The following is a 70,812-nucleotide window of genomic DNA, read 5'->3' on the forward strand; positions in this document are numbered from 1 at the left end:
TCATGGTGGTAATGGGGCAGGTTAATGCCGTGGAATGCTGATTCTGGGCCCAGGAAACAAGCACAGACTGGTGGGACCACATAGTGTTGCAGGTCTGGGATGATTCCCAGGAGCTGAGAAAGTTTTGCATGCATAAGGGCACTTTCATGGAATTTTGTGACTTACTTTTCCCTGCCCTGAGTCACAAGAATACCAAGATGAGAGCAGCCCTCACAGTTCACAAGCGAGTGGCGACAGCCCTCTGGAAACTTGCAATGCCAGACAGCTACCAATCAGTTGGGAATCAATTTAGAGTAAGTAAATCTACTGTGGGGGCTGCTGTTATCCAAGTAGCCAACACAATCACTGAGCTGCTGCTATCAAGGGTAGTAACTCTGGGAAATGTGCAGGTCATAGTGGATGGCTTTGCTGAAACGGGATTCCCTAACTGTGGTGGGGCGATAGATGGAACCCATATCTCTATCTTGGCACCGGAGCACCAGGGCAGCCAGGACATAAACCTAAAGGGGTACTTTTCAATGGTGCTGCAAGCACTGGTGGATCACAAGGGACATTTCACCAACATCAACGTGGGATGGCCAGGAAAGGTACATGACATTCGCATCTTCAGGAACTCTAGTCTGTCTGAATGGCTGCAGCAAGGGACTTACTTTCCAGACCAGAAAATAACTGTTGGGGATGTTGAAATGCCTATAGTTATCCTTGGGGACCCAGCCTATCCCTTAATGCCCTGCCTCATGAAGCCATACACAGGCAGCCTGGACAGTAGTCAGGAGCTGTTCAACTATAGGCTGAGCAAGTGCAGAATGGTGGTAGAATGTGAATTTGGACATTTAAAAGCATGCTGGCACAGTTTACTGACTCGGTTAGACCTCAGCAAAACCAATATTCCCATCGTTATTACTGCTTGCTGTGTGCTCCACAATATCTGTGAGAGTAAAGGGGGAGATGTTTATGGCGGGGTAGGAGGTTGAGGTAAATCGCCTGGCTGCTGATTACACGCAGCCTGACACCAGGGCAGTTAAAAGAGCACAGCAGGGCGCGCTGCACATCAGAGAAGCTTTGAAAAACAGTTTCATGACTGGCCAGACTACAGTGTGAAAGTTCTGTTTGTTTCTCCTTGCACTTCAAAACTTATTGAATGCCAGTCTTCTGTTGCTTGGGCAGTCCTCTGAGGTGGAATGGTTGGGTGCCTGGAACACCCCCCATGTTCTTGGGTGTCTGGGTGCAGGGGCGGCTCTAGGCACCAGCTAAACAAGCAGGTGCCTCGGGCGGCGAAATTTAGGGGGCGGCGAAATGATGGGCGTGTATGCGCCCGCTTACCGGAAGAGCGGCGGGAGCTCTTCCCCGGCTGCAGAGGACAGGCCGCTCCTCAGCTTGTCCCCGCGGGTGCACACCAAGCGGCCCCTCCTCTGCAGCCGGGAAGGGCCGCGCTACCAGCTCCGCCTGGGGTGGGGTGGGGAGGAGGAGGAGGGTTGCTTACCGGGAAAGGCGGGAGCCGGTAGCACAGCCCTGCCCAGGCTGCCGCGGCGGGGCCGCTTCTCCTCCGCTTGTCCCCGCCGGTGCACTCCGAGAAGCGGCCCCTCCTCTGCAGCTGGGGAAGGGCCGCGCTACCAGCTCCCGCCGCTCTTCCGCAGTAAGGGCCCCAGGCGGAGCTGGTAGCGCCCTGCCCCAGCTGCAGAGGAGGGCCGCTCCTCAGCTTGTTCGCGCTGCTCTCCTGCGGGCAGTGGCCACCCCCCACCCTCCAGACGAACCGGTAGCCAGCTGCCGGCCGCCTCCCTGGGGGGGGGGGGGGCTAGGGCGGCGCTGCGCTGCTCGGGGGGCGGGGGCGCGGGCTGCGGTCGGCGCCGCTGGGGGGGGGGCGGCGCTCTTCTTTTCTGCCTGGGGCGGCAGAAAAGCTAGAGCCGGCCCTGTCTGGGTGAGGAGGCTATGGAAGTTGGGGAGGAGGGCGGTCGGTTACACAGGGGCTGCAGCACCAGTCTGTGCTCCTGCTGCCTTTCCTGCACCTCAACCATATGCCAGAGCATATCAGTTTGATCCTCCAGTACCCTCAGCATTGCATCCTGCCTCCTCTCATCACGCTGCCACCACTGCTCCTCTTGCTCCAGCCATCTATCGTCTCATGTGTCCCTCCTATTCTCGCGTTCATTTTGTGCTTTCCTGGACTCTGACATTGTCTGCCTCCACGCATTCTGCTGGGCTCTTTCAGTGCAGGAGGACTGCATGAGCTCAGAGTACATTTCATCGTGAGTGCATTTTTTCACCTTCTTATCTGCACTAGCCTCTGGGACAGAGATGATAGGGGGAGTGTTGAAACATTTGCAGCTGCGGGAGGAAAAAATGGGAGAGTTGGGTTGACCATTTAAAATGGGTTGGCCATTTAAAAGGAGGGGCTGTGGTTTTCGGGTTAATGTGCAGCTCAAACCCAACTAAACCCCCCATCACACCCAAATCTCTGGGATGATCGTTTCACCCCTCCCCCCACTGCATGGATAACAGCGGGGATGATTTCTTTTCAGCCACAGGCACACAGCCCAGCAGGAATGGCCACCTCTGAATGTCCCCTTAATAAAATTCCCCTATTTCAACCAGGTGACCATGAATAATCCTTTCCTGAGGATAACACGGAGAGATGAAGAACGAATGTTGCTTGACTGCATTCCATTTACTGGCTGTGACTACATCCCAAGTCTTCAGGGCAAATTAATCATTAAACGCACTTGCTTTTAAACCATGTATTAAGGTACACTCACCAGAGGTGCCTTCTCTGCCTTCAAGGTCCGGGAGCCCAGGTTGGGAGGGTAATGTCTCTAGGCTGATAAACAGTTCCTGGATGTCCGGGAGAACAGTTTCTCCGCTTGCCTGCTGTGCGCTATCTTCAACCTCCTCCTCATCATCATCTTCCTCCCCAAAATCCTCATCCCTGTTACAGGAGTCCATGTACAGGGGTGGGGTAGTTGTAGGCAGGGCCGGTGCAACCATTTAGGTGACCTAGGCGGTTGCCTAGGGTGCTAGGATTTGGGGGGCGCCATTTTCTTCAGCAGCGACTGCAGTGGCCGGATCTTCGGCCACCCCAGTCGCCGCCGGCATTTAGACGGAGGGAGCTGGGGCAGGGGAGCACAGGGAGGGCCGCCTGCAGCAAGTAAAGGGGGGCGGCACGCAGGGGAACTCCCCGCCCCAGCTCACCCCTGCCCCACCTCCTCCCCGAGCACGCTGTGGCTGCTTCACTTCTCCTGCCTCCCAGGCTTGCAGCGCCTAAGCTGATTGGCGCCGCAAGCCTGGGAGGTGGGAGAAGTAAAGCAGCTCACCCCTGCCCCGCCTCCTCCCCGAGCACGCCATGACTGCTTCACTTCTCCCGCCTCCTAGGCTTGTGGCACCAATCAACTTAGGCACCACAAGCCTGGGAGGCAGGAGAAGTGAAGCAGCCACGGCGTGCTCGGGGTGCTCATGCTTGGGGTGCTCGTGCGTGGAGCAGGGATGAGCTGGGGCAGGGGGGTGCCTCAGGGCAGAGGGTGGGGAGCTGCCACAAGGAGGGGCACCTCAGGGCGGAGGGAGAGAGCTGCTGCGGGGGGGGCACCTCAGGGCGGAGGGGAGCGCAAGGTGAACGTTTCGCCTAGGGCACGACACATCCTTGCACCGGCCCTGGTTGTAGGGGCATCCCCTAGAATTGCATGCAGCTCATGATAGAAGCAGCATATCTGGGGGTCTGACCCAGAGCGGCCATTTGTCTCTTTGGTTTTTTGGTAGGCTTGCCTGAGCTCCTTATGTTTCACGCAGCACTGCTGCAGGTCCCTGTTATAGCCTCTGTCCTTCATGCCCTTGGAGATTTTTTCAAATATTTTGGCATTTCGTGTTTTTGAACAGAGTTCTGATAGCATGGATTCATCTCCCCGTACAGCGATCCTGTTCAGTCCATGCTGGAGCGCTTTTGCAATTCTGGGACTCCATGGTCACCTCTGCTGATGAGCTCTGCATGGTCACCTGTGCTGATCAACTTGCCACGCTGACCAAACAGGAAATAAAATTCAAAAGTTCCCAGGACTATTCCTGTCTACCTGGCCAGTGCATCTGAGTTGAGAATGCTGTCCAGAGCGGTCACAATGGAGCACTCCCAGAGGCCAATACCATCAAATTGCGTCTACACTACCCCTAAATTCGACCCGGGCCTGGTGATGTTAATTTCAGCACTAATCCCCTTGTTGGGGAGGAGTACAGAAATCAATTTTAAGACCCCTTTAAGTCGACCAAAATGGCTTCATCGTGTGGACAGGTGCAGGGTTAAATCGATCTAACACTGCTAAATTCGACCTAAACTTGTAGTGTAGACCAGGGCTGTGCCTGAACTGCAAGGAATATAATCATGGTAAATGCTGAGAGCATTCTAATTAAGATTTTGGCTATTTTCATATATTCACTGTTCGCATGGAAAGACTGAACATTTTTTGTCAGTACATGAGACAAGAATATCAGACTATCCTGGGATTGAGTAATGTCAGATGGCTGTAGATTTTACCTGTTTTAAAGGGGATCCTTCGATGTTATGAGTCATTTTTCTTGTCAAAGGAAAAGTGACCATTAGTTCTTCACAAAATATTTAAAGACCCATGGACTGAACTCAGGCTTGCTTTTATCCATGCAAACATGACACTTTTTCATGACACAATCAAATCACTTGAGGGAGATGATCGCTATGCAGTAAAGTCAGAGAATATCTTAAACAATCTCAAAAAGAAGCTGGTTATAAGATGTAAAGAAAACTTTGTGCCAGTTTTAAGAGAAAACTACTTAGAGACCTAGAAGAAGTGGGGATTGTGACACATCAGTGCTATCTTAATGTGTCAAGATCTTTCTTCAATACAGCCATGGGGAAAACATACAGATGATTTGAGTGATTTGAAGTGTCTGTTTTTAAAGAAAGCTCCTTTAAGATCCAAGATTGAAAAAGCAATTGAGTTACTGCAGAGGAAATACCCCAATGTGACAATTAACAAGTATGAACTGTTTGATGAAAACAACGAGGTGTCCGGTGGCACCTTAAAGACTAACAGATTTATTTGGGCATAAGCTTTCATGGGTAAAAGACCCCACTCTTAAAAAGTGTGGGGGGGTTACTCATGAAAGCTTATGCCCAAATAAATCTGTTAGTCTTTAAGGTGCCCCTGGACTTGTTGTTGTTTTTGTGGATACAGACTAATACAGCTACCGCTCTGATGTTTGATAAAGTAACTCTGTTAAATGGGTTTGTGACAGGGAAACTATGTGAATGCAATGACACAACTACAATTATCATAGTGTGTGGCAGATGGGATGAAGTAATCGAACATTGTAAGGAATCCTCAGTACCACATGCAAATATTAAAAAAACTGGCAGAACTGATCCTGTGCCTGCCTGGCAATAATGCTTCAGTCAAAATGATATTTTCTGTCATGAGTGACCTGTGGACAGGACAAAAATCCAGATACAAGGTTGAAACTGTGAAAGCCATTCTCAGGTTACTGTCAAAACAAACTTAACTTTGACCTGGAAGTTAATCTCTAGGTGGACTCCACTAGCAGAAGCAACAAGTTGTCATGCCAGTTTTCTTGCAACACAGAGATAACACAGCATTCATAAATGACATTGGCATCGGTGCAAAGAAAGATAGTCTTTAAATAGGCCATTTAGACAGTAGGTATGGAAAAATGATGTTGAATAATGTTTTTGTATTGTTTATAACCAGTGTTTGAATGCACTTCTTTAGTGTGACATCACATCCAAACTGATTACATGCATATTTGTTTTGTATTTGTAGTGTATATGTGCAACTGCTAAAATATAAGATGCTAAATTAATTTGCCTCCCTGTGCTCTGCAACTTACATTTTCAGTCTTGGCTTCTTTGCTGTGCTCCCACCTCTTTGTGTGTCCCTGGATTTGGTTTACAAAATGTGGTGGTCACCTTACCACATTTTGAAACTTGGGGATAGGCAAGACAAATCAGACCACTGAAAGTAGGGTGACCAGATGTCCCAATTTTATAAAGACAGTCCTGATTTTGGGGGCTTTTTCTTATATAGGCACCTATTATCCACCACCCCCTGTCCTGATTTTTTACACTTACTATCTGGTCACCCTAACTGAAAGAGTACAGTAGCCTGAAAAGGCTGAGAGCTACTGCTCTAGGGCCATCTCTACCTCTGATTCATTCAATCTGGAGATTTCTCCTTGTTCAGGAATCAGAGAAGGGTTCTTTCTGGATCCCTTTGGGGGGGACAGGGAGGAGGTTTCCTCAGATTCTACCACAAGAGGGCTCTGGCTATTGCATGGAGGGGAGGCTACTCTATGTCTGTCTGCTAAGGATACTGGGGTTGGACTTCCTGGGTCAGACTCTGCTGCTGCCGCCTCCATTGTGAGCCAGGAGCCCGCGCTGATCAGCTGCCGCTACCCGGAGGGGTGTGTGCGGGGAGAGCCCTTCCCTAGCGCCCCTCTGTGCCCAGCCGGGGGCGACTTTCTCCGGCGGCTGGAACCAGCCCGTGGGGCAGCCCCGGGCTCTGCCGACACCAGCCCCTGAGCCGGAGCCTGCAGGTGATGGGAGAGACCCGGGGGAAGGGCTGGGGCCGGGCAGGAAAGTGACTCTGCACCAAGGGCCCCTCCTCGCCCCAGCTCCGCTCCCGGACGGGGGTCTGCGAGTCCCAGAGCTGCTGCCCTCTCTGACCCCGCCCCCCAGCTCTGCCCCCCTGAGCGCCTGGAGGCGCCGAGCCAGCTCCGGGAGAGCAAACACCCCGGGCCGGGACAGGGACCGAGCCTCCCGGGCAGAGCGGAGGGGAGAGGGGGAAGAAGGGAGAGAACAAAATGTCAGGAGGGATCAATACTCCCATTCAGGGCAAGATTTTCAAAAGTGCTCAACTGCCAACACCTCCCCATAGAGAACAATGGAGAATGCCCCCTATGGAGAACAATGGAGAGTGCCCCCTCCGCATGGAGAATGAGAGTTGCTGAGGGCTGAGCTCTTGAAAATCTTACAGAGAACTGAAGAAAGGATAGACAGGCTGTGGCTTTGCTGCCAACGTAGGGGATGTTTTTACAGCGGGAGATAGCTAACACCGTTTTGTTTTCCTGCTGTAAAATCTTAGTGGAGAAATTACTCTAATTTTTACCAAGATGTAGCTAAGCAAGTACATACCAAGGAGTGGAGAGGGGGTATAGTGTTGAACCCCATAAAAATCTGGCTGTACCCTGTCTCCACTGGCATTTTACCAAGAATTGGCTGTCATTTATATTGTAAAAAAACTGAAACAAAACCCCTCTTCTGGCAGTAGAGACAGCCTACCAAAGGCAGCGGGGAGGTTCCCAGCTCCCAGACCTGCCTAGATCCCTTTCCTGCAGCATCCCTGGGCAGATTCATTTTCCTGGGAACAGGGCAAGGAGCAGAGAGAGGGAAGGCCAGCTCCTGACAATGCCAAGGAGTATCCACCAAAGCTGCTCCTTTGATTCTGCTTTTTATGATGATGATTATTGTTCTTTTCAGGCACACAAAAGTAGCCTGGGCTTTTTGCAGAAAGAAGTGTATGTATATAGTCCACAGCAAATTCATATATTCTATGGCCAGAAGGGACCATTTTGATCATCTAGGCTGATCTCTTTCAACACACAGGTCAGAGAATTTCACCTATTGTTTCCTGCATCAAGCCTAATAACTTGTGGCTGAGCTAGAGCAGATCTTTTAGTGAGACATCTGATCTTAGCTGAAAGACTCCAAGTGATGGAGAATTCACCGCATCCATCCAATGAGCTGTTCCAAAGGTTAATTATCCTCAGTGTTAAAAATTTACACCTTTTCCCGAGTTTGTCTAGCTCCAGCTTCTAGACATTGGATCTTGTTCTATCTTTATTTGCTAAATGAAAGATTAAAAAATGTCTTCCTTTGTAGATACTTAAAGACAGTGATCACATTGCTGCTTAACCTTCTTTTGGATGTGTTAAATAGATTGAGTTTCTGAAGTCAGGTTTTCCAGGCCTCAAATCATTCTCATCTGAATTCTCCAGTTTCCTAATATCCTTTTTAAAAGTGTGGATACCAGAATCAGATACAGAATTCCTCTAATGGTTTCACCAATGTTTTATATAGACAATAGACCACCTCCCTACTCTATATTCCCCTGCTCATACGTCCAAGGATCATATTGGATCTCTTAGCCACAGCATCACACTGGGAGCTTATGTTTATCTGAGTTCCACCATGACCCCAAAGTCCTTTTCAGAGTTACTGCTTTCTAGGGTACAATCCCTCATTCTGTAAGCATGACCTACATTTGTTCTTAGATGTATAACCTTACCTTTGACTGTATTAAAACAAATGTGTTTCAGATGAGCCCATCTTATCAAGAGCTCCCATTTGCTCTACAATACTTACCTATCATTATCATTTTTACTAGTCTAATAATTTTTGAGTCATACTTTACCAGCAATGACTTTATAATGACTTCCTTTATCACCCAACTTGTAATCGCGTCAAAAATATCAAGTTTGTTTGACAAGATCTGTTTTCCACAAAACCATGTTGATTGGCATTATGTTACCATCTTTTAATTTTTTACTGAGTGGGTCCTGTATTCATTCCATTATTCCATTCTATTACCAACAGGGCTATCATTACCCAGGTCAACCCATTTGCTCAATCTTGCAAACATTTTTGTATGTAAATAATTTCTCATGAAAATAATATCAATCCTATAAGTTAAGTTTTTCACCTGCTTAATTGAATGCAGAATTGGGTCCAATGTTCAGACCTGACACAAATGAGGGTCATGGCAGAAGCAATGGGGGACAGAAGGAACAAGTGGAACTGTAATGAGTTCAGGAGATGACTCAGTAAGGTATGGGTGCATCTTGGTGATGATATTATATCAGTTTATTTTTAATATCTAAAGAATGGATACAATTTTCAAAAGCACCATAGGCATTTAGGAGGCTTTCAATGGGAGTTAGGCATCTAACCTGTTTATGCACCCAGGGAGCTTTTCAAAAGCATCTGTTGGCATCTTGAGGCTCCTAAATACCTTTGAAAATCTGTCCCTTAAATGCTTTTGCAAGTTGGAGTTAGGCCCACTGGAATATCATAGAATCGTAGAAATGTGGGATGGGAGGGACCTTGAGAGGTCATCTAGTCCAGTCCCCTGCACTGAGGCAGGACTAAGTATTATATACACCATCTCTGACAGGTATTTATCTAACCTGTTCTTAAAAACCTCCAATAACAGAGATTCCTCAACCTCCCTAGGTAATTTATTTCAGTGCTTAAAATGTTTCCTTTGGTAAATAGGCTGATTTTCAGAGGTGCTGAGCACCCACACCTCGTAGCATTATTATTTGTCCTGTGGGAGAGCCTAGAATCCAGTTCTGTTGTGCTGAGCATTGTACAAATAGACAGTTGCTGCTCCTAAGAGCTTATACATTCTAAAGTACAACACGCAAATGCAACAAACTGATGGGAAGCACAAAGAAACAGTTAGGCAATTGTGATCAGTGTGATAAAGAGTGGTCATAGCTCACCATTACTAAGATGTTTATAGGGAGGATGGCAAAGGAGAGTATTGGAAGAGGGACAGTGTAGTGGTGTGCTAGGTCCATGATGTTGTCATGAATTTAGGGCTCATGAAAGGTGAGGGCTTTTTATTGTGGTAAATTCGAAGATATTCTGTCAACAGGTGTTGATTTTCTGTTCCCCTTCTGAGGTTCCCTTTCCCCCCCCAGCACAGGCAATGACTCATCTATGGATTCTCTCTCTATCCCAGCTGTGAGTGACAAGAAGGAGAACAGTCTGAGATGGAGGAACCATACAAGATGTCTCTGACAAGATCCAAAGGCAATGTTTCTGAGAGCCCCGAGCAGGAAAAATCCCCTAGGAGTCCAGGCGAATCAGAAGCACAGCAGCAAAACACTCCAGAGGAAAGTAAATCTGCTCACAGTGGGCGAGGTGTGAGGAAGCGCAAAGGCACCATCGTCCGCCGGAGAACATTCATGGGGGAGAGGCCCAACATCTGCATTGAGTGCGGGAAAAGCTTCCTTCAGAGCTCAGACCTTATTAACCATCGGCGAATCCACACGGGGGAGAAACCTTATAAATGCATTGACTGCGGGAAAAGCTTCAGCATCAGCTCAAACCTCATCCGACACCAGAGAACCCACACGGGAGAGAAACCCTATAACTGCCCCGACTGTGGGAAAAACTTCACGGACAAGTCGACCCTGACCCAGCACCAGCGGGTCCATACGGGTGAGAAGCCCTATAAATGCATTGATTGTGGGAAGAGCTTCAGCCGCAGCTCCCACCACAAGAGGCATCTGAGGAGCCCTCCAGGGAAGAGGCAGAGCAAATGCACCCACCGGGAAAGTACTGCTGTTGGGAAGGTCAAAGAAACCAAAGCATCAAAGAAGAGATCCTCGACCGTTGAGATCTCCAACACTTGTGCTGAATGCTGGCAAAGCTTCAGCCAGAACTCGGACCTGGTCAAACACATGAGGATCCACACAGGAGAGAAACCCTATGAGTGTCCCGACTGCGGGAAAAGATTCAATGTCAGTTCAAACCTGATCAGACACCAGAGGATCCACACAGGAGAGAAACCCTACACGTGCTCTGACTGCGGGAAAAGCTTCACTGACAAATCCACTCTGACCCAGCACTACCGGATCCACACGGGAGAGAAACCCTATATATGCACTTACTGCGGGAAAAGCTTTAGTCACAGCTCCCACCACAAAAGACATGAAAAAATCCACAAGGGAAGGAACTCGGTGTCCTTCCTGCCATTGTGGCCCTACCCCACTCAAACGTTCTAAAGAACGGGGTGCATACTAAAGAGCCAGAAGGCAGATTGGTGTGAATTATAGAGAGAGAGAAAGTGAGCACTGTGTGACCTGGAGAGTAGGAACTGCTACATGTCATCAGACTGGCAGTCAAACTACTCCAGTCCCATTTCCAAAAGTGGCTATTAATCACATACCTCAAAGGAAGGTGTGAAACTCCTATAAGGGACAATTTTGCAATAACCTGTCCATGGGGGGAAAGTGGCTGCCTGTTCCCAGGCTGTTAATTGGTTGGCTTATGTCCTCAATATAAAGATCCCTTAGAAACCTTTATCCTAGCCATGGTAACTGTTGGTGATATTTTTTATCATTCCCATAGATGTGTCTAATTCCCTTTTTTTGGAATCCTACTCTTGTTCTCCATAACATCTTGTCGCGGTGAGTTCAACATGCTAGCCATGCATTGTGTAAATAGTATTTCTTCTTGTCAGTTTTAAATTAGTACCCATTATTTCACTGGGCATCTCCTTTTTGTTGTACTGTGAGAGAGGGCAAGTGAGGAACCCAATTTGCTGGTACTTTCTCTCTGCTGTTTATACACCTAAATCATGTGCCCTCTTTTTCATCCTCTCTCTAGATTAAATAGTTCCAGTCTTTTCATCCCCTTCTCATACAGAAGTCTCTCCTGCCCTCTAACAATTGTTGTCTCCTATCTCTGAACCCCATCTAATTCTGCTATATCCTTTTTGAGATGGGATGACCAGATCTGAATGCAGTATTCCTGGTTTGGGTATCCCATCAATTTATATAGTGGCATTAGAATATTCAGTATTATTTTCTAACCGAATGTTTATCCATACTTTATTTTTTATCCACTATTGCGCATTGTGGAGAGGTTTTCACTGATGTGTCTAGTATGACTCCTGCATCTCTTTCCTTAGTTGTTGCACTTAATTTAGATCCTAGCAGTGTGTATGAGTAGATGATATTGTCCCTTTTAGCGGGCCACATGGTGCCAGCAACTTCCAAGCAGAACTCTCTCTTTGAAGTGAAGAGGGAGATTAAATATATATTAGCAGAGACTTTCAAAGCAGCCTAAGGAGTTTGCATGCACTGGGTGTGGTTTTCAAAAGCTCCTAAGTGATTTGTAATGGTATTTAGGCATTGTTCTGCTCAGCATTGCAACACTTAAGGGTATGTCTGCACTACGGGATTATTCTGATTTTACAGAAACCGATTTTTGGAAACAGATTGTATAAAGTCGAGTGCACGCGGCCACACTAAGCACATTAATTCGGCAGTGTGCGTCCATGTACCGAGGCTAGGGTCGACTTCTGGAGCGTTGCACTGTGAGTAGCTATCTCATAGCTATCCCATAGTTCCCGCAGTCTCTCCCGCCCATTGGAATTCTGGGTTGAGATCCCAATGCCTGATGGGGCCAAAAATTTGTCGTGGGTGGTTATGGGTAAATGTCGTCAGTCAATCCTCCCTCCGTGAAAGCAATGGCAGACAATCATTTCACACCCTTTTCTCTGGATTGCCCGGGCAGATGCCATAGCACGGCAACCATGGAGCCCGTTCAGCCTTTTTTCATTGTCACCATATGTCTACTGGATGTTGCTAACAGACGCAGTACTGCAGCACCACACAGCAGCATTCCCTTCCCTTTGCAAGTTAGCAAAGACGGTTACCAGTTATACTGTACCGTCTGCTGCTGTCATGGGTGCTCCTGGCCGGCCTCGGTGAGGTCGGTCAGGGGCGCCTGGACAAAAATGGGGATGACTCCCCAAGTCATTCTCTTCTTTAAGTTTTGTCTAATGGAGAGTCAGTCCTGCCTAGAATATCAGGCAAGCCTACTAAAGAACCAGAGAGGCAAATGGCCGCTCTGGGTCAGAGCCTCAGACATCCCACAGAAATGATGAGCTGCATGCCATTCTAGGGGGTGCCCCTGCAACAACCCCACCCATTGCTTCCCTCCTCCCCCACCCCTCCTGGGCTACCGTGGCAGTTATCCCCCCATTTCTGTGATGAAGTAATAAAGAATGCATGAATAAGAAACAACACTGACTTGCAAACAACACTCTGCAAGCAGAGATCAAAGAGGGGAGGTGAGGGCAGCCTCCAGCTGCCATGATATTCCAGGCAGGAGTGACTCTCCATTAAAGCTTAAAGAAGAGAACGACCTGGAGTCATTCCCATTTTTGCCCAGGCACCCCCGGCCAACCTCACTGAGGCCAGCCAGGAGCACTCACAGGACAAGGATGACGGCTATCAGTCCTACTGTACCATCTGCCTTCGGGAAGGGAAGGGGATGCTGCTGTGTAGCGCTGCAGCACTGCGTCTGCCAGCAGCATCCAGTAGACATATGGTGACATTGAAAAAGGCGAGAGAGGATTTTTTCCCCTTTGCTTTCACAGGGCGGGAGACGGCATATACCCTGAACCACAATGTTTTTGACCCTTCAGGCTTTGGGAGCTCAGCCAAGAATTCAAATGGTTTTCGGAGAGTGTGGGAACTGTGGGATAGCTACAGTCGTCAGTCGCCCCTCCCTCCGTGAGCGTCCATATGATTCTTTGGCTTTCTGGTATGCTTGTCTCAACTCCTTAGTTTTACACAGCACTGTGTTGAGTTCCTGTTGTGGCCTCTGTCCATCATGGCCTTGGAGATTTTTTCAAATATTTTGGCATTTCGTCTATTGGAACGGAGTTCTGATAGAACAGATTCATCTCCCCATACAGAGATCAGATTCAGTATCTCCTGTATGGTCCATGCTGGAGCTCTTTTGATTCTCGGACTGCATGGTCACCTGTGCTGATCAGCTCTCCACGCTGGGCAAACAGGAAATGAAATTCAAAAGTTCGCAGGGCTTTTCCTGTCTACCTGGCTAGTGCATCCAAGTTCAGGTTGCTGTCCAGAGCGGACACAGTGGAGCACTGTGGGATAGCTCCCGGAGGCTAATACCGTCCAATTGTGGCCGCACTAACCCTAATTCGAAATGGCAATACCGATTTGAGCGCTACTCCCCTCGTCAGGGAGGAGTACAGATATCGATATTAAGAGCCCTTTATATCGAAATAAAGGGCTTCGTTGTGTGGACGGGTGCAGGGTTAATTTGGTTTAATGCTGATAAATTTGAGATAAACTTGTAGTGTAGACCAGGCTTAAGTCTCATTTTCAAAGTTGATTTAAGCACTTAGGAGCCTAATTCCCACTAAAAGTGAAGAAAAGTTTTCTGACATCACTTAAGGCCAGATTTTCAAAGGTCAGATTTTCAAAGGTCTTTAGGCATCTAGACATGCAGATAGGTGTCTAGTGGGATTTTCAAAAGAGCCTAAGTGCCTAACTCCCATTGAAATAGCCCCTCAAATCAATGGGTGTTAGGCATGTAGGCAATTGTGAAAATCCCTTTAGGTGCCTAAATAACTTTAAAAATCTAGCCCTTAGGCACTTTTGAAAATTTTACCCCCGATTTCCAGAGCTGGGTGTCCAAATCCCTTTGGATGGTTTTGAAAAATCTCAGCTGACCTCTGTCAATCATAAGGTTTTTTCATAGAACCCATTACCATAGTATTTAAACACTTCCCAGGAAAATGAAATCTGATTTTAAACTGATGGCATGATATGGCTTAAAGTGTATTGTGCTGCATTTACCTGCACTGAATTCCATCTGCTGTCATGTCGTCTAGTTCATCTAACATTGTCATTGTTAGGTCCCCTCTGAAGTAACTCAGCCTTCTTTATATACAAACTAATGCTGTATTCTCTGCAAATTTTGCCTCAGTTTTCATATTAAACACTGGCCCTAGGCATGGGCATAGTTTGGATCAGGCAGAGGGGGTGTTGCCCCCAAAACTGCAAGCCTCGGGCAAGTGTGGAATTTGCCCCTCCCCTGCCCCCAAGCACAGCCCCATTGGCCTGACTGAAGCTTCCTCCCCCTCCCCACCCAATATAAAAGTCAAACTGTGGCCAGATGTTCCAATTTTATCAGGACTGTCCTCATTATTATGAGCTTTGTCTTATGTAGGATCCTATTTACCCCCCCACGTGCCCATTACCACTCCCCGTCCTGATTTTTCACACTTGCTATCTGGTCACCTTAACTAGTCCTAATACAGGACTCTGAAGGCACCCCACTGTTAACCTCTTACCATATTGAAAAACTGACTATTTATCCTTTTCATTTTCTGCCTCTTAGCCAGTGTCCAATCCATAACAGTACATTTTTTGTTCATCCTGTGACTACTTGGCTGCCTTAACAGCCTCTGCTGAGGGACTTTGTCAAAAGGTTTTTTTGAAAGTCTAAATAAATTAGATAAATGAGAACCAGTTTGTATATTAGTTTTTGTTAATAAATGATCAAAGCATTCCTCTAGATCAGGGAGACGATTTTTGCTTTGCAGAAGCTGTGCAGGTTAGTCCCAATCATGGGGTGTTTTATGACTCTCTGTCTTTAGAGTTTGGCCTGAAGTGGACAAGTTGCCCCAACCTACCAACTCATGTGTTTGCAGCCCTCGCAGGCCTTCCTGCGTCTCAAATAAAATATCATGCATGATTAGGGTGACCAGACAGCAAATGTGAAAAATCAGGACGGGGTGGGGGGTAATAGGAGCCTATATAAGAAAAAGACCCAAAAATCGGGACTGTCCCTATAAAATTGGGACATCTGGTCACCCTATGCATGATATACATGAGTGGGACTTGCACACAAAACACCACCTGGCCTAGGAGAAGGTGCACTTGTGAGCCAGGTAACTAAATTCTATGCTCATTTCTGTTGCAGAGTCATATTATTATTTCTGTAGTTCACAACCTGACTGACTAAGCTAGGTCTCTACTCGGAAATAGATCCGAGATCCCTACAATGCCAGATCCAAGTTTCATACCTTTACCAGTGATATGTTTCAGAATACATATGCCATATCTATGTACTTGGTTACCCTGTCTGTAACCCCAGTTCTGAACACATCTCTCTGCCAAACCCAGGAGCCCTGATTCTTAACATTCCACTGTTGTATCACAAATAGTTGTATAACCCATTGGCAAAGTGAATGTTGCATCTCTCTCTAGGAGGTGGTCCACATAGAGGGTAAAGCCTGGATTCACAAAGGAGCAAGGGGACTTGAGCCTGGATGACCCACCTCAAAAACACCAGGCTACAGAGTTATTCTCTCTCTCTCTATGGCCCCATGACTCTTTAATTATTTATATACAGTGGAACAAGAGAAATTGAGGGAGCCCCACACCAGAATATCCCATAGCTCAGTGGTTAGCATTTTCCTGAGAGGTAGGTGCTGTGACCCAGAGTTCGGCTAGGCTATGCTTACTGTGAAGAAAGATGGAGGCAAAACAACACCATGGAGATAACCTTACATTTTAAACTTTATAAAGGCAAAACAATTGAATAGAAAGTAACATCAAATATTCACTTAGGAAAATGTTAAACTGTAAATCACCATTCACAATAAAAGAAGTTTTTCAACAACATGCTGTGTAACCCTGGGAGGGAATCAGTTCCTCCTCTGGCTGCAAAGTCCAGTTTCACCCCAGCTGTCCCACCTTTGCCTCTCTGCAGCTTGTGATGCTCCTTTCATGACTGCATCTCTTTCCAACGAATGCCAGCTTCTCACCCAGCGATCCACACCTAGGCACCAAAGCATATTCCCTCTGTCAGTGTCCCAATGGTCAACCTCACTGATCATACGCTCTGTGCCCCTCACCACCAGACTCTTTGCATACAGCTCTTCAAGGGCCAGCTTTCCCCTCCCCAGTAAATGCCATTTTTACCCAACACATCCTCTTTTCGGCACTTTCTCTGCCTTTTTTCTGGTAGATCTTGAGCCTCCTCCCCACTCGAGCTGCCCTCTTCTTGTCTGCCCCTCTCTCCAGGACAACATTTTATGTTGCTGTACCACATGCTAGTGCCAGGGCCATAGTTATTACTTGGGAGACCCTTGTTCAAATTATTTCCCTATTTTCTCTAACCACTGGGTTAAGGGGTTTCAAGCTGGATGTCCACATTTTGAATGGTTCCTGGTCTGGTAGGTGGCCTCTGAGCACACCTACCAGACCTGGCCCTACAGGCAAGATAGGTGTTCACTCACTTCTCTTCCCCAGTTCATAGATTATTCTGGGCCTTAGGTGGAGATAAGTGTCTGGATGCCTAGAGGCAGGCGCCAGTGTGCATGCTCAGAGGCAGAAACATAGGCACCTAGGGAACTTTTACCCTGAAAACTTAGATGGGGTAAGTTGCGGTGCTTGCAGGCAGTGGAGTGAGGTTTCTGGATCATAGTGGAGCCTAAACTTGGGACGTAGGTGCCTAGCACACTGCTTCTGCTACCAATTGCTCCATTATCTCAAGAAGAAATCCAGGCGGTGGATCTGCATGGTCTCAGCCCAAATCCTCCTGAGGGAAAACACAAGTCTGTGATCATGCAGTGACAGAATGTATCTAATGCACCTGCACAAGGGGCAGGGTGAAGGTTGCATGGGTACCTCTCTTATAAGTTTACAGTTACATTATTTATTTAACATTTAGACTGTGATAGAGCCTAGAAGCCTCATCCAGGTCCAATCTCCACTGTGCCAGGTGGTGTACAAACATACAGCTAGTGACAGTCCCTGTCCCAAAGAGCTTAGCATATAACAGGTGGATAAGAGGAACAAAGGGCCCAAACTGAGGTAACAAAAATAATGGGCTATTCACAATACTTTACAAATCAGGAGTAGTAAGTGTGTGTGTGTGTATATATATATATATATATATATATATATATATGCAAATTAAATAATTTGCCTAAAACATCACACATGGATCTGTACAAAAGTTGGCAGCTCTGTACCATGCACCTTCCACTGGACCAGAAATGGAATATCAATTCTTGTATTTCTCTCTCTCCTGCCTTCTCGTCTATCTGTGCTTGTTTGTGTGTGCTGGAGAAAGCTGGACTTGACCCAACAGCTTTGTGAGTAAACTGAGAACACTCTGGATGAAACCCTGCGAACACTTCCAGCATTTAGCTGAGAAAAGCTGCCATTCTTCCCCAGCAGATTTAACTTTCAGAGAGGTTTCCATGTGCAATAACTCATGATCTAAAGCCTTAGAGAGTAAGAAAGTAGCTAGATAGAAACATGGCCCTTTGGGAGACAACTGAAGCTGTGTAACTGATGCCATAAGGAGCAGGATTCCACCTCTGAAGTTTTTGTCCTAGTTTTGAGGTGCACTAACTGCTGCTTAACCCATAAACCTCAACAACCCTGTAGATAGATGGTTCCGGATTGAATCAGGCAAACACACGTTTGACACCAGTAAGTGTCTGTGATCACACAGAACATTAAAAAGCATTTACTATTGTGGATGGTGGCAAAATCACTGGAGGTGGCCACACGGTACTAAATAGATTTAGCTCCTTAAGGCCTTTCTACACTACATGGACAATAACAGCATAGCTACAGTGCCTTAGCTATGCCAGCAATACGCTGTAATGCAGATGCAGGCTATGGAAGGATTTTTTTCATTGCTGTAGGACAGCCACCTCCCTGAGTGATGGTAGCTAGATTGACAGTAGTATCTTCCATCAACCTAGCTAAGTCTACATCTGTAGTTAGGTTGGCAAAGTTAAGCAGCTGCTCACGGGTGTGGATTTTTCATAGCTCTGAGGGACGTAGCTATGTTGACTACATTTTATGTCAAGTATCAGAGGGGTAGCCATGTTAGTCTGGATCTGTAAAAGCAGCAAAGAGTCCTGTGGCACCTTATAGACTAACAGACGTATTGGAGCATGAGCTTTCGTGGGTGAATACCCACTTCGTCGGATGGAACCTACTCTACTCTACTCTATATTCCCCTGCTCATACATTATCAATTCTCCCTTCTAAAGATCAATTCTCCGCCACTTCCCTAAAATCATTCAACTCCCTGACAGCAATTAACTCTCCTACCCCCTCGCAATAATTAATCAGTGCCCTCCATGATCAATTCTCCCTAATCACCCTGTGTGAATCCCCCTACTCAATACCCCTTTGCGAGTCTCAGGACAGCTCCTGCTAAATAGGTTTCTCATCTGCTCTTTTCCCACTTCCCTCACATTTCCACACTGTAGCCCCATAGAGCTATCCCGAGCTGCAGGTCTGCCACCCCCACGGAGTTGGAGACAGACAGTACCTAGAGAGCAAACAATGCCAAAATTTCTGGCTAAGAGCTTGACTTGTAGCAGGTCTGAGCTGCAGATCTCACAAGCAATGTGCAACCCACCCACCAAGGCCATTTGCGGGTCATGGAGTGCAGCAGGAGGGGGCTGGGAAAGGCTCTGGGCAGAAGCTCTGCAGTGAGACAGATAGATGCAGGGCAGCTCCACGGTTAATCCTGCTTCCATTATTCCAACATTACAATTCAGTGTTAGAAGAAAGTGGCTATTTCTATGATTATTTACACAGAACAACCCCTGCCAGCAATCCAGTTGTCAATTGTGGTATCCTTATGGACATTGGCCTGCATCTCCTTGGCACAACAGGTACTAAGAGTGCTGGGGCAAATGGGTCTAGGCCCAGTCATTGGACCCAGGTCACAAGTGAATTCTGGGGTCAACAAATGAAAAAGCCGGGACAGGAGTGAAGATTAAAGGTTGGAAATGAGGGATCCAGGGAGGGAAACAGCAGAGAATCCCTGACAGCACCCACTGCTTCAAAGGTGTCTAAGGAGTCAGTGAACAGCGCCCAAAGGAACTCTGCCCTGCAGCATGATCAGATGAGGGAGTGGAAATAGGCCTCTCAGTTGCAGAGAACCCTTGGTCCAAAGTCCTCCTTCTGGAGTGATGGATGGCTGTCTTGGCCAGTGCCAGAAGGAGGTTGACAAGATCTCACAACTTTGTGGGGGCCACAGATGGGTGTGAATGGATTAGGATGTGTAGGGAAGTTCAGTCAGAACCTTAGTAAGAGGTTCTGGAAGAGGAAAAGCACCTTTATGCATCTGACATAGATGTGCGCCAGGGTCTCCGTCTCTGCAGAAGGGACAGGAATTAGGTGAGTTCGTGAACCTCACCAGGTACATGCCTGTGCTTATGGCTCCATGGAGGGGCTGCCAACTAATATCCCTGGCGGGCTGTGGAACCATAGGAGAGTAGAGGCTGGTGTTCCCCTCCTGAAGCAGCAGCAGGTCCCACCATGTGGTGTTGGGGTGGGACGCATGAGCATGTACAGGTATTTTCTGGGTGCGGTTCAGACACGGATTGGCTGGATGTCATGCAGCCGACTCAGGTGGCATGTTGGGAGCAGCTGGTGAGGCTGTCAGGAGTCAGGGGCCCAATGTTGAGTTCCAGAGGGCCTGGGGTGGACAGGAGTTCACTCTCCCACAGGACCTGCTCAAGAAAAGCGAGAGAAGCATGAGGCAAGGCTGCCCTCCCTTCTTGGAGCACATGACAGGGACACAGGGCAGGCAGCCCCATACACTGGCTGAGTGCTGTCAAGTCCATCCCCTCCCTTTGCTGCTGCACTGGGCAACACAGTATGGGGAGGAGGTAAGCAGCCCTCAGTGGTGAAAGAACAGGTTAAGGACTATTTAGAAAAGCTGGACATGCACAAGTCCATGGGGCCAGATCTAATGCATCCAAGGGTGCTGAGGGAGTTGGCTGATGTAATTGTAGAACCATTGGCTATTATCTTTGAAAATTCATGGTGATTGGTGGAGTCCCGGACAATAGGAAAAAGGCAAATATAGAGCCCATATTTTAAAAAGGGAAGAAAGAAAACCCGGGGAACTACAGACCTCACTTCAGTCCCCGGCAAAATCATGAAGCAGATCCTCAAGGAATCCATTTTGAAGCACTTGGAGGAGAGGAAGGTGATCAGGAACAGTCAACATGGATTCACCAAGGCAAGTCATGCCTGACCAACCTGATTGCCTTCTATGATGAGATAACTGGCTCTGTGGATATGGGGAAAGTGGTGGATGTGATATATCTTGATTTTAGCAAAGCTTTTGAGACGGTCTCCCACAGTATTCTTGCCAGCAAGTTAAAGAAGTATGGGCTGGATGAATGGACTATGAGGTGGATAGAAAGCTGGCTAGATTGTTGGGTTCAGCGGGTTGTAATCAATGGCTCAATGTCTAGTTGGCAGCCAGTATCAAGAGAAGTGCCCCAGGGGTCAGGCCTGGGACTGGTTTTGTTCAACATCTTTATTAACGATCTGGATGATGAGATGAATTACACTCTCAGCAAGTTCACAGATGACACTAAGCTGGGGGGAGAGGTAGATAAACTGTAGGGTAGGGATAGGGTCCAGAGTGACCTAGACAAATTGGAGGATTGGGCCAAAAGAAATCTGATGAAGTTCAACAAGGACAAGTGCAGACTCCTGCACTTAGGAAGGAAGAATCCCAAGCTGGGGACTGACTGGCTAAGCAGCAGTTCTGCAGAAAAGGACCTGGGGATTACAGTGGAGGAGAAGCTGAATATGAGTCAGCAGTGTGCCCTTGTTGCCAAGAAGGCCAACAGCACATTGGGCTGTATTAGAAGGAGCATTGCCAGCAGATCGAGGGAACTGATTGTTTCCCTCTATTCAGCACTGGTGAGGCCACACCTGGAGTACTGTGTCCATTTTGGTCTGTCCCCCCCCTCCCCCCCCACTACAGAAGGGATATGGACAAATTGGAGAAAGTCCAGCGGAGGGCAACAAAAATGATCAGGGGGCTGGGGCACATGACTTACAAGGGGAACCTGAGGGAACTGGGATTATTTAGTCTGCAGAAGAGAAGAGTGAGGGGGGATTTGATAGCAGCCTTCAACTACCTGAAGGGGAGTTCCAAAGAGGATGGAGTTCAGCTGTTCTCAGTGGTGGCAGGTGATAGAACAAGCAGCAATGGTTTCAAGTTGCAGTGGGGGAGGTCTAGTTGGATATTAGGAAACACTGTTTCACTAGAAGGGTGGTGAAGCACTGGAATGGGTTACTTAGGGAGGTAGTGGAATCTCCATTCTTAGAGGTTTTTAAGGCCCAGCTTGACAAAACCCTGGTTGGGATGATTTAGTTGGGGCTGGTCCTGCTTTGAGCAGGGGATTGGACTAGATGACCTCCTGAGATCCCTTCCAATCCTAATACCATGATTCTATGATCGTAGTCCAGGTCTCTGAGTCTGGTCATGCCAGCAGGGGCAGGCCCACGCCGTTCTCGGAGGTACCAGAATGTCCAGTACTCCAGGTATGCATGAGTGACTACCCTAACGTGAACCAGTGCATCTCGCCCCACCACACACACCTGGCATGGAGAGCAGGTGGGAGGGACCCCACCTGCCTCCCATCCCAGACCATCAGGCCAGAGTTCTTGGCCCAATTGACTTGGATGGAAGAGACCGGAAAAGAGATGGCTTGGCATGGCATGCACTACCCGTGATGAACACAAGGGGTGGGGACAGGAAGGAGGAGAGTCCAGGAACTCCAGTCAGGAATTTTCTGAGGCATCCTTGAAATAAAGGCCTCAGGGGCTCTCAGAATCCCTGGCTGGCAGCAGGAGCAGGTTTCTCTGCGGCTGTCTCTGTCCCTGGTCCATTACCTCTGGAGTTTTCTCTGTGCTCAGGTCCTCAGGATAGAGAGAAGGATTCTGGCCGCATGCCCCCTGGGACTCATTTCTGTGCCGGTGGGGAGCGCGCGCAGGGAAAGGGTTTCCATTAAATGTTGTCGCTAGAGGGCCCTGGTTGTTGCTAAGGGAGGGAGGCGGCTGCTTTCTGCCTGTCTGCTCAGCACATCGGGGGTTGAGCTTCCTGGGTCAGACTCTGCCGCTGCCTCCATTGTGAGCCGGGAGCCCGGGCTGAGCCGCTGCTGCTCCCCAGCGGGGTGTGTGCGGGGAGAGTCCTTCCTTAGCGCCCCTCTGTGCCTAGCCGGGGGGACTCTCTGCGGGGGCTGGAACCAGCCCCTGGGGCAGCCCCGGGCTCTGCCGACACCAGCCCCTGAGCCGGAGCCTGCAGGTGAGAGGAGAGACCCGGGGGAAGGGCTGGGGCCGGGGCCGGGCAGGAAAGTGACTCTGCACCACCGGCCCGTCCTCCCCCCAGCTCTGCTCCCGGGGGGCGGGGGTCTGCGAGTCCCAGAGCTGCTGCCCTCCCTGATCCCCCCCCCCCCGGGCTCTGCCCCCCGAGCGCCTGCAGGAGCCGAGCCAGCTCTGGGAGAGCGAACGGCCTGAGTCTCCCAGCCCGAGGAGAGGGGGCAGGAGGGAGACGGGGAGAGACTGGCAGGGGCAGCAGGAGCGATCAGTGAGGAGGGAGATTCCCGGCTCCCAGCCCTGTCCGACCCCATTCCCTGCAGCACCCCGGGGCACATGGACTTTCCTGGGACAAGGTGGGGAGCAAAGAGAGGAAAAGCCAGTTCCTGCTTCTGCCGATTCCCGCGCTGCTGGGGGAATGTGCTGCCCTGGAGACATGGTCAGAGGGATCCCCCAAAGCGGATCCTTGGATTATGCTCTTTTCTAGTGTTTGGGTCAGAGAATCTATTACTGGGGTGTTAAAAATGTCTTACTGCGTTTAGTCATGGTGCTAGGTGATGGCTTTGCACCGTAACAAAGGGACTAAGAATTTAATATTCTCTGAGTGGGTATTTCTGATGGATGCCCCCTAAATACTAATACATTATTAAGGAAATTAATAGAAGAGTTGTTTTGATTTTGCAGCTCACAATGGGATACAACTGAATGTAAGGAGCTGAATCATTATCCAGGGAAGCAAATACACTGAAGATGTCACCCAGAAAATCCAAGAGGACTCTGAGTCAGAGCCCTGAGCAGGATAAACCCTGTGAGAGCCAGTGCAAGCCAGAGGAGCCAGAGGCCATGGAGAAGAGACCAGTGAAACTCATCCAAGGAATTAAGAAGCGAAAGGATTTTGTGGTGCACCAGGGAACCCAGACGGAGGAGAGCCCCAATATCTGCATTGAGTGTGGGAAAAGCTTTACCCAGAACTCCAGCCTCATCAACCATCGTAGAACCCACACGGATGAGAAGCCCTACAAATGCCCTGACTGTGGGAAATGTTTCGGCGTCAGCTCCAGCCTCAGCCGGCACCAACGCATTCACACGGGCGAGAAGCCCTACGCCTGCCCTGACTGCGGGAAGAGCTTCAGTGACAAGTCCAACCTAACCCAGCACCAGCGTGTCCACACGGGTGAGAAGCCCTACAAGTGTATTGACTGCGGGAAGAGCTTCAGCCGCAGCTCCCACAAGAAGAAGCACCTGCGGCACCTGATGGGCAAGAGGCCAGGCAAGTGCTCATCACCGCAACAGCGTGAGGGTGCTGTGGGGAAGGCCAAGGCCAGGAGGAAGGTGGAGGTGCTGAACACGTGCACCGAGTGCTGGCAGAGCTTCAGCCAGAATGCTGATCTCATCAAGCACATGAGGATCCACACGGGCGAGAAGCCCTTCAAATGTACTGACTGTGGGAAGAGCTTCAGCGTCAGCTCCAACCTCTTCCGGCACCAGCGCATCCACACCGGGGAGAAACCCTACACATGCTCTGACTGTGGGAAAAGCTTCACTGACAAGTCCACCCTGACCCAACACCAGCGCATCCACACGGGCGAGAAACCCTACATCTGCACCTTCTGTGGGAAGGGCTTCAGCCACAGCTCCCACCACAAGAGACATGAGAAAATCCACAAGGGCGAGAACCCTCTACTGACCTTCCCCACCCAGACATTCTGAACAGCTGGACATTTGAGGATCATGCAGGGATCAGTGTGGGTTCCGCTGTGGGGAGCTGTCTGCATGGTGGGTATTTATCTTCTGGAGATTAGGAATGGCCACAGAGATTGCATAGCTGTTCAGAACAGAAGGGACCATTAGATCATCTAGTCTGACTTCCTGCTCATCACATGCCTGAGAATCTCACCCAGTAACTCCTGCGTCCAGCCCAGTAACTTGTGGTTGACTGAGAAAGTATGTCTTAGAAAGAGGAATCCAAACTCGGTTTAAATGCTCCAGGTTATGGAGAATCCACCACAGCCTTTGGGATCTGTTCCCAGGGTTCACTACAATCCCGTAAAATTTTACCTCTTATTTTCAGTTTGAACACTGTTGACTTCAGCTCCCAGCTACTGGAACTTTGCTAAAGTAAAGAGCCCTCTGGTATCAGCAATATGATCCTCATGTAGATACCTACAGACTGTGATTAGATCCCCCCCTTAATCTACCCTTCAATAGCTAGAGTTCTGTAAGTTTCCTTTCACTGTAAGGCATGTTACAAATCATTCTGTGTAGCCCTTCTCTGAATCCTCTCCAGTTTTGCAACAGCCTTTTTAAAGTGTGAACACCAGAACTAGACACAGCACTCCAGAATGGTCTCTTGTCCATAGGATCAGAGCAATTGTCCTTCTACTGCCATCACCTGTCTCCAAAAGTGGCTATTACCACTTCCCTCAAAGGAAGGTGTGAAACTCCCCTAATGAAAAGTTTTCCAGTAGCCTAGTCATGGGGGAAGCTGCTGCATCTATCCAGGAATGGGTGGCTGGCTGGCTTCTGCTCTTTACATAAGCACCCCTTATAAATGTTCCTCCTAGCCATTGTAACTAGGGATGGTATTTCTGTCCTTCACATCAATGTCTAATGTCAATGCGACTGTTTGCCTCCATACACCTTGTGGCAGAGATTTCCACAGGTTATTTATGCATTGTGTAGAATAGCATGTCTATCAATTTTATATTTTATGTCTCTCAGGGCTGGTCCACACTAAGAAGCGGGGTCGAACTAGGGTACGCAAATTCAGCTACGTGAATAGCGTAGCTGAATTCGAAGTACCCTAGTTCGAACTACTCACCCATCCAGACGCCGCAGAATCGAAGTCTGCGGCTCCAAGGTCGACTCCGCCACCGCCGTTTGCAGTGGTGGAGTACCGGAGTCGACCACGGCGCTTCCGGAGTTCGAACTATCGCGTCCACATTAGACGCGATAGTTCGAACTCCGAGAAGTCGAACTCACCGCGTCGACCCGGCTGGTAAGTGTAGACTAGCCCTCAGTTAATTGATTATGCCCTTTTTCTTGTATGGAGAGAGGGCAAATAGCATCTTCTCTATCCCATTTATTGTTTTATTTGTCTTCTCATTAATCTCTTCTCTGACACGGTTCCAATCTTTTCAGTCTCGTCATACAAAAGTCTCTTGCAGGCCTGTAATTATTCTTGTCACCCATCTCTGAATACCTTCCGTTTCTCCTATGTCCTCTCTGAGATGGGGTGACCAGAACTACACACACCATTGATTTATATAGTGGCATTAGAATATTCTCAGTATTATTTTCTATCCAGCTGTTTATATGTCTTGTTTGTGTGTGTTTCATTGTTAGCCACTGCTGCACATCATGCAGAGCTTTTCATTCAGTTGTCCACCAAGACTCGTAGGCCTTTTCCCTGAGATGTTACTAACATTGTGTATGAGTAGTTCATCTTGTTCCTTTTCATTGGCCATGTAGTGCCATTAATTTTTAAGCAGCACTCCCTAATCAAGTGAATAGAGAGTTATAAAAAATATCTTGTATCTATCTATAGTAGGGTTTTGATAGCACCCATCACAGTAGTATCTAAGCACTTCCTCAATAAATTGAATCTTCATTAAAAAATATGAAGGCATACTGTTGTCCAGTGCATTACCTCACACTTATCTGCACTGAATTCCCTCTGCCATCATATTGCCTCAGCTTTGCTAGATCCCTCTGCACTCAGCCTCCTTTATATGTGACTAAACTAAAATAATTTTGTCATCTGCAAATGTTGTCACTTCACTGCTCACCCTGTTCCTTCAGTAATAAATATATTAAACACAAGTTCTAAGTCAGAACCACAGGACACCCTACCTATCATCTTCATTGACTCTAACGTGCATCTCCTCTTTGCTGTGTCAGCATCTCTCTGTTCCTTGTTCTGACACACTACTCCTCTTCAGAGTCCCCTTCCTCCTTATCCTTTGTCCCGAGTCAAGTGGTGAGGTCTAGGCAGCCATCAGCATTGTCAGTTTATTATTTGCATTACAATCCAGGCTAGAGTCCCTAACTGAGATCAGGGCCCCATTGTGCAGGAGCTGCACATACACATGTTGAGAGACAGTGCTTGCCCCCAAAGAGCTCACAGGCTAAATGGATAAGACAGACAAATGGGGAGGGGGACAGAGGGCAGATCTACACTTAAAGTGCTGCAGCGGCATAGTTGCACTGTAGCAGTTTCAGTGAAGACACTACTATGCCGATGGGAGAGCTTCTTCCCTTGGCATATTTAATCCACCTCCACAAGATTTTTCACACCCCTGAGTGACGTAGTTATACTGATGTAAGTTTATAGTGTAGACCTGGCCAGAGACCCAAAGAGGGGTAAGGGACTTGCCCAAGGTCACCAAGCTTTTGCTCTCTTGGGTTGTCCAGAGTGAAATTACCCAAAGAGTCTCATCCTTACTTAGTCTTACTCCTATCATCTCCTTAAAAACAAACCAGATATATTCAAAATAGAGAAACTATTCTAGTAAACCCAAAGAAATGAATTGCATGACATATCTAGATTTAAACTGCTTGTAAACTACACTAGATGACGTACTCTCAGCTTAGTTACAGAAGACTAAAAGGAAAATATGTTAAATTTCTAGACATCGGTGATCGTTTTCTCTACACAGGAAAGTTTTACCAGTTATAAAAGTTTTACTATTATATCAGTTAAACTCCTGTGTGGACAGTTTTATTACAGTATAGGAGTGACTTTTTTCAGCTTATTTTAAACCCTGTCCCAAGCAACATAAGCTAAACCAGAAAAAAGCTTCTTTAACTGGAGTAGCTGTCCACATGGTGAGATATATATGCTGGTTTAAATTCACACTTAGCCTATACCAAAAAAATCTTTCCTGTGTAGATGAGGCCTGACATTCTGTTTGTCAGAGCCCAGCTATCCGCCATCCATTTCCTTTAACCTCCAGGGCCTTTCCCTGCTGTGATCTGTATTTCAAGAGCCTTGTCAATGTTTCAGTTCTTTTGATATGCCTGGGTTAGTGATCCTCATCCACTGACACCCCTCACAACAGTTCTTGCTGTTTGTTTGCATGACAGACATCTCCCCTCCCCAGCCTCATCATTCTTTGTGGGCAGATCCACAAGAAGTGTTTGTTACACATTTATCAGGGATGCTAATTAACCTCCTTCCAAATGGTTAACTTGGGTCAGATCCATTAAACATCTCGCTGTCTGCATGTACAAATGCATCTGATAGACCTTCATAATATAACTCTGCTCCATATTATATGTTATTGGTATCAGATCAGTGCCTAGAGACCCCAACCAAGATTAGGCCCCTTTGTTCTGGGCACTGACACATAGTGAGAGACAGGCCCTGCCCCAAAGAACAGACTGGATCAGATCATGGTCCAACAGTAGCCAGCCCAGATGCTTCAGAGGAAAGTGAAGAAGCTCTGCAGTGAGCAGTTACAGGCTTATCTGTCTCCAGGAAAAGTTTTCTCTTAACCCTGAATCATTAAGTTCCGAAGCCTGACGCTCCCTATATCCTCTCCAAAACCTGTCTGGAGATGTTTAGTATTTACTCTGGATATTCTTGTCTGTATATAGAGCTTATTATCCAAATAGACACAGGGGAAACAACTTGTCCAAGGTTACAGAGCAGGTCAGCAGCAAACCCTTCATTTGATGGCTCCTAGGCCAGTGCTCCATTCGTCAGACCACGCTGCTTCCCACACATCACTCAGCATCTCCTTCCCACTGTCAGCCTACTGCCAATCGTCTGTGTTGGAAAACTGACCACTGAGCTCTGCCCTTTGGGTCCTGTCCTTTCCCAGTATCCAATCCATGACAACACTTCACCACTCACCCCACAACGTCTTGGTTCCCTTCATGGCTTCTTGGAGGAGCTTTGCCAACAGCTTTCTTGAAGTCAGAATAAAAGATGTCACCTGGATCTTCTTCATCCACTGTTCTGCTGAGGTGCTCTAGAGAATCCCAGTAGGTTCCTTTGGTCAGATCCCCTCATATCGTCCTCATCTAGGTTCGGATTGTTTTATTGCCTGTTTCAATCCATGTAGCCGGTATGGAAGCTGGTCTGTAATCTCTGCCTCTTCCCTACCATCTTTTTTAATACAACACCCTTCAGCCCCTCCTTTATAGTAGGTAACTTGAATGGTTTTAAATTATATTTAAATATTTTGGCTAAGCTGCATCCTTCAGGAGTTTGGGAGGCAGCGCTAGTGTAGTGTAAAAGATGTTTGTTCCAGAACCTCCTCTTTTGACACCTCAGTCTCTGACAGTGCCTTATCTTTGCTACCTGCACAGAGAGCCTGGGGTAGGTTTCTCCACAACACGCTCTGGGATGGAGCCTGAGGCAAAGAAACCCCATAGCTTCCTGGTAATGTCCTTGCCCTCTGAGAGAGTTTGTTTCACCCAGATGATGGAAGTGTGGCACGTGGAACTCTGGCCTTTGGTCCAGACAGCTGGCTGCTCCCATGCCTGTCTCTTCCTCTGGCCTGCCAGCTGCTACGCCTGGTGTGTTTGGTGCTTCATGGCAAGCCTGACAGCCTTGGAAAGTAGCTGGGAATGAGGAGGAGCCAGGCTAGCTGCCCCTGTACATAGAGGGAGAGGAAATGAGAGTGGTGTCAGGCAATGGGAGAAGAGGTCAGGCCTGGGTAATAGGGAACAGGATAGGAAATAAGACACAAGACAATCTGTTAAGAGGGGTGGAAAGATTTGAGGGGCTGAGGTCTAATGGGCCCACTGACTTGCACAGCCTTCCTACTTCTGGGGTTAGTGAAGAATTTCTGGTTATGTGTCTTTATGTCTTTGACTCCCCAGATTGCCTCTTCTCCCTCCTAATTCCCTCCTCACTGTTTATGTTCCTTTCTGTTGGCTGCCCATGGGCTGATTTTACACTGTGTGAATGATTCCTGCTGAGCGCAAATAAACTCTTCTACCTTGGCATTTAACCACACTGGGCTATTCTCTTTTCAGCTTCCTTATTTCTTCAGGAGAGGGCAATTTGGAAATAGGACACTTCTCACCAATAGGGACTTCTCACTCTAAGGGGCACTGGCTCCAATTGAGTCCCAGGGTGGAGGAACTGGCTGACCCTGGGTGGGGGAATGGGACATGGGCCCTTTCCCCTCTAGGGGAATTGGCTCCAACCTGGCTCCAGGGTGTTGGCAATTATCTGAAGAAAATTTAAATTATGGTGACTCACAATATCACATATTTGTCTTTTTAAACCTAATTGTCTAAGGATAACTAAGAACAAACTCACAGAGCGCTACCTGCTTTCAGATTGCTCACCACCTCCCCATTGTTCTCAGTGGAACAGAAGCCACTGGCTACCCTCAGTCAAGATGGTTGCCACTTCCTCAGCCCTTGCAGGGTTTATGGATGTTTAGCTAATAAAGAGGGCCAGTGCTCCCTGTAGGGTGGAAGCTGGCCACCAGCAGGAAAAGTGGCTGTCCACTATATAATTATGAGGCAGAGAGGGACTGAGGGAGCAGGGATGGAGATGGTGGGTGCAGGGGAAGGTGGAGACACAGGAGAACACTTGCGGGGCAAATGATTGTGGTGGACAGTAGGAGCTAGAGGGGCAGAGAGGGATGCTGTGGAGCTGCAGTTCCCAGAATTCGTTGGAGACCCTCTAAGGCCTCTTGGTCCCAGGTCTCTTGGCGTGGACCTGAAGCCCCAGTTCTTACCAGGAGGAATGTTGCCTGGCCACCCCATCATGATCATGGTTGGGAGCCAGGAGACTGTGAGCTCAAGTCTCAGCTCTTCCACACACTGGTATGAATGATGCTGTGTGCTTCCCAGCCCTTATTGCAGAGCAAGGTTTCCTACCTCTACCCCAAAAGGCAAACAAGCATCATTTCAGATGAGGCAGTTCCGACAGCACAGAGAAGAACCAAGTCCCTAATACCAGTAAGCAGAAATGTAGCCACTCCGCCCTTCAGAATGAATGTGCCGATTCTTTGTGCTTCATTGTAGCCACTGCTGGAACAGCTTGACCATACTCCCCTCCAAAAGCCAGGAAAAGAGCTCAGGAGTTCTGATTTTCGATTTCTTTCCCTGCTTTAACCACTAGACAACACTCCCCTTCCAGAGCTGTGAACAGAAACCACAAGTCCTGACGGGGCTGCCTGGGCCCCTGAATGACATCAAGGGACACCTTTTTCTGGGACTCTGTTTCTGATCTCTTCGCTCTGGAGGTTTCTGGGGACCTAACTAAGCAAGGGGAATGGGTAACATGATGGCCAATTAAGGTCTTTCTGACAATTGTGAAGTAATGCACATTGGAGGGACACATTCTAAACTCTTCTAAATCAGAATTCTGAATGAACTGCATCAGCCCAAGAAAGGGACCATTGTGGGCAGCTCTATGAAAAGCTTGGTTTAATGCACAACTGAGGCCAAAAAAGGTAACAAGATGTCAGCATGCATAAGGGATGGGATGGTGAACAATACAGAGAATATTCTAATGCCTTTATATAAATCAATGGTGTGACCTCCTCTGAAGACCATGGGCAGTAGTGGGACCCCAGTTTTCACAGGTTACTGCAAAATCGGGGGGGGGGGGGGTCAGAGAAGGACAGGAAGAATGATCAAGGACCCAGAAGAATCTTCATATGAAAATGGACTGGGATTGTTATCTTAGAAAGGAGATGAGTAAAAGGGGGCAGGGTCAAAGTTTATAAAATAATAAGTGATCTAGAGTGGGGCGATCAGGAGGTTCTGTTTTTCCGGTCTTATAACACAAGAACAAGGGACACACCACAAAAATTAAAAGGTGAGAAATTCAAAACCAATTAACAGGAAAAACTTGTTCACACGATATATAATTAACCCAGGGAACTCATTGCCACAGGAAGTGGTTGAGAGCCACAAATTTAGCAAGATTCAAAAGGGATTGGACATTTCTGTGGACAGCAAGACTATCCAGAGGTCCCCCGACAACAAACATTTCTGAAGGGATACTGAACTCCCTAGTGTAGGGCGTGAGCCGATCTCTAGCTATTAGAGCCCAGGATGAGACCAATACTGGAGAGGGGACAGGTTTTCACACATCTGCCTGCTACTGCAGGGCTCTTGCACATTTCTAGAGCATCTGGTTCTGCCAATGCAGGAGCCTGGACACGGGGCTCCACCTGGCGCTGGGGTCTGGTCCAGCGGGGCTGTGCCTGTGAGCTCTCTGGTCAGGAATGAGGGCGCATGACTCTGGGCCGGTTCCCCTGCCCCCCGTTTCTGTCCCTGGGGGAGCGTAGGGAGCCGGTGCCCCTAGAGTTTGTCGCTAGAGGTCTCTGGTTATTGCGAGGCCGGGGGAGGTGGCTCTCTCTGTATTTCTCCATTCAGGATATCAGGGTTGAGCTTCCTGGGTCAGAGGCTGCTGCTGCCTCCATTGTGAGTCCGGATTCCTTTCCAGGCTGAGCCGCTGCTGCTCCGCGGGGTGTGTGCGGGGAGAACCCTTTCTTGGCGCCCCTCTGTGCCCAGCCGGGGGGACTTTCCGATACCAGCCCCTGAGCCGAAGCCTGCAGGTGAGGGGCGAGACCCGGGGGAAGGGCTGGGGCTGGGCAGGAAAGTGACTCTGCACCACCGGCCCCTCCTCGCCCCAGCTCTGCTCCCGCGGGGCGGGGGTCTGCGAGTCCCAGAGCTGCTGCCCTCCCTGACCCCCCCACCAGGCTCCCCCTCCCACCGCAGGATTGAAGTAGTGCCAGGCGTCCTGCTACCCCCTGCCTTGGGGTGAATTTCATCCGGAGGCATTGGAGCTGCTGAGCTAATTACCAGTTACATCACTGCAGGTCCAACACCGAATTGCGGCTCGGCTGTGCTGGTGCCTCTCTTGTGCCTGGTGTCCTCCCTCCCCGGCGCTCAGGCAGTGCTTCTGAAAGGCGAGTTCTCAGTCTGGGTTTTAACCCGAGCGCGTTTGGGAAAGATTTGTTTGACTGTGTAATTTGCAGTTTTGCCCTGCTGTACAGTTGGCAGGAAGGATGAGTTAAGACTCTGCAGGGCTCTCAGGTGGGCTGGGTCCAGCGCTGTCTGAGGTTCGCCGTACTACCGTGGATACTTCACTTACACCAAGAGTTTTGGAAGTGACTAGTGATTTCTGAGTGCCCAGCTTGCGACCCCACAAAAGAGCCTGATTTTCAGCAAGTGGGTGCTCAGCACTGTATGAAAATCAGGCCCCTTAAAGGGGTAGCAAGTTGGGCACCCAAAGTCATTCATCACCTTGGAAATTACTGGCCTTACATTTCTCTGTGCCTCAGTTTGCCCATCTGTAAAATAGAGATGATAACATTTCCCTACCTCAGCGGGAGTGGGAGGCTACATTGGAGCACTCACATTCTTTGCTGATAGATGCCATAGAGGTACTTGGCTAATGAGGGTCAATGCAAAGGTAACTGTGCATTGTGCAGTTCATAACTGGTTACTTGCAGGGGTCATATAGTATCATCTCTTCTCTCCATTTGGACGATTCATGGATCTAACCAACACCATGTCAATTTCATCTCATAGCATTGGCCATAATATTCTGCTGGAATCTGGTGGGTGCTGTACACACAGAGAGACATACTGTCCCTGCCTTGAAAAGCTTCCTCATCCAATCAAAAAATAGAAGCAACAACATGTGACTTGTGTGCTCTAAGAGGTAAGCATTTTTTAATTATTCTTTTTATCAAAGTAACCAAAATCGGCATGAGTTGCACCGACAGTACTTGCCATTCAGAACAATCCATTGGCCCAGAGCTACTCACTGAAGAACACTCATAATTAGCAAGAGTATATAAGGGATATCTATGCTCTTGCTTCAAGGCAAAAATCAACCTCTGTCTTAGTGAGACTGTATCTGTATGTGCAGGTTATTCTGTAATTGCCCATGACTGGATTCCTCACACCTTCCCCTGAACTATCTGGTACTCAACACTGACATGATCATGATCCTAGTCCGACGTGAGGTAGCTGGGAGATGGAGATACTGCTCCAGAGAGCCTACTAGTATGAACTAGTGCAGCACGAAGGTGGGATACCAGGCTAGATGGGCCCATTTTTCCGATCTACTGTGGCAGCTGCTGTCACCATGTGCTCCTAATTCTGAAGAACAAGCAGGTTTGAGAATTTTTCTGCCCATCCAAGGACAATTTGTGAACATAAAAACTGGGAAAATGCACTGTTCTGTTCAGGTTCTGGACTGCGCCTATCAATGTGATATCTGAGCCCTGTGAAGTGAGAAATTGTGAATGATTTGCTCAGCTCAAACAGATGGGTTGAATTAGTCCTGCCTCTTAGTCCTGCCTTAATTAGTCGTGCCTAGTCCCCACGCTGTTGCGGGAGTGTGCTGTCCTGGGGACAGTGTCAGGGGAATCCCCCAAAGCAGCTTTGATTCAGACTCCCTTATTCACGGGGGAATCATTCATTCATTCATGCCCGTCACCCCAACCGGGGTATGGGCCGCCAACCACAGATCTCCATAGTCTTCTATCCTGGGCCATTCGCTCTAGCTGGTTCCAGGTATAGCCCATTTTTTTGCTATCAACCTGAAGGTCGCATCGCCAGGTATTTCTTGGGCGGCCTCTTTTCCGCTTGCCTTGGGGGTTCCACTGCAGTGCCTGTCTGGTGATGTTGGTTGGCTGCTTGCGTAGTGTATGTCCTATCCAGCCCCACCTTCTCCTTCTAATTTCTTCCTCTGCTGGGAGTTGATGGGTCCTCTCCAAGAGGTGGATGTTACTGATGGTGTCTGGCCAGCGGATCTGGAGAATCCTTCTGAGGCAGCTATTAATGAAGGTCTGGATCTTCCTGGTGGTTGTTTTGGTTGTCCTCCAGGTTTCAGCTCCATACAGTAAGACTGATTTCACGTTGGAGTTGAACAGTCGAATCTTTATTGCCAAAGACAGCTCTCTGGAGCTCCAGATGTTCTTGAGCTGTAAGAAGGCTGCTCTTGCCTTACCAATCCTTACTTTGATGTCTGCATCTGTGCCACCCTGCTGGTCGATGATGCTACCTAGGTAGGTGAAGGACTGCACTTCTTCCAGGGGGCTTCCATTCAGTGTGACTGGGTCGTTGCTGATGGAATTGATCCTAAGGATCTTGGTCTTATCCTTGTGGATGTTGAGGCCAACCTGTGATGACGTGGCTGCCACTACGTTGGTCTTCTCTTGCATCTGCTGTTTACTGTGCTGAGGTCTCCTTTCTTGGGGCAAAAGGAGTGCAAGGTCGTCGGCAAAGTCCAGGTCATCAAGCTGGGTCCACAATGACCATTGGATTCCATTCCTACGCTTGTAAGTGGATGTCTTAGAAGTGGTGACAACAAGCATCCTTGTCTGACTCCGGTTCGCACCTGGAAGCTGTTTGTGAGCTGCCCTCCGTGGATTACTCTACAGTGTATGTCGTCGTATGAATTCTTGATCAGGTTGACCACCTTTGCTGGGATGCCATAGTGCCGAAGGAGCTTCCAGAGGGTCTCTCGATCTACGCTATCGAATGCTTTCTCATAGTCAACAAAGTTGATGTACAACGAGGAGTTTCACTCCATAGACTGCTCGACTATGATGCGGAGCGTTGCTATCTGGTCCGTGCATGATCTGTTCTGCCGGAAACCTGCCTGTTCATCTCGTAGCGTCCATCTTGTCTCGCTAATGCCTAGTAGGGTCAGGTTGTTGCTCCTCATCTCTGCTGCAACCTGCGCCGTCTTTCCTGACTCGTACATGGTCCTCACATTCCATGTGCCGATGGTAATCCTCCTGGTTGTAAGAAGGGTGATCGGCTTAGTGGCTTCCTCGCGGCTTTCACCACCCAGCGTCATGCATCTTCGAGTTGAAGACCCTTCTTTTTCTAGGCTAAAAGTCTCTGTTAACTCTATTGTTGGCGTTTCTGTAGCAAGCTGATTTTTACAGGGTGGAGTTGCTAGCCCCACGCCCAACCCTCCTCCTTTACCCTGACTTGGGACAGGCAGATGGCCCCAAAGGACCTCTCTGGTGGAGTTTATTCACGGGGGAAGGGGTGTTAAAAAAATCTTGGTGATTTTCTATCTTGTGCTGGATGCTGGGAAAACCCTAGGAAATGTTAAAACAAATTACTATAATTTTTTTTTACATTTCCAATTCCTCTCTCTCAGGTTCCTGTCCTCCAGTTCTGGGTAGAGGGGCTGGACTAGTGGAGGGCTGTGGACTGGGAATAGACTGTGTTCAGCTTATTGATGTTAAGGCAGAAGGGACCACTGTGTTCATCTAGTCCAGTGATCACCAACTGGTCTATCATGATCGACTGGTCGATCCTAAAGGATCTCCCAGGCAATCACAATCTCCAGTGGTGTAGTGGGGCTGCCGCTAAGGCAGGCTCCCTGGCCTGCCCCGACCGCCTGCCATAGCCCTGGGGGTGGGGGGGCAGGGATCTCCCTCCATGCGCTTCTCCTGCCTGCAAGCACCACCCCTGCAGCTCCCATTGGCTTGATTACCGGGGAGGGTCCCTGGCCTGCATGGTGCTCCCATTGGCTGAGAAAGGGGAGTTGTGGCCAATGGGAGCTGCAGGGGTGGTGCTTGCAGAGAGGGGCAGCGTGCAGAGCCACGTGCGCCCCGCCCCCTGAGGGGCTGCAGGGGCTTATTGGGCCCTTGCGGGAGCGGTGTGGGGCCAGGGTAGGCAGGGAGCCTGCCTTAGTGGCAGCCACGCTGAACCGCCAACTGGGAGCCGCCAGAGGTAAGTGCTGCCCAGCAGGAGGTAAGTGCCCCCCAGCCCTGAGCCTGCTCCAGTAGCTAGCACCCCATGTCCCCTCCTGCACCCCGAGCCCCAGCCCTGACCCCATCCCAGAGCCTGCACTCCGTATCCCCTCCTGCACCCCAACACTCTGCCTCAGCCTAGAGCCCCCTCCTCCACCCAAACTCCCTCCCAGAGCTTGCACCCCTCACCCCCTCCTGCCCCCCAACCTCCTGCCCCAGGCTCAGCACAGAGCTTCCTCCAACACTGCGAACCCCTCGGCCCCAGCCCAGAGCCCACACCCCATCCTGAACCCCAACCTCCTGCCCCAGCCCGGTGAAAGTGAGTGAGGGTCGGGGAGAGGGAACAGCGGAGATGGGGGGGATGGAGTGAGCGGGGTGGGGCTTTGGGGAAGGGGCAGGTTAGATCCTGGGTTGCCCTTACATTCAAAAAGTGATCTTGGGCATAAAAAGATTGGAGACCACTGATCTAGTCTGACCTCCTGCACCATGCAGGCCAGGGACCCTCCCTGGTAATCAAGCTCAGTTACTTGTGGTTGAACCACAGCAGGATTTTTTGGAAGTGACAGTTTCCAGCATGGACAACTTCCTGTGTGACCCTGGGCATCAGTGTCTCTGTTCCCATCTGTACAGTGGGGGCAGTGGCAGGGGCCTACCTCATGGGGTTATGTGAGGGGAAATTAAAGAGTTCAGGTGCTGAGATACTGCAGTGATGAGGGCCATATAAATACCTAGCAAAACTGCCAGTGGCATGGGGCTGGTTTCTCTGCCTCTGTTTTCCCGCCCCCCCATTCTTTTGTCTTGTCTATTTAGATGAAGTTTTTGGGGGCAGGGACTGTCTCTCACTGTGTGTCTGTGGAGTGCCTGGCACAATGGGGCCCTGATCTCAGCGAAAATCTATAGGCACTGCTGGGATATGAATTTATTTTTATTAATCAGGGGTTTATTATACAACCAACAGTGGGGCCCATCATGCTGGGTGCTGTACGAACACAAAGCAATAGACAGTCCCTTCCCTGAAGTAATGGCTAATGCCTGGGCTCTCTCTTTCTGTTCCAGCAGATGACAGCGCTGTGAGTGAGCACAAGGAGGTGAATATTTCTCCGCAGACCCCAGGGGTCAAGTGCAAGTAGCAGCCTGAAATGTCACCCAAAAAGTCCAAGGGGAATGTGGCCAAGACCCTGGAGAAGAAGAAGCCCAAGAACAAGCGTAAGTCAGAGAAGCCAAAGCGCAGCCCCCCGGAGGAGGAGACCCTGGTCTACCAGCCGCTGCCCAAGGGTGACAGGCCCAACCTGTGCTCCGAGTGTGGGAAGAGCTTCCTGCACAGCTCGGATCTGGTGAACCACCAGCGCATCCACACGGGTGATAAGCCTTTCATCTGCACTGACTGTGGCAAGAGCTTCCGGCAGAGCTCCACACTCATCACCCACCAGCGCATCCACACCGGCGAGACCCCCTACGAGTGCAGCTACTGCGGGAAGAGCTTCCGCGTCAGCTCCAACTTTGTGCGGCACCAGCGCATCCACACGGGCGAGAAGCCCTACAAGTGCCCCATCTGCGGGAAGAGCTTCACAGACAAGTCAACCCTGACACAGCACCAGCGCACCCACACCGGCGAGAAGCCCTACAAATGCGCTGACTGTGGGAAGAGCTTCAGCCGCAGCTCCCACCGCAAGCGGCACCTGCGTAACCCACCCGCCAAAGGCCGGAGCAAGTGCTCCCACCGGAGCGGGGAGGCCACCGTGGCCAAGGCCAAGGAGATCAAGGTAAAAAAGCGGACGCCAACCATCGAGGTTCCCAACACATGTGCTGAGTGCTGGCAGAGCTTCAGCCAGAACTCGGACCTGGTCAAACACATGCGGATCCACACAGGAGAGAAACCCTTCAAATGCACTCACTGCGGGAAGCGCTTCAGCGTCAGCTCCAACCTGACCCGGCACCAGCGCATCCACACCGGGGAGAAACCCTACAAGTGCCCTGACTGTGGGAAGAGCTTCACTGACAAATCCACCCTGACCCAGCACCAGCGCATCCATACGGGCGAGAAGCCCTACATCTGCATCTACTGCGGGAAGAGCTTCAGCCGCAGCTCCCACCACAAGAGACACGAGAGAACCCACTCCGGCGAGAACCCTGACACCTTCCTGCCTTTGTGGCACTACCCCAGTCAGAACTTCTAGAGTCGCTGACCCCTCTGACAGGGCCTCCAGAGACAGGGGTGGGGTGGGGAGGGCTGTATGATTGGCTGGGTTATGGGGACAGGAGAGTGTCAGGAGGACAGCTGGCTCACAGGATAACTGATTGTTGAGGACCCTGGGACATGGAAATTTAGTGGCTTAAGAAAGAGGTGTATGTGTGTATCTGTGATTGTGTGTGTTGTGTGTATGTGCTTCATGTGTGCTTTATAGAATCATAACAATGTAGGGTTAGAAGGGATCTCAAGAGGCCATCTAGTATATCTCCCTGTGCTGAAGCCTAGACCATTCCTGATAGGTGTTTGTCTGACCTCTTCTTTAAAACCTCCAGTGACGGGAAATCCACAGTCTCTTAGTAACCTCTTCCAGTGCTGAACTAGCCTTATAGTTACAAAGTTTTTCCTAATATCTGACCTAAATCTCCATTGCTGCAAACAGCCTATTCTTATCCCACCAGCAGTGGGCATGGAGAACAATGGATGGCCTTCCTCTTTAAACAGCCATTAAAATATTTGAAGACTTTTATCAGGTCCCCCCTTGGTCTACTGATCTCTGGGTTAAACATGCCAGTTCTTGCAACCTATCTTCACAGGCCAAGTTTCTAAGCCTCTTACCACTTGTTGCTCTCCTCTCAACTCTCTCCAATCTGATCCCCTCTTTTTCAAAGTGTGGTACCCCAAACTGGACACAGTATTCCAGCTGAGGCCTCACCAGTGCTGAATAGAGCAGGACAAACACCCCGTGTCTTTCGTATGATGCTCCTGTTAATACGTCCCAGAGTGAAATTTCCCTTTTTTTCAACTGCATCTTATTCAATTTGTGATCCAGCATGAGCCCCAGACCCTTTCTTGCTGTATGGTTGCCTAGACAGTTATTCCTCATTTTGTCTTTGTGCATTTCATTTTTTTATTTCCTAAGTGTAGTTCTTGAATTTCATCTTATTGATTTTGGACCAATTCTCTAATTTGTCAAGGTCATTATGAAGTCTAATCCTGTCCTCCGTAGTGCTTGCAACCCCTCCCAGCTTGGTGTCATCCAGAGATTTTAGATTTTATAAGTCATCATACAAGTCATTAACAGAAACATTGAATAGTACTGGACTGAGGACAGACCTGTGGGACTCCGCTGGATACATATTCCTAGTCTGATATCAGATCATTGATAACTACTCTTTGAATACGGTCTTTTAACCAGTTGTGCACTCACTTTGTAGTAATTTCATCTAGACCCCATTTTCCTAGTTTGCTTATGAGAATGTCATGTGGCAATGTGTCAAAAGCTTTGCTAGTCAAGATTTATTATGTCTACTTCCTCCCCCAGCCACTAGGCCAGTAACCCAATCAAAAAGGGAAATTAGGTTGGGGTTTGGCATGATTTATTGTTGACAAATCCATGCTGGCTGTCACTTATAATCCTATTAGCCTTTAGGTGTTTACAAATTGTTTGTTTAATTATTTGCTCCATATCTTTCTGGATTTTGAAGTTAGACTGGTTAGTCTGTAATTTCCTTCCCCCCTTTTTAAAGATAAGTGCTATGTTCACCCTTCTCCAGTCCTCTGGGATCTCACCCATCCTCCATGAGTTCTCAAAGATAATTCTAAGGGTTCAGAGATTGCTTCAGCTTGTTCCTTAAATTACTTCAGCTATTTCCTTAAGTACCTTAGGGTGATTTTCACCAGGCCCTTGCAACTTGAATACTTCATCTATCTTATCTAAATATTCTTTAACCCATTTTCCCTATTCTGGCTTGTCTTCCTTCCCCCTTGTTAACGTTAACAGTGTTAATCACCTGGTCACAGTCCACCATTTTAGTGAAGATTGACACAAAAATGGCCTTAAACACTTCAGCCTTTTATGTGTCATCCATTATTGCTCTTTTTTCCCCATTGAATACTGGACCTGCACTTTCTACCTTCTTACTCTTCTTATGTATTTACAGACCCTCATCTTATTGCCCTTTATGTCTTTTGCTAGGTGTAACTCATTTTATGTCTTAGCCTTTCTGATTTTGTCCCTACATGCTTGTGCTATTCTTTTGTACTAATCCATATCAATTTGTCCTTGTTTCTACTTTTTGTACCATTCCTTTTTGATTTTCAGGTTATTAAAGAACTCCTGATGCAGCTATATTGGTATGTTACTATTCTACCTAGAGGTTGCTGTTGAGTCTTTAATATTTTCTCTTTTAGAAACTGCCTCTATAACTCCTTTTTCCCTTAGATTTCCTTCCAATTCCTATCAATTCTCTGAGTTATTGAAATTTGCTTTTTTAAAGTGCATTGTCTGTATTCTGTTGCTCTCACTCCTTCCTGCCTTTAGAATCACAAAATCTGTCATGCTCACTTTCACACAAGTTGCTGAACTTCAGATTCTAACCAGTTCCTCCCTGAACATAAAGACATAAGACTGGCCATATCAGGTCAGGCCAGTTGTCCATCTAGCCCAGTATTTTGTCTTCTGACAGTGGCCTGTGCCAGATGCTTCAGAGGGAATGAACAGAACAGAGCAGTTTTCGAGGGATCCACCCCCTGTCACCTAGCCACAGCATCTAGCAGTTAGGTTTCTGGGGTTTCTGTCCCTGCCCATCTTGGTTAATAGTCATTGATGGACCTATCCTCCAGGAACTTATCTAGTTCTTTATTGAACCCAGTTATAGTTTTGGCCTTCTCAACATAGTCTGGCAAAGAGTTCTACATTCTCACTGTGTGTTGTGTGAAGAATTACTTCCTTATGTTTGTTTTCAACCCCTTGCCTATTAATTTCATTGGGTGACCCCTGGTTCTTGTGTTATGTGAAGACGTAAATAACACTTCCTGATTTATTTTTGTCCGCACCAGTCATCATTTTATTTACATCTATCACATCTCCCCTCAGTCGTCTCTTTTCCAAGCTGCACTCTCCCAGTCTTTTTAATCTCTCCTCGAATGGAAGCTGTTCCATTCCCCTAATAATTTTTATTGCCCTTCTCTGTACTTTTTTCAATTCTAATATATCTTTTTTGAGATGGGGTGATCTGAACTGCACAGGGTATTGAAGGTGTGGGCGTACCATGGATTTATATAAAGGCATTATGATATTTTCTGTCTTATTATCTATCCCTTTCCTGATGGTTCCTAACATTCTGTTAGCTTTTAAAGCTCCTTCCCATTGCCTGAGCTATGTACAGAGGTTTTGGTCTCTGTGAGACTCAGACCTTTTGTTTTAATGCATCATTGGCCTGTATGATATGAGTTCTAGGGTCTCAGCCCTGTCTCCAGCAGCTCAGGTATCTACATCAAAAAAACACTCACAGGATCAAGATCAGGACTAGCTGGGCCCCTGGGGACAGTGTCATCTGGGAGGTGAAGGCTTTTATGGGGCAGAAACTGAACTTCTGTCCTTTCCCTGGAACCGATTCCTGCAGACCAGGAGAGAAGAGAGAGAATGAGTGGTTGGGTGTGTGAGCGCAAGTATGTGTGTACATGCATGCATGTGTGTGCACAAGTATGTGTGTACATGCATGTGTGTGAGAGTGTGAGTGGTTGTGTGCCTGCTTGTGAGTGTGCAGGTATGTGCATGTATGTGTGGATGTGAGAGAGAGAGAGTGTAGGGGTGTGTGTGTGCGCGCACACAGTTTGGACTGCACTGCCAGTGCTGTGCATCACACAGGGCTGCTGAGCCTGGCTCCTCTCCCCAGCACTGATACCCATCTCTCTCTCGTGCAGTTTGTTGAATCTGACGTGGATCCGGCAGATCTCCCTGGGCTGATACATTTAGAAAAGGGGGGTTGTCGCTCCTTTCCTGTGTAAATAGCCCCTCCCCTCAGTTATTAATGTCACTGCCTCACTGCGCTGGCCCACGCAGCTGTGGTTGTGAGAGAACCCCCCCAGGTCATCCATGACACATGGGACCGAGCTGCACCAGAGGACACGGATTGTCATTAACAAAACCTTTGAACCAAACATCAGCCCCAGCTCCAGTTTGTCTTGGTGTCAGAGCTGAGCTGATGAGAGGCCAGAGCTGGGGGCTGGAGATTCCCCGATTCTGCAGCTGGGGTGGATTACATTCCCTTCAGTCCATCCCTTGTTACCCTGCTCCCCATATCACAAGCAGCCCATTCATTGATATCTCTGCCCCAGAACAGCGAGCTGGGTGCTGCCATGGTTCTGCTCCCCTGGCTCTGACTACCTAGGTCTCAGTCTCCAGAGTTTGTTCCTCCCCCGAAACTTGGGTCAGTTCAGGGGACTCACAGCTGCACCAGCAGAATCCTGGAGCCCAGAGTGTGTGTGGGAGGCTGCTCAGAGGTGGAGCAACTTCTCCCAGGGAGGCTGGGTGCATGGACCCTCACGGCTGGGCTGCAGCATGTCTCCTCCCTGGCAGTGTCTCCAGAGCAGAGAGACAAAGACAAATCAAGGCTTCCCCAACATCATGCAGCTTTAGAAGCCTGGGCATGTCCTAGCCAGACTCTGGCCCTGGCTTTTGACTGGGCATTTGTAGCCCCTTCGGGAGCATTTGCTTTTCTTTATAAGAAACCTGCAGCAATGCAAGATGAGTGGTGTCAGCTGCCTGCTCAGACAGTACCTGTGATGGTCCCTCTCTGGGCTTGCCCAGCACATCTGTATTGGCCTAGGCTAAGAGCAGCTACAGCTGAGCTCCTTTTGACCTAAGCAGATCCACTGACACACGGCAGGGCCAGTCTGAGGAGGGCAGAGCTGCAGGGAGTCCATTTGCTGAGACCGTGTGGCACTTAGAGCCTCAGCATGCAGGAAGGGGCACTGTGCATCTGGAGCTCACTGGACTGCAGAATGACCCTGGTGAGCAGCACTCATGGAAGGATTGGCACTATCAGCTTCTGTCCCCTGAAAACGCCTGCAGCATTTCCAGCTGGATACAGGGTTCTCCTCTGTGTCCTGTCCAAAGTGATGAGCTTTGTGGCTGTTCAGCATTCAGCAGAACTGCTGGCCAGCAGTGCAGGAAGGAGGCTGATACTTCACAGGACTGGCTGAAAGCAGTGTTCCACAGAGTTAGCTGTTTTCTCTGTGAGTGACTTCTCTGCCACTGGGTGACAATTTCTAAGAAAATGTTTATTATTTGAAATGGTTTGAGTAGTTTTTATGAACATATTTGAAATTGGGATTGTTTGCAAAATGTAGAAGTTTTCCATCAGTTATGCAGTAGTTGTGATTTTCTGCTTTGAGCTGTGCCATTTGTCTGTCTGGATCATCTATCTATCGATGGCCCCTGTCACCATATTGTATGAGTACCTCCACAGTGTTTCAATATAGAGTAAGGAATATCACATGGTACAGATTCTGTTCCCTGATTGGCAGACTGACCTGACCTTTATAAACTGCTTCCATCCACAATTCATTTTCTTTCATTGCAAAACAAATTTTGTTCGTTCCTCGAACAAATCTCAGCTAAAGGCTTCTGGCCATGAACACTGGTTTGGGCAAAGCTCTATTTGGAGAACTGTTCACAAATAACAGGGCATGAACAAAACAATTTGAAATCTGGTCTTCAGTTCAAGGAACTGTTCGCCTGGTTTTTACTCTACTCAGTCTGCTTTAGTCCAATTAAAGATGCTGTTCATTATTTTGGGTCAAAACAAAATACACAGGTGACGTATAGTTGACTGCACTGGAAAGGCACAAGTGTCTAATGAAACTTGGCCTATATTGTAACAAAACTCCAGCTTGTGTAGGCTGCAAGAGCTACTGAGCTGAAGATATCAGAACAGGAATTATCAGACTGGCTCTGACACATGGTCCCTCCAGCTCAATCTCCCATCTCCAACAGCGGCCAGAACTAGACACTTAACAGGAAGGTGCCAGAAACTGTGCAGTGGGCAATTATTGAGTGGCCTTCCCATAGGACAGCTTTTCTCTGGGAGCCAGCAGAGTTCACATCACTGTCTGCAGAAGCATCTTTTCTGTGCGGGCTTCTTTGGTTCTTTCTCATGGTGAGTCTGATAATGAAATTGTGCTTATAAGGAAATCAAGCTGTGAAAATACAGGTTTTTAGAAGAAGGTTCCTCTGACAGAGAGAGAGAGTGTGCAGAACATGCGATGCTGTGGTATGGGATACATGTCGTGGCTGGAGTTTCCAAAGGGGCACTGTTTTAAGGTGACAGATACAAAGGGTGAACGAATACAGCTGAGCAAAGACAGAACACATTCTGTGTTTCAGTAGGCAAGACAAATTGCTTTGGTAAAAGTTATATCAATTTTCTTTTTTCATCAGTTCAACCCATTTGCCCCATCTTCCCTTGGAGAGTTCACAGATAATCTCACCCAGTGAGGCTCTCCATGGCTCTTTCTTCTGATCATTTCTCTTTCCACAGACACCATTTTGTTCTGCCTCCCTTGGCAGCAGTGACAAGAATCCTAAATAGGTTCCTGTCTTTATGTCATTTCAGCAACCCCGAACCTTTCCTTGACACCAGAGTGTTAGAGATTTGGGGAATGTGTTTCTGAAAGAATTTGTGCGTCAATTCTCCAACATCAGACTAGAAACTTTTTGACTTGAGGCGATCCCAGATGATACAGAGACACTCCCCTACATCCTGGTGTCCCCTCCAGCGTTTGGATCAGAACTTTGTCTTTATTTTGTTTTGTATTGTTTTGTGTGAAAATATCATCATTTCTCCAGAAGGAGAAGCATTCTGTATTCTTAGTAGCACAGCATTATAGCCTTCCAATCATCCAGGGAGATTTGCTAGGTCATTTCCTTTTCCCAACCTAACCTCCTATTATCATGTCCCTGTAACTATGTAGGAACTAGTTCAGACAATGTAGCTATTTGATTTTGTTTTCTTTTAACCAGAGATCTCGCTATCTTGTAATTTCCTTATATGGGTTTTCTACTAGGGAGAAATCTACTTTTATATGTCCCCAGTTCTTATGTTTTTGTAAATAATATCTTAATTGTAACACAAAAGACCTGTCTTTTGACTTATATTGCTCTTAAAAACATTCTTTTAAATGATTGTATCAATGCTATTTTTCATATCCTTCTGCCTTTAAAACTAGGCTGCCTTAGTACCTTGAGAGTAACTGTGCAAGGCTCACTGGGACAGGAAAGCTGCACTAACGCATCTTACTTTTAAAACTGCCTGTAAACAGCTTGTTCCTACATCCTACTGCCATGATTTTAAAGTCCAATTCCTTGGGATAGCTCATTGTCAGTTCACATGGGCCAGAGACTGTCTTTTTGTTCTGTGTCTGTAGAGCTGGGGCTCAATTATGAAGAGTAATAATGGGAACAGTCCAGGGGTAGAACCACTGGGAAGCTCTGAATTCTGGCCAGGAAGGGTTGATAGCAAAGTGAAACAAAGTCCAAAGTCAACGAACTCCTTCCCCAGTCTCCTCAGTACAGGAGGAGACTGTTGCCCATTCAGTGAAATTGGGAGGAAATTCATCTCCAGGAGGAAAGAGGGACATGTTTTTTCTGGCATCCTGAGGCATCCGGGGATTCGACTGTTAGATGGATTTGTGGGCACAATAAATTCAGTGTATTGTGTGGATATCACCACCATATGTCAAACTATCGACTCCCACACCCTGGGCTGTTCTTTCGTACCCTGATTTCTATTTAGAAATATCAATACACATGGGTATCGTTATTATGTGATCATGTTATTCTTTTATATTTGTCTTAATGCCCATCCTTCCATTCCCTGCCTTCTTCCTTTGACTATCTTCATGTCCTAGGTATGGCTCAAATAGGTCCTGATCCTGTGCTGTTAAAGTCAATGGGACTGTTAGAGTTGTAAACTCTTTGGGGCAGGAAGCCTATATAGTTTTTAATCTCTGTAAAGCACCATGCCATGTTATGGTGCCATATAAATATTTATTATTAATGATAGTAGTTAATAATTGTGAAGTCTGGCTGCAGCCGCTGTAGTTAGGATTGTAATCCTTTATTACATTTCCATTATAAACACTGCAACACAAGTAACTTTTGACATTTTCAAAGCTTTGCATCTGCCTATTTTTAAGTTTTAGCTGGATCCGTTCAACTGCTTTGGAGGCTGAAAACAAATACATTTTCCCCACTGTTTCAAAAACAATTGTTGTGGCTTTTTGTTAATGTGGGACAACTAAAAGGAGAGAGACAGAGAGAGAACCAACTAACATCCGAAACAGAGTTGGCCAAGAAAAGGAAAACTAGTTTTGTCAAAAATGACTAAATGTCTACATTGTTTTCATTTTGAAGAACTTGAAATTGACCTTTTTTTCTTTTAGTGAATTTTTTTTCAATTTTTTAATAAACTTGTTAATCAAAATTTTATTGAAATGTTTCATTTACCAAAAACTGGGTTTTCATTTTAAAAACAAATTATAATCATTATGATGTTTTCAGTAGTATTTTCAATAAAAATATCAATAAATCAGTAGTATTTTCAAGAAAAAAAATAAAGAAAAAAAGGCAATTTTTGTATGGAAAAAAAATTCCATTTGAAAAAATGGTGCCCAACTCTGATATGAAACGTAGCTAGTTTCCCATACTTTTCTTATTTAGCAGAACATTGCATTAAAACCAAGTACACAATGAACCTGGCCCCATCAATCCTCTGGGACTAGCTACAGTCCTATGCACCAGGTCAGCACATTGGCATGAGTTGGATGCATCTGTTCCTATTATGCCTCTGGCATATCAGGGCAATGATGAATCATAGAATCATAGAATTGGAATTATAACTATGGGTTAGGGTTAGGGTTAGAGAGGAGCTCTTCCACTCCTGTCTGTTTCTGGCAAGTCTTTCAATAGTTTCCCAGCTGTACCCCATGTTTTTCAGCTTGGCTTCCACAGCTCTTTGCCATGTTGTTTTCAGGCAGCCTCATTTTTGCTTGCCTTCAGGTGTCCATCTTATTGCTGCCCTGGTGATGGAATCAGTTTCCATCCAAAGCACGTGACCGATCCATCTCCAATGCCTCCTGGCAATGATGGTACTCAGATCCTCTTGGCTACACTGTATCAGTAGATCTTTGTTTGAGATTGTTCTGGGCCAAAAGATACAGAGGATTTTTCTGAGGCAGGTTGTTCAACTGTGTAAACAGAGCCATCTTGGTTGCCACCAGGGATTGAACCATGGACCTCCAGAGCTAAAAATGTGACCCTACAAAGGGTGAGCTATGGGCCTAACACCACCCTGTTATAGACCTGTAGCTTGTGGGCTCAGACACAGCAGATGATGTGTAGCAGAATGAATGCAGATTATACTGCTCAGTTGAATTCATGGGGACATGCAAAGGGCTTCTTTTTAAACAGCTCCTGATGCTGCTGAATGCAGTGTGGCCAATGGATAGGTGGTTACCTCCTTCCTACTGCTGACAGGCTGTAATAAAACCTTACAAGCTGTTTAGTTGAGCCTCAAAGATCCGTTCTGAAGCATCACCCCTGATTTTCAGCCAGGGAAGCAGAAGGCTATGGTCACTTGAGTGCAAGAACTCAGTCTTCACCTCAGTGCTTACTGAATGGACAAGCCTGCAGAACCAGCCAATTCACCTCTCTACCTGGTGCCGCAGCATCTCCATCTGTAACACAGAGGTAATGCTGCCTCTGTCCCTGCATTCTAGCAATGCCACCTAATTTCCCTTTGCTGACTGCAGATCTGGCCCTCATTTCATCAGCCTCCTGAGAGACTAACTTTATTAGGACAATTGCCCTCCAGGCAGCTGCACGCTGCCCCAACACCACAGGTGTGAACACCCACATAGGTTGGGCTTTAGGGGAGGATATTTGGACATAGGGAAGGGCGTGCAGGGCTGGAGCTGAGCAAACAATAGGGTTTTCTGGTAATGGACAAACTGAAAAATCTGGACAAAAAATCCAAATCAAAGAATTTTATTTTTCAATTTTTTTATTGAATTGATGAAGAAAAAAATGGTTTTGAATCAACCAAACCTTTTCAGTTGCCAAAACTAATTTTTATTTTGTGTTTTTCATTTCAATCTGGCCATTTTGTGTTTTTCACCCCTTTGGGGGGGGTGTTTTTTAAAGAAAAGCTGGCCAACTTTAAAATCAATGCACCATTTCAAATCAAGTCAAAGCAAAATGTTTCAACTCTTTCAAAAAAAAATTCTGACTAAAACTGTCTGTTGAATTTAACCCAAATTTAACAAATAATTTGAGACAATGAAAAATGCTTTTTTTGTTCAATGAAAGTTTGTTGAACATTTTTTGCCCAACTCTATTCGAGGCTCTAGTGCAGGGGTGGGCAAACTTTTTGGCCTGAGGGCCGCATCGAATTTCGTAAATTGTATGGAGGGCTGGTTAGGGGAGGGGATTGTGGCCTGGCCCCCACCTTCTATCTGCCCCCCCCAGGACTCCTGCCCCATCCAACCCCCCCATTCCCTGACAGCCCCTCTGGGACCTCTGCACCATCCACACACCCCTGTCTCCTGACTGCCCCTAGACCCCCGCCGCCCCATCCAACCCCTCCTCTCATTCCTGACAGTCCCCTGGGGCCCATGCCCCATCCAACCACCCCTTCTCCCTGTCCCCTGACTGCCCCCTGCCGCTCCATCCAACCCCCCTCTCCCCCACCTTCCTGACTGCCCCTGCCCCCATTCATCCCATTTCCCTCCCGACCACCATCCACACCCCTGCCCCCTGACCACCACCCTGAACTCCCTGACCTCTATCCCACTCCTCCCTGCCCCCTTACCATGCTGCCTGGAGCACCAGTGGCTGGTGGCACTACAGCCGGGCCACACTGCTGCTGCCACCACCACACAGCACAGAGCACCGGGTCAGGCCAGTCTCTGCAGCTGTCCCAGAAGCTCATAGCCCCGCCGCCCAGAGCATTGCACTACAGCGGAGCAAGCAAGCTGAGGCTGCAGGGAGGAGGAACAGCACGGGAGGGGCCAGGGGCTAGCCTCCCGGGCCAGGAGCTCGGGGGCTGGGCAGAATGGTCCCACAGGTCAGATGTGGCCCATGGGCTGTAGTTTGCCCACCCCTGCTCTAGCGGTATCTATGTCCTCATTCCTCAGTGCTCAGAAATCATTAGTCATCCCCTCCCCACCAAAAATCATGGAATTGACTGAAAAATCATGAAACATTTAAAATAAGACATTTTGCATTCTTTTCCTTCAGCTTCTGGTTCCTGAGCTGTGAAAGGGCCATGTTTTGAAGCTTTTCATAGATTCCCAGGCCATAAGGGACCACTGTGATCATGTAGTCTGACCTGTAAGACAGGCCAGAGAACTGCCCCTAAATAATTCCTCTTTGAACTAGAACAGATCTGATAGAAAAACATCCAATCTTGAGTTAAAGATTGCCAGTGATGAACCATCCACCACAGCTCTTAGTAAGTTGTTCCAACGGTAAATTATCTCAATGTTCAACATTTACACCTTTTGTCTAGCTTCAGTCATGACTTGAATACAGGTATTGAAGGGCATGTGCTATTCAGGAAAGACAGAAATAAAGGTAAAGGTTGTGGAGTAGCAGTGTATATTGAGGCGTTAGACTGCAAAGAAATTAGAAGTGATTGAATAGGTAAGACAGAGTCTGTTGGGCCAAAATCACTTTGGGAAAGAAAGCTACTAGAGGTTCCCCTGGGATAGTGCTTGGGGTGTGCTACAAGTCCTCTGGATTTAATCTGGATCTGGAGAGAGACCTCTTAAATGTTTTAATGAAATAAATATTACTGGAAATTGTGTGACTTTAATTTCCCAGATATATATTGGAGGACAAGTGCTACTAATAATAGTAGAGCCCGGATTTTCCTGGATGTGATAGCTGACAGATTTCTTCACAAAATAGTCTCTGAACCAACAAGAGATGATGCCATTTTAGATTTGATATTGGTGAGTAATGAGGACCTCATAGAAGAACTGGTTGTAGGGGACAAACTTGGTTTGAGTGATCATGAGCTAATTCAGTTTAAACTAAAGGGAAAGACAAACAAAAATAGTCTGCAACTAGGGTCCTTGATTTCAAAAGGGCTCACTTAAAAAAATTAGGGCAATTAGTTAGGGAACTGGACTGGACTGAGGAATTCAAGGATCTGAATGTGGAGGAGGCTTGGAATTACTTTAAGTCAAAGTTCCAGAAGCTACATGAAGCCTGCATCCCAAGCAAGGGGACAATATTCATAGGGAAGGGTTGCAGACCAAGCTGGATGAGCAAGCATCTCAAACAGGTGATGAAGAGAAGCAGAAAGCCTACAAGGAATGGAAGATGGAAGGGATCAGCAAGTAAAGCTACCTCTTGGAGGTCAGAAAGTGTAGGGATAAAGTGAGAGCTGCCAAAAGCGAACCTGAGTTGGACCTTGAAAAGGGAACTAAAACCAATAGTAAACGGTTATATAACCACATAAATAAAAAGGAAAGAAGAAGTAGGACTGCTAAACACTGATGATGGGATGGAGAGTAAAGATTATCTAGGCCTAGCCCAACACCTAAACAAATACTTTGCCTCAGTTTTAATGAGGCTAATGAAAAGTTTTGAGGTAGTGGCAGGGTGGTTAATGGCAATGAGGAAATGGAGGTAGAGATTACCACATCCGAGATGGAAGTCAAACTCAAACAGCATATTCGGATTAAATTGGGGAGGCCAAAATAATCTCCATCCTAGAATATTGAAGGAACTGGCACACAAAATTGCAAGACCAATAGCAAGGATTTTTAATGAATCTGCAAACTCAGAGGTCAGGCCCTATGACTGGAGAATTGCTAATATAGCTCCTATTTTTAAGAAAGGGAAAAAAAGTGATCCAGAAAACTACAGACCTGTTAGTTTGACCTCAACTGGATGCAAGGTCTTGGAAAAGATTTTGAAAGAGAAAGTAGTTAAAGACATAGAGGAAGTGGTAACTGGGATAAAATATAACATGGTTTTACAAAAGGTAGATTTATTTCTTTGAGAAGATAACTGATTTTTTAGACAAAGAAAATGCAGTAGATCTAATCTACCTGGATGTAGGTAAGGCATTTGATACAGTTCCACATGGGAATTCTTAGTTAAATTGGAGAAGATGGGGATTAATATGAGAACTGAAAGGAGGATAAGGAACTAGTTAAAGGGGAGGCTACAGTGGGTCATACTGAAAGGTGAGCTGTCAGGCTAGAACAGGGGTCGGCAACCGGTGGCTCGCGGCTCGCCAGGGTAAGCACCCTGGCGGGCCGGCCCGGTTTGTTTATCTGCCGCGTCGGCAAGTTCGGCCGTGGCTCCCACTGGCCGCGGTTTGCGGTCCCAGGCCAATGCGGGAGGCAGGAAGCGGCGTGAGCTGAGGGATGTTCTGGCCGCGGCTTCCTGCCTCCCGCATTGGCCTGGGACCGCGAACCGCGGCCAGTGGGAGCCGCAATCGGCTGAACTTGCTGACGCGGCAGATAAACAAACCGGGCCGGCCCGCCAGGGTGCTTACCCTGGCGAGCCGCGAGCCACCGGTTGCCGACCCCTGGGCTAGAAGGAGGTTACTAGTGGAGTTCCTCAGGAATCAGTCTTGGGACCAATCCTACTTAACATTTTTATTACTGACATTGGCACAAAAAGTGAGAGTGTGCTAATAAAATTTGCTGATGACACAAAGTTGGGAGGTATTGTCAATATGGAGACTATCATACAAGAAGATCTGGATGACTTTGTAAACTGGAGTAATAGAAATGGGATGAAATTTAATAGTGCAAAGTGCAAGATTGTGCATTTAGGGACTAACAACAAGAATTTTTGCTGGAAGTGACAGAGGAGGAGAAAGACCTGGGTGTATTGGTTGATCAAAGGATGACTATGAGCCACCAATGTGATGCAGCTGTGAAAAAGGCCAATGCAGTCCTAGGATGCACCAGGCAAGGTATTTCCAGTAGAGACAGGGAAGTGTTAGTATCATTAAACAAGGCACCGGTGAGACCTCATCTGGAATACTGTGTACAATTCTGGTCTCCCATGTTTAAGAAAGATTCATTCAGACTTGAACAGGGACAGGGAAGGGCAACTAGGATGATCCAAGGAAAGGAAAACTTACCTCCTGAGAGGAGACACAAGGAGCTTGGCTTGTTTAGCCTAACCAAAAGAAGACTGGGGGGAGATATGATTGCTCTCTATAAATACATCAGAGGGATAAACACCAGGGAGGGAGAGGAGTTATTTCAGTTAAGCACCAATGTACATGTTATCAGAGGTGTGTTGTCAGATGCTACCGGTGTGGTGCTCTGTCTTCTCCTTGTTGGTATCACTCGGCTGCGTGCGTGTGTTCCCTCTGTGTGCTGCCCCAGCTCTGCGCAGATAGCTGACACAGCAGACCCGAAGAGAACCCCCAATGACCACAGAGTCTAGTAAGGTACGAAGGCACATCGACCAGGTTTATTGCCGTATTGGATACAGTAGTAGTTCTCCGCAGATTACTTAGTCTACCAAGCATACTACAAATATGTACCCACGGTCAATGAACTCAGCTCAGTCAGTGGCGGGACTTTCCACTGCCCCCTCGGCCGGACAAAGACACCACCCCAGGGATGCATTCTTATACACAGGTACAAACAAGTTACACATCACACCTGACGTATGAGGTGCAACCCCTCTACGCAGCAAGGTACAACCCCTTTACGTAGTAAGGTGCTGCCTCTCACCTTGTACATGTCGGTTCGATCAAAACAACTCTATCCATCATATTACCCTTTTGCCCGTCATTGGGATGGGCCAGCCTGTTATCTTTGTTATCTGTGTGGAATGTGCAAGTATGTGAATGTTCTGATATCTAGTGTTCAGTACCTTTTAGGTATGTATCTTTTTGCAGCATCAGCCCTTTCCTTGCCAGCTTCTGTGAGCAGGGCCTGCCTCTGGCTCACAGCTTAACTTTGCTTTATGTTAGCAAAGTCTTGACCATTACTTTAGTTTAGACCTCAGGCCTCATACCAGGCCTCTGATACCAAGGTTTATATCTTAGGGCCTCTGACAAGAGTACACATGAACAAATGGATATAAACTAGCCATCAACAAGTTTAGGCTTGAAATTAGGTGAAGGTTTCTAACCATCAGAGGAGGAGTGAAGTTCTGGAACAGCCTTTCAAGGGGACCAGTGGGTGCAAAAAATCTAACCGGCTTCAAGACTGAGCTGGTTAAGTTTATGGAGGGAATGGTATGATGGGACTACCTACAATGGCATGTAGCCAATCTGCAACTGCTATTAGCAAATATTTCCAAGGGCCAGTGATGGGACACGGGATGAGGAGGGATGAGTTACTACAGAGAATTCTTTCCAAGGTGTCTGGCTGGTGTGTCTTGCCCACAAGCTCAGGATCTAACTGATCACTATATTGGGGGTCATGAAGGAATTTTCTCCTGAGTCAGTTTGGCAAAGACCCTTTGGGGGTGGGGGGGGTTGCCTTCCTCTGTAGCATGGGGCACAGGTGACATACAAGTTTAAACTAGTGGAAGTGGTGAATTCTCTGTAACTTGAGAGCTTTAAACCATGATTTGAGGACTTCAGTAACTCAGCCAGAGATTAGGGGCCTATTATAGGAGTGGGTGAGCGAGTTTCTGTGGCCTGCAATGGGCACGATGTCAGACTAGATGATCATGATGGTCCCGTATGGCCTTAAAGTCTGTGAGTCTGTGGGTTTTGTCTGCTAGATTGAAAAGACACATATTGTCAGTTTTCTGTTCCCCATGTAAGTACTTATAGACTGTGAGCAAGTCATCCCCTAAACCTTATCATTGTTAGCTAAACAGCTTGAGCTCTGGGAGGCTTTCACTAAGGGATAATTTCCAATCCTTTAATCTTTCTCCTGGCTTTTCTGCACATCCAGGAGGCTGGAAATTTACATAAAACAAACACAGAGATTATGATGTCATTACCTGCCTTCAGGTGCTGTGGCTTCAAAGAAAACACAACCCATGACAGAGTTAGCAGGGTTGCATATGTGGAAGTGGGAGCTTGCTCTGTGCATGGGACGTGTTCCAGCGTTTCAGGGATGTGGCACACAAGTGACTGGCTCTCAGAGTGTGACGTCTCAGACAACAGGGTATTGTGGTCTGGGATATCCCAGGGAGGAAACAGACAGAGCGAGGGGTCTTGTCCACTGTGGCCTGGAACTCTAGTTAGGGGCCTCTGGCATCAGGATTCTTGGGTTGTGAGTGTGATTTGAGGGGTGACACCAAACAAGTTGATTTCCTTCTCTGTGCCTCTGTTTCCCCATCTTTAAAAAGGGGCACAGGATGCTTAGGAGCCTGTGTAGAGTACTATGGGATCGAAAGTGCAGAATAAGCCCCAACTGGTATTGTCATGGCTTATTGGATGGGAGGCTGAGAGGGACAGACACAGGCCACCATGTAGCAGGCCTCAGGCTAGCAGTCAGAGGGCCTGGCTTCTAATCTGATCAGTACAGTGGTTGTCCACCATGGGTCAGCAGTTATGGTACCCAGAGCCTCCCAGAGCACAGAGAGAAATCACACAGATTGTATAGAGAACTGGGGAGACTAGGGTCATGAGGGACAACTGCTGGTACCCCCTAGAGAAGACCTGACAGCACAGCATGGCCAGATGTAACTCAGGCAACATTTGCAGCCTTCACAGGAAACGCTGAACAGAAGCCCCCCCAGTCAGATAGCCCCTATCCCTTGAATCCACAGGAGTCTGGCGAACATGGGTGTGTCCGCATCAGCCTCCCCGGGCCACCAACCCCCACACCATAGACCCCAACTAACCCCCTCCCACATCCCCTACCCCCCCTGCCATAGACCTCAACTAACCCCCTCCCACAGCCTCTAGCCCTCCACCATAGACCCCAAATAACCCCTACCCCTTAGCCCCCTGCCACAGACCCCCAAATACTCTCCGACCCTTCTGCCATAGACCTCTTCTCCTTTGATGTCATCTTAGGATGCCCTTGGTGTGTTGATATCTCATGAACAGCTGCCACCCCAAGGAAGCCCAGGACAGTGTGTACAGAAACAATGAAAGCCTGTTGGTGGGACCAGGTAGCATCAGTCAGCCCTCTTTGACATGGCAGGGACAGAGGCCAGAGTCTGCTCTAATCACTAACAGGCATTGCAGATCTGCCAGGCATAGAGGGGTGGAGAATAGCAAATAATTTGTGAACCACTTCAAGGGGGTGTCTAGAGTCTCAGTGGTCTGCCCAGGAGACCCGGGAAGATCTTGGCATCACCTGGAGGTCATCACTGGATTCACAACCCCAGCAGGGGTGGAGAGATAAAGAGCATCAGGGATCAGCTGTTCTGCAGGATCTTCCAGCTGGCCCTGGCCCTGCAGTTCTGGTGTCTGTGCCTGGACAAAGTGGCTGTGCTTGGGTGACTGGGTCGGGGAAGGGGCTCTCAGCACAGGTATTGGTGGCCTGCATGGGTGAGATTGCTTTTCCATGGGCCCAGAAAGGCCAGCTGAACCAATAGCCTCTGGGTAGGGAACTATGGAGTGTGCTCCTTAAATGACCCAAGTCTCTTATGGTTTGGTGAATGGTCCCTAGGATGGTTCCCCATTAGGATTTGATGCTGGAGAGGATGCGTAGCAATAAACCTCAAATATTAGCGCTACCTCCTTTGGTGCTCTAGGTGCCCTCAGAAAGGGGTTACCAGCTGTGTTGCAGGGCAGAAGGAGCCAGATGGTACCAGGTAGGAAGATTTAGTATGTGGTAATGAGGACTCCGAACCTAGGAAATGACAGGTGAGCATCACTGAAGGATTCATCAGTTCCGGAGTCACAGGGCACTCTCTGGTGCTATGTAGGCAATGGGTCTCGATGGGGTCAGTGCTGTAATGACTGGTGCCATTAGCATCTGTCCCAACAACATAGGCACCAAGTGTGTCAGTACCGAGAGTATCAGTGCCAAGGTGTTGGTGCAAGAAAATGGTTGGTCAATGGCCAGGTGGGTACCAAGGGAACCCTGTGCACAATGAGTTCTGAAGTGTTGGTACTGGACAAGGCTGGTCAGCGGCTGGGTCAGTACTGAGGGCACCGGTGCAGAGTCAGTGCTGAGGTGTCAGCAGAGCACTGAGGATCCAGAAATGAGTCAGAGACATTTGTCTGGTAGGCACTGCATGAAGTGACCTTGGAGCAACACACCTGCCGAGCCAGGTCAGTACCAGTAGAGGCCTGGATCAAGGAGGCCTGTGCTGCCTTCTCAGCTATCAACAACAGGGGCCATTCAGTGGAGAAGAGGCTTGGGATCTTGAGGAGGCCTCCTGGCTCAATGGGGTGCTGGCTGAGCTGGGTTTCTCAGAAGGGTGGCCCACCGATACCCCTGATGTTCGGGTCTGAAGCCCACTCTGTGGAATGTGCCAGTATGACCCTTCTGGGTTCACATAGAAAAGGAGCAGCAGATGGAGAAGTGGTCTGGATATTCCCTTCCCCAGATAAAAACATCACCTGGAGTGCCCATTGTGAAGTGCCACCAGGCAGAGAGCAAGATTTACAGCCTGGGGACTTAGCTGGAAGATCTCGGAGCTGAGAAGCCCCCAGTATGCATAAAAAAATCCTTAAAATCTCATGCAGGGGGGAGGAGGGGCAACTGTTTGTGTTCTCCTGCCAATGGCATAAAAAACACCCTAATTAAACTAACAAAGTCCCTAATTAAGCTAACTTATAAATGCTCTGAAGGACAAAGTGTGGTGAGGATTGGTCCTGCTTTGAGCAAGGGGTTGGACTACATGAGTTCCTGAGGTCCCTTCCAACCCTGATATTCTATGATTCTGTGGGGAAGCAGATGGACCCAGCTCAAGTTCTGTCCCATTGCTGAGAGGGTCAGAAAGAACTGAGGGGCAGGTAGACCTGGTCTGCCCTGGACTGGGACCCCCGGGGAACAGCACACCCCCTGCAGACGCTGCTGGCCAAAAGAAACTGCTCTCACCTGCATGTGAATCAAGCATGGGATCCACATGAACAAAAGCCTAGAGAATAACAGGTGGTGCCAGGATACGCTGCCTTTATCCTGGTGTGATCACTGATGTCTGCACCAGGCCCACACCAGGAGCGCTGATTGCAGGAGAAAAGCCCACCCTCTGCTGACAGTTCAAACAACAGGACACACATGCAGCCTTATGTTTGTGAGTGTGAGTCCCCAAAGGGGTGTGTTTTCCTTCCTTTGTTAGGGTGGGAGCTCCTGTACCACTGGCATTGCGCAGCCCAGCTCACACCTGGGGCAGCCAGGAAGAGTCTTTCTCATGCTACCAGAGCCAGGCTGGCTCCATCAGTGGTGCCCATGCTCCAGCAATATTCAGGGCACAGGGGCCCCGCTCCACCAATGTTCGGGGCCAGGTCTCTCCCACAGCCCCACCTACCGCCCCCACATGCCTCCCCCAAAGCATCCCCTGGCCCTGCCTGCTGCCCCCGCATCCCTCCCCCAAGTGTCCCTGCCTGCATCCTGGGCAGCAGGCAGCTGCCCTGCCACTCTGTGCTGCGCTCTCTCACTGGCCACTGCTGGCTACAAGGCTGCTGAGCCTGCAGAGGGAAGAGGGGCACATATGATGCCCCTCCCCCTGACACCCACCAGGAGACAACTCCAACTCTGAGGGGGCTTCCTGGAGTCTGGACCTGAGCAGCTGGGGCTTGGGTGAGTGTCGGACTCATGACACCCTGCCCCCCCCACCCGCAGTCACCATTCCTGCCCCACGCTTGGCAAGGGGCAGCCCCATCCCCCAACCCCAGTGAGGCTACGGTGAGGGGCAGCAGCAGGGGAGGAGGTGCTCACGTGAGGCTCCACCCCCTCCCCCGCCCCCAGCACCCACCAGAAGGGAGATGAGGGGGCTTCCTGCACCTGAGCAGCTGGGCTTGGGGAGTGTCATGATACCCTGCCCTCCCCCCCCATCAGCAGTCACCACTCCTGCCGCAGGCTGGGCAAGGAGCAGCCCCATCCCACACCGAACAAGGATGAAAAGTGTTGGCTGCCTCCTGAAGAATATCACAAAAGAAGGGGCTACATTTTGTTTTAATTTTAGAAAGTATTTGTTTTTGAGGGTTATTGATCCAAGAGTGCTGGGTTGTTTCTGTATTCAAAAGAGTATTAATAAAGTTGATATTCAGTTAAAAAAAATTCTTACAATAGTGATATTGTGCAATAGAGGGAAACTGTAAACGCTTATTGTTTCCAGTCCATTTTTACATTATGTAAGCAGAGTCAGGATGAGTGGGGAGTGCGAAAAGAAGTTTAAAGTGTTTGCATTGGTATTTCAGTTATTTGCATCGGCACTCCCACCCCACTTAGCATACCGCAAAGCAGCATGGGATGGTTATTTTCACAGCTGTGGGAGCCCCAATTTCGTTGTTATTGGGGCAGGAGCAATTAAGTACTTAATCACCCCGATTAAGTAAATGAGGAACTACAAAACTGTCTTATGATAGAGGGTTTCATTATCAATTAAATAGCACTTGCTAGACAAAGGACATGGGTTCCAAAACCCAGTTAAGGAAGAGAGGCTGGGGACAGATATCTGTACTTGATGGTGCAGGCTCTTTGTGTGAGCCAGAAGCACAAGTTCTATCTATGCCTCTCTCCACTGTGGAATGTCAGAGTTAATTTTTGATTTCCTTAAGACTCTAGATGCAGGTAACTGAGCTGAATTCACTGGTACTGGGGCTCCCCTACTATGGGCTGGAATCACTGAAGAGCTGGACTTGCTGAGCTGAGAGCACTGTGCTAATGAGTGGGGGAGCCTGAAGCAATACTGGTGGAGTGGAGCAGTTTGTGCAGCCACTGGGTGAGTGGAGCTCACGAGGATGGCTGGAGCGGATCACAGGACAGCTGGTGGACCGGAGCAGCCCACAGAGCAAGCGGAGCTGAGCTGTTTGCGGGGACAACTAGTGAAAGCAGAACCCCACGAAGAGGCAGGGCAGTTGGCCCCGAACCACGTAAGGTGCCCCTTTCTACCCAGGCTGGGGGGGGGGGACTTCTGCAAAGAGACTCTTGAACTCTGGGGCTGCTCTGACCCGGGACAGAGACTTTTGGGACTGTGGGACTTTTGGGACTGTGGGTGATTTGGGGGGTTGCTGGACTCAAGGGCCCAGAGAGAAGGACATGGCCCAATTTGCTGGGGTGGGTCTTTGCTCACGGTTTGACCTATGAACTCTAGCTGAGGTATTTTCCAAATTTAATGCTTGTTGTTTATCTTATGTGATTAAACCTTTTCTGCTACACCAAGAGTCTGTGCTTGCGAGAGGGGAAGTATTGCCTCCTTGAGGCACCCAGGGGTGTGTGTAAGATTTTCCCAGGTCACTGGGTGGGGGCTCGAGCTGGTTTGCATTATGTGGCGGGGAAGGGACCCCTAGGTATTGAACCTGGCCCTTGCTGCTATCGTTTCAGCCTGGCAGAGGGGTTACATTATTTTTAAAAATATAGATCGGCTTACAAGTCAGGTTGGGGGGCAGGTGGGACTTGGACCCGGACCCGTTCTAGGCACTGCCAAAAATTATACAAACTTGCCGCCCCTGGCAGGAGCTGCTGAGTAGAGCTGGGTTATACAGGCAGTCGGATGACCGGGATGGACCCTCCTGTCCCAGCACTGTGCACCCGTGTTTGGGTGGCTGCAGAACCGAGTCTCTGAGCCGACACGCCTCCCCCTGTACTGGCTGGGGGTGTCCGTGTGTCTGTGTTTACCGGCCATATAGCCCATGTAAAGCGAGACGGACGGATCCGGCTCTGACTTCGGGCCTGCGGCGTTGCAGGCGGGGTCGATTTCCTCAGCGGTGCCCGCCAGGTGGCGCTGTCGCTTGCTCGGGCGGGCCGGGCGCTCGCTCAGCGCTCTTGGTCCCTCCTCTCAGCGGGCTGGGGCGGAGCTTCCCGGGTCAGCCGCTGCGCTGCCTCCATTAGCTGGGACCCGAAACCTCCTCGAGCCGCTGCTGCCTCCCGGCCGGGAGAGCCCGTCCCTAGCCCCGGGCTCTGCCGACACCAGCCCCTGAGCCGGAGCCTGCAGGTGAGGGGCGAGACCCGGGCAGGAAAGTGACTCTGCACCACCGGCCCCTCCTCTGCTCCCGGGGGGCGGGGGTCTGCGAGTCCCAGAGCTGCTGCCCTCCCTGACCCCCCCCCCGGCTCTGCCCCCCTGAGCGCCTGCAGGAGCCGAGCCAGCTCCGGGAGAGCGAACCTCCCAGCCCGAGGGGAGCGGGCGGGAGGGAGACAGGGGGAGAGACTGGCAGGGGCAGCAGGAGCGATCAGTGGGGAGGGAGATTCCCAGCCCTGCCCAGCCCCACTCCCTGCAGCACCCCGGGGTACATGGACTTTCCTTGGACAAGGTGAAGGGGAGAGAGCAGAAAAGCCAATTCCTGCCTCTGTCTGGTCCCTGCGCTGCTGGGGGAATGTGGTGTCCTGGGGACAGTGTCAGGGGGATCCTCCAAAGCGGCTCCTTCAATTCTTTTCCAGTGTTTGTTTCAGAGACTGTGCCTGTGGAGCCAGGTTAAAAATGTGTCAGTGGTTTGAGTCTGGGTGAGAGGGGCCAGATCTGCACTTTAACGCAGGGCCGCCCAGAGGGGGGGGCAAGAGGGGCAATTTGCCCCAGGCCCCGTGTCCCGCAGGGGCCCCCACGAGTGTTTTCTGGGGTCCCTGCGGTTCCGGTTGAGCTCCCGCAGGCATGCCTGCGGCAGGTCCACCGGAGCCCGGGACGAGTGGACCTGCCGCAGGCATGACTGCGGAGGGGGCGCTCGTCCCGCGGCTCGGCTGGACCTCCCGCAGGCATGACTGCGGCAGGTCAAGCGGAGCCGCGGGACCACGGCACCCGCCGCAGTCACTCGTCCCGGGCGCGCTGGGGTCTAGAGCCGCCCCTGAGCGGGGGCCCCCCGCCGCCAAAGACCCCGGGCCCCCGGAATTCTCTGGGCGGCCCTGCTTTAACGAATTCTAACATGAATTATCAACAGATACGTGCATTGTGGTGCAGCTTTTGCCCTTCTGTCTCCGAGGTACCTTCCCCCCCACCCCAGGAATGACTCTCTCTCTCTCTGTGTGTCTCAGCAGTGAGTGCAAGCAGGAAACATCTTCATTCACATGTGCTGGTAAAAAAGCAACTCATGACAAGATGCCTCCTAAGCGATCCAAAGGAAATATTTCACAAGGACTGAACCAGAAAAAGTCCCTCAAGAATCAGAGGAAGTTGGATAAGCTACAGAAGAGCTCTCTTGTGCAGAGAGAGGGTAAATCATCCATCCGTGGGAGAGCTGTGAGGAAGAGCAAAGACACCATCATCTGCCAGAGAACATACGCAGGGGAGAAGCCCAACATCTGCATTGAGTGTGGGAAAAGCTTCACCCAGAGCTCAGACCTTATGAACCATCAGAGAACTCACACGGGGGAGAAACCCTATAAATGCATCGACTGCGGGAAGAGCTTCAGCATCAGCTCAAACCTGAGTCGACACCAGAGAACTCACACTGAGGAGAAGCCCTATCCCTGCACTGACTGTGGGAAAAGCTTCACAGACAAGTCCACCCTGACCCAACACCAACGCATCCACACAGGTGAGAAGCCCCATAAATGCATTGACTGTGGGAAGAGCTTCAGCCGCAGCTCCCACCACAAGAGGCATCTGAGGAGCCCTCCAGGGAAGAGGCAGGACAAATGCACCCACTGGGAAAGCGCCAATGTTGGGAAGGTGAAAGAAACTAAAGTGTCTAAGAAGAAAACCCCAACCATTGAGATCCCCAACACATGTGCCGAGTGCTGGCAAAGCTTCAGCCAGAACTCAGACCTGGTCAAACACATGAGGATCCACACAGGAGAGAAACCCTACGAGTGTCCCGATTGTGGAAAAAGATTCAATGTCAGTTCAAACCTGATCAGACACCAGAGGATCCACACAGGAGAGAAACCCTACACGTGCTCTGACTGTGGGAAAAGCTTCACTGACAAATCCACTCTGACCCAGCACCACCGGATCCACACAGGAGAGAAACCCTACATATGCACTTACTGCGGGAAAAGCTTCAGCCGCAGCTCCCACCACAAGAGACATGAGCGAACCCACACTGGGGAAAACCCCGTGTCCTTTCTGCCCTTGTGGCCCTACCCCACCCAGACATACTGAAATGATCCCATTGGTTCTGGGCAATGGGAGCTGAGGGCCCAGGAACTAAGTGGGAGATTTTCCAAAGCCCCATCGTGATTCATTAGCACAATCCCCATCAGCTTCCAATAAGACATAGGGTCCCCTGTGCTTGCATTACTTCTGGGCATGAGACTTAGGTTCCTAAATCAGTTAGGTGTTGCAGTGCCGCATAGAGTAAAGTCTTGACAACTGTAAGAATTTGGGTCTGAAATCCCACCCAGAACGAAAGGAGCTCTGTGAGGGGTTTTTAGCATTAGGAAGTAAACTACCCAAATTCCATTAGGATTATTTATATTGTGGTAGTGCCTAGCAGCCCCAGTCATGGACGAGGAACCACAGTGCTAGGTGCTGTACAAACACAGAACAGAAAGATGGTCCCTGCCTAACTCACTTAGACCCCATGAACATCCACAGTTTCATAGAGTTTAGGGCCAGAGAGGACAATTAGATCATCTAGTCTGACCTCCTGTATATTACAGGCCATGAATCTCACTCAAGTAATTAGGCTTGATATAGCAGTATCTTAGTTAAACTAAAACCTTTCAGTGCTTAAGAGGCTAAACTGTTGTGAGCCAGAGTAGAGAACAGGAGAGACCAAGGGGCCCCTGCCATGGCTGGGAATTGATTAGGTGAGAGATGCTGGGATGATTCCCAACAGGCAATTCACACCCCATGCTGTGGAGGAATGCGAAAAACCCAAGATCTCTGCACCCGGGGGAAAATTCTTACCCAACCCCAAATCTGGTGATCAGTCTGACCCTGGGCAAGTGAGCAAAACCTACCAGTCAGGCATCTAGAAAAACAATTCTCTGAACCACTTCAGAGCACTGGCTTACCTCATCCTGGGTCTGATGCTTCAGGGAAGGATGAAAAAGAAACCCAGATACATCTGGCCAATGGTGCATTGGAAAAAAATTCCTGTTCCCTGCAAGTGGAGCATCTGAAGCCCTGAAGCATGAGATCTAGTTATTGTCATTACATAGTACAGCCAGTGTGCAGGGAGGGGTGGGATAAAAAGCTTGTTCTTTGGGGCACATCTTTCAGCAGGGAGCTACTTCTTAGAAGAATTTATTTGATTTTATATGATCATTGGCCTGTATGGATGAGTTGAGGTGGACAGTGGAGCCCTGTTCCCAGCCGAGCTGGTGTGTACAACATGATTGGATACCCCAGAACTGGCACTCACTGGTCCCCTTGCACAGTGTCATCAGGGAAGGCAAGCACTCAGGAAGCCCAGCAGATCTGAACTCCCCTGACTTCAGCAGAAGCTATGAAATCTGGGCTCAGTCTGGGTTTAGCCTGCACTTCTGCTACCTGTGGTGAGGATATGAAGGGGCTATTGAGCCCGGCTCTCCCCAGCACTGATCCCCATCTCTTGTGCAGTTGGTCAGTTCTGACACAGATCCAGCGGATCTCCCTGTGCTGATACATTCAGAAAAGGGGGTTTCTCACTCCTACTTTCCCGTGTAAATAGCCCCTCCCCCACCCAGTTAACTTTGCTGGCTCTCTGCGCTGGCACCTTTAGCCAGTCTGAGACACATCACCCCAAACTCCAGTTTGTCTTGCCGTCAGAGCTGAACTGATAAGTTGCTGGAGCCAGAGAACTGGGGATTCCCACGTTCTCCAACTGCTTTGAGGCAGGTTATATTCCCCTCAGTCCACCCCACCCACCAGCCTTCGTTACCCTGCTGCCCATATCACACCCAGCCCATTAATTGACATCTCTGCCTCAGAATGGGAGCTGGGTGCTGTTGTGGTTCTGCTCCCCTGGCTCTGACTCCCTGGGCCTCAGTCTTCAGAGTTTGTTCCTCCCCCTCCCCTGGAGCTTGGGTCATTTGAGGGGACTCAGCTGCACCAGCAGAGTCCCAGAGCCCAGGGTGTGCATGTGAGGCTGCTCAAAGCTGGAGCAGCTGCTCCCAGGGAGGCTGGGCACATGGACACTCCCAGCTGTGGCAGAGCCTCTCTCTGTTGTATATACTACATGTGTAGTTGCCAAGTATGTTAAATGCATTAGGCTTTATAGAGAACACATTCTATTAAAAAAGCCTCAGGCGCCTTGGAAAATCCCAGCCTGAGATTCTGGACCATTGTGAGAACAATTAACAGGAATCACCCAAGGACGAGATATTATGTAAAATATCCCCTGTTGTATTATTTCAGCACTAGCTTGTAGGGAGAGCGGGATGGTAGCAGAGAGCAACACAGGGGTAGTGTTACCTGTTCAGAACCCTGACTTGTCTGCTCACCTGCTCAGCCCGAATGCTCCCTTCATCTAGGTATTTTTATTTTGAATAGATGCCACTGATGCTATTCGAGTGACTGCTGATGCTCTGATTTTTCCTGCTCTGCTGATGATTGGTTTGTGTCTGTTGCAAGTGCTAACATATGCCTTTTTTAAAGTATCATTAAATGGGAAACTGACACTTTTATCTGCTGTTTCCTGCCCCCATTACCCCCCCTCCTCCCTGCAGTTGGTTCCTAAAGCCAAGCCCCAGGCCCTAGAATGTTAATTTCCTTAGAAAATACAGAGGGAGCAGTTGGGCCTTTCCATGTCTAGTGGCCCAGCCAGCTGAAGCTTCAGTCACACTGTACCTTCATGTGGGAATTTTCTATTGGCTTTTCCTTGCGTTGAGGCTTGCAGGTTGAGAGGGGGACAGCTGACATGGGATTCAGCTTGTCCAAGGGAAGGTTCATTGATTCATAGAGCTTGCGGCCAGAAGGGACTATTAGCTCGTTTACTCTGACCTGTCTAAACAGGCCATTAAATATCAGCCCTTTAGGACCCAGTATTTTCTCCCCATGAAGGTGCTTAAATACCATAATCAAGTCACCTCTCAATCTTCTTGAGCTAAACAGATTGAGATCTTTAAGGCCTGGTCTACACTATGTGTTTAAACCGAATTTAGCAGCGTTAAACCGATTTAACCCTGCACCTATCCACACAACAAAGCCCTTTATATCGCTATAAAGGGCTCTTTAAACCGATTTCTGTACTCCTCCCTGACGAGAGTAGCACTGAAATCGGTATTGTCATGTCGGATTAGGGTTAGTGTGGCCGCAAATTGACGGTATTGGCCTCTGGGCGGTATCCCACAGTGCACCATTGTGACCGCTCTGGAAAGCAATCTGAACTCAGATGCACTGGCCAGGTAGACAGGAAAAGCCCCGTGAACTTTTGAATTTCATTTCCTGTTTGCCCAGCGTGGAGCTCTGATCAGCACGGGTGGTGATGCAGTCCCAAATCCAAAAAGAGCTCCAGCATGGACCATACGGGAGATACTGGATCTGATCGCTGTATGAGGAGACAAATCTCCATTACAGAAGACGAAATGCCAAAGCATTTGAAAAAATCTCCAGGCTATGATAGACAGAGGACACAGCACAGTGCTGTGTGACAAGCGTAACGGAAAGCCAAAGAATCAAATGGACGCTCATGGAGGGAGGAAGGGGGTACTGAGGACTCCAGCTATCCCACAGTCCCTGCAGTCTCCGAAAAGCATTTGCATTCTTGGCTGAGCTCCAAATGCCTGAAGAGTCAAAAACATTTTCCTGGGTGTTTCAGGGTGTATGTCGTCAATTTACACCCTTCCTCCCCACCCCCCAAAAGAAAAGGGAAAAAAATCGTTTCTCGCCTTTTTGCAATGTCACCCTATGTCTACTGCATGCCGCTGGTAGACGGGGTGCTGCAGCGCTGAACACCAGCATCCCCTTCCCAGGGGCAGATGGTGCAAAATGACTGGTATCCATTGTCATCATCAGCCCGTGAGTGCTCCAGGCTGGCCTCGGTAAAAATGGGAATGACTCCTGGTCATTGCTGGCAGATGGTACAAAAGGCTTGGTAACTGTCCTCATTATAGCAGCTGGAGGCTGAGCTCCATCAACCCCCCCTTTCATGTCTAAAGAAAAGATTCTGTACTGCTTGGACTATCATAGCAGTGGGAGGCTGCCTCCCCCTCATTTTATCTCACTAAAAGTCAGTGTTTCTTATTTCTGCATTCTTTATTACTTCATCACACAAATGGGGGGACACTGCCACGGTAGCCCAGGAGGGTTGGGGGAGGAGGGAAGCAATGGGTGGGGTTGTTGCAGGGGCACCCCCTAGAATGGCATGCAGCTCATCATTTCTGTGGGATCTCTGGGGCTCTGACACAGAGCAGCTGTGCTCTCTGGTTCGCTAGTACACTTGCCCTATATTCTAGGCAGGACTGACTCTATTTTTAGACAAAATATAAAGAAGGGAATGACCCAGGGAGTCATTCCCATTTTTGTCCATGCGCCCCCAGCTGACCTCAGCAAGGTCAGCCAGGAGCACCCATGACAGTAGCAGATGGTACAAAAGGATTGATAACCATCATTACCAAATTCCAAATGCAAATGGTGCAAAATGACTGATAACCATCATCTCATTGCCAATTTACAATAGCAGACAGTGCAATAGGAATGGTAATCATCTCTACTACCTTGCAAAGGCAAATGAATGCTGCTGTGTAGTACTGCAGTACCACCTCTGTCAGCAGCATCCAGTACACATACGGTGACAGTGACAAAAGGCAAAACAGGCTCCATGGTTGCCATGCCAAAATGATTGTCTGCTGTTGCTTTCACGGAGGAAGGATTGAGTGACGACATTTACCCAGAATCACCCGCGACACTGTTTTTGCCCCATCATGCATTGGGATCTCAACCCAGAATTCCAATGGGTGGGGGAGACTGCGGGAACTATGGGAGCTACACAGTGCAGGGAAATCGACGCTAGCCTCGGTAGATGGACGCACACTGCCGAATTAATGTGCTTAGTGTGGCCGCGTGCACTCGACTTTATACAATCTGTTTTTAAAAAACGGTTTCTGTAAAATCGGAATAATCCCGTAGTGTAGACATACCCTCAGTCTGTCATTATAAGGCATTTTCTCCAGCTGTCCAGTGATTTTTGTATCTCTTTTCTGCACCCTCTCCAGTTTTTCAGCATTCCTTTTAAAATGTGGCCATCAGAAGTAGATGCAATATTCCAGTGTTGGTCTGAGAGGTAAATTTAACTCCTGACTCTGACTCACTACTTCCCTGTTTATACACCCAAGGATCACTGCACTGGGAGCTCATGTTGGTTGCTTGTCCGCTATAACTTCTAAACACTTTCCAGAGTCACTGCTTTCCCAGATAAAGTCTCCTGTTCTGTAGGTCTGGGTTATTAAAACACATTGTGTTTGAATGGGTCCTGTTTAACAAGTGATCCAGATCACTCTGCATGACTGCCCTGTCCTCATAATCTACCACTCTGCTGGTCTCTCTGTCATCTACATCCTGTATCAGCAGTGATTTTATATTTACTACCAGATCATTGATGAAAATGTTGAATAGTTTTGGGCCTAAATCCCCTCCCTGCTGAACGCCTAGAAAAAAAACCCATTTGATGGTCATTCTCCATTGACTACATTTTGCGGTCTGGGGGGGGACTGGTCAGGGAATGGGGTAGAGGGTCTTTCCCATCCAGGGCCTCAATTTCAAGCCAGTTGCTCTGGTTGACTTAGGGGGAACAGGACAGAAACATTGAGGCCTTAGAGTACTAGTTCCAGTCAGTGCAAAAATCAACTTGCAGGTAGCAGATACTTGGCTGCTCCAGAAAAGCAGCTCTGCTACCATAGTGATAAGTGGGGCAGAGAAATGTACACAGACTAGATCAGACCCCTAGGAGTAGGACACGCCCTACAAGTGGGATTAGAACCCAGAGCAGGTACAGGATTTAAAATAAACCAGGAAATGAGCGACTCCTCTTCAAAAGAATGAAATTCCCCCAAGTAAACATGAGGATGAGCTACCAGGTGCTGAACTGCACACCTCAGCCTCTGAGAGATTGCCACTTCTCTCCTCCTCCTCCTCGATTTTCACCTTAGTCAGCTGACGGTTCCCCTGGGGCTGGGGCCTGGTGTTTTCCTGGCATCTAGCCAAGCTCCTTCACAGCTTTGGGGGCAGGGCAGAGCACAGCTGCACTCCCATCAATTCACAACTGGCATGTTGTCCCTTAAGGACCATAGTTGATGTGTATTAAAACAATCCCTAGGCTGCTCTAGCATATGCTGATGAGGAGCAGATGCAGTTTATGAAGCAAGGAGCCATAACAAGCTCTCTGACAGCCCCATCACCTTCCTCTAGCTCTCCAGTGCTGAGTTGGAGCTGGAGAAAATCGGCTGTGGATATGTAGTTGGGACCTCGGCGTAGGATTGTCCAGCAGGTAGAGCACTCGACTGGCCCTTCAGAGGCTTGGGATCCATTTAATAAAAAACATAGGGCATATCCTCACTTTGCAAAGTCAGTATGTTGTTTTTTAACTTAGATCATGGTAGCACACAGCAACCTGAAATGATATCCAAGCCGCATAGTGTGTGGACATAGTGACAGATGCCATGTTGAACAACTCTCACAATTATATTGTGAGTTTTGTCATATTTGGTGATTTCTTAAATCCCCAGCTTCTGGAGTCATGTGAACATGGGAGACTTTCAGCTTTCTTTTAAAAAGCTGTCTGGCCCCATGGGTGGAGCAAAAAGCTTGAAAACATGTCTAAGTGTGCCAGAAAGGTTCAAAACCAGAAGGCCAAGAAAAATAGTCCAAAATACTGCTGCTGATTTTTTTAAAGTAATATTTTAAACTATTATCCTGATTTTGGGACATCTGAGTCATGATTTTTAATGCTTTAATCAAAGGAAGGGGTAGGGAAACTGAGGCACAGAGCAGTGATGTGACTTGCCTGAGGTCACACACCAGGCCACTGGTAGAGCCAGGGAGAGAACCCACCACCCTAGGCCCATGCCCCAGCCACTAGATCCTTTTGCCTTATTGGAGTGTGTTGCTCTTCTGCCAATGTATAGCAACTGAGGCTCTGGGTTCCTGCACTTAAGTACACTCAAAACTATAAACCAATACACAAGCTCTAGCCTTTTTCTGTCCTGCCTCCCTGTGTCCACACGCCCCAGCATGTAAACTAGCATGCAGCTCTAGCCTGTCCAGATCACTCCCAGACTGGGCTCTGCTAGGGCGCCTTCCATTCTCCAAGCACCATGAACATACTAGCTGAGTCAATTCATACAGCTCTAGGTTTGCAGGTGAAGGGCGCCACAGCAGCCACATGGTGGGGATCTCAATCCCCTGCAGCCGCTACCTGACTTAGCTGGTGCAGTCTGGCCACCATCTCCCAGGGCTGCAAATGTTGAATAGAACAATTCCCAATGGTTTCACCTGCCCACTAAATGCACCATCACTCACTGCTGTTTTGCTGGATCATCTCCCCTGCCAGCATTGCTGTCTGCCCCCGGCCAGACACTTCCAGGCCAGCCTCCCTGGGTGCGCTCAAGCTTGGCACAGGTCCTGGGGCATGGCAGAGCTTCTGTGGAGTGGGTCTGTTCTCAGCAGGGCATCACTCCCACGAGCCTGGAGTCTCTGTACTGCCACCATGTTGCCATGGGGCTGCCTGCTACTAGCAGTGGTAGAGCTGTGGGGTGGGAACGCTTCTTGGCGCTGTAGGGTGATGGCATGACAAATACCAGCTTTGTCCCAGCTCTTATATGTACTAATGGCCACCTGTCTACTGGGCCAGGGTTAGGGATGAGAAAGAAGGAATAAACCAGGAAAGTCACAAGGGGAGCTCAGTAGATGAGGAGAGAGGGGAATTTAGGCTGGTGCCAAATGACTCTGCATCTAACAGCTAGTGGTTGGGAGATGGGTTATATTACGGCAGCAGCTGACAGCCAATAGCAGGCTGGTCTTGGTAGGGCTCCAAACTGGGCTCCAGGAGAGCTGTGTTCAGTTCCTGGCTCTGGCACCAGGTCCCTGTGTGCCCTGGACAAGGCCCTTTGTCTCACTGGTCTCAATTCCCCGCTGTGAAAGGGGAAATGATCCTTCCTGTGGCTCTTCAGGGCAGGGCCTGTCCATCCGTATGTGTCTGTGCAGGGGCCAGCACAAGTCACTGCTGATGTAATACAAATACAATATGAAATCACCAATGTGCTTTGCCCCTTGGCTACTGCAGTGTGAGCACTGCTACACAAGCTCGGGGGTGGCAATGCAGGGGAATGCAGCACCAGCTTCTTTTGTCATAGCCTGAATTTTCATCAGAGACCTCACACACACATCCTGGCCCAACCTACCCCAGCTCAACGTACACCAAGCCATGAAATACCAGCTCAGATTAGGCATGCCCC

At 48.7% G+C, this 70,812-nt stretch overlaps 3 protein-coding genes across 5 annotated transcripts; all 3 read left to right on the forward strand.

Moving 5' to 3' along the window:
- Positions 1-6,366: 6,366 nt before the first annotated feature.
- LOC120383119 (zinc finger protein 271-like) lies at positions 6,367-25,542 on the forward strand. Its single transcript, XM_039500745.1, has 3 exons — positions 6,367-6,564; positions 9,774-10,814; positions 23,484-25,542. The coding sequence occupies exons 2-3, from the start codon at positions 9,805-9,807 to the stop codon at positions 24,460-24,462; spliced, it is 1,989 nt and encodes a 662-aa protein (XP_039356679.1). The 5' UTR covers positions 6,367-6,564; positions 9,774-9,804; the 3' UTR covers positions 24,463-25,542.
- A 6,665-nt stretch (positions 25,543-32,207) lies between these two features.
- Positions 32,208-41,295, forward strand: LOC120383030 (zinc finger protein 501-like). Of its 2 annotated transcripts, none has more exons than XM_039500659.1 (3): positions 32,208-32,288; positions 33,268-33,400; positions 37,518-41,295. In XM_039500659.1, exon 3 carries the CDS (start codon positions 37,601-37,603, stop codon positions 38,636-38,638), a length of 1,038 nt encoding a protein of 345 aa, XP_039356593.1. In that variant the 5' UTR covers positions 32,208-32,288; positions 33,268-33,400; positions 37,518-37,600; the 3' UTR covers positions 38,639-41,295. The 2 variants fall into 2 exon arrangements, with proteins under 2 accessions (XP_039356593.1, XP_039356592.1); XM_039500658.1 differs by having other exon boundaries at positions 37,521-41,295.
- Positions 41,296-60,387: 19,092 nt separating this feature from the next.
- LOC120383031 (zinc finger protein with KRAB and SCAN domains 7-like) lies at positions 60,388-65,445 on the forward strand. Of its 2 annotated transcripts, none has more exons than XM_039500660.1 (2): positions 60,388-60,499; positions 61,531-65,445. In XM_039500660.1, the coding sequence occupies exon 2, from the start codon at positions 61,592-61,594 to the stop codon at positions 62,594-62,596; it is 1,005 nt and encodes a 334-aa protein (XP_039356594.1). In that variant the 5' UTR covers positions 60,388-60,499; positions 61,531-61,591; the 3' UTR covers positions 62,597-65,445. The 2 variants fall into 2 exon arrangements, with proteins under 2 accessions (XP_039356594.1, XP_039356595.1); XM_039500661.1 differs by having other exon boundaries at positions 60,403-60,499; positions 61,528-65,445.
- Positions 65,446-70,812: the final 5,367 nt, after the last annotated feature.

The sequence above is a fragment of the Mauremys reevesii genome, linkage group 15 (assembly GCF_016161935.1).
Source record: "Mauremys reevesii isolate NIE-2019 linkage group 15, ASM1616193v1, whole genome shotgun sequence".
NCBI classification, from domain to species: Eukaryota; Metazoa; Chordata; order Testudines; family Geoemydidae; genus Mauremys; species Mauremys reevesii.

What these genes read in the sequence shown, in the direction of transcription:
- LOC120383031 (XM_039500660.1), top strand. Translation starts at nt 61,592, where the DNA reads ATGCCTCCTAAGCGATCCAAAGGAAATATTTCACAAGGACTGAACCAG.
- LOC120383119 (XM_039500745.1), top strand. Translation starts at nt 9,805, where the DNA reads ATGGAGGAACCATACAAGATGTCTCTGACAAGATCCAAAGGCAATGTT. An exon ending in TGGCCCTACCCCACTCAAAC is followed by an intron (nt 10,815 to 23,483) that starts GTTCTAAAGAAC and finishes ATCATTATCCAG; the next exon opens with GGAAGCAAATACACTGAAGA.
- LOC120383030 (XM_039500659.1), top strand. Translation starts at nt 37,601, where the DNA reads ATGTCACCCAAAAAGTCCAAGGGGAATGTGGCCAAGACCCTGGAGAAG.